Genomic DNA, 70858 nt, shown 5'->3' with positions numbered 1-70858 from the left:
TATTAATTAACATATCTTCGCTTTACTGTATTTTAACGAATGATGCTCAGTCAATTTTTTAGCGAGGGTCTGGATCATAGGCGGGGACAACAAAACATTCAATTATACTCTTAGTGGGCTTCAATTTTCCGTTTGGTAGTCCATTTTCCCCTTGATAAAGCCTAAAATCCCTTGACCAAAAACACCCAAAATCAGTTGTTCTGCAGAGCCCAAAATCGGTTAAAGCTACTGTGGACCAAAAAACAGAAAAGCTAGTAATGTTATTTTTCTTGATTAAATACACTCTTATTTCTGAAAATAATTATTTTTATTTCAATTTACGTATTTTTTAAAATTTTATATTACTTTTATTAAAATATATTTTTAATATATAGGGTTATATTTACTCTACAAACTAATGTGACACAATCAGGTTATGACAAGTAAAAGTGATTTATTCATCATATAATTATTTAACAAAGTTTGTTTATAGATAGAGACTAAAACCCGTGTATTATAGTAAAATAAGGATCGAATGAATTTTTATGAAAACTTAAGATTGAATAATTGTTAAGGACAAAAAATATATACTCACGACAATAAACTACAATAATAAGAATTCAGTACAGTACAGTAGAAGTGTTTGTAATTTTAATTGATTTATGTTTCTTTCCCATACTGAAAATTTACATAAACTTTGAAAAAAGAACAGCAATATGACCTTGTAAGGTCTGTTAAGGTGATCCACCTAATAAAGGAACTACGATGGTCCAGATATTTGTAACCATCGGAATCAAACTGATCGTAGAAATAGACGCATTAGGATTAAGTTGACATCAGGTATAAAATGTAAACTTTTTATAATATTTTTTTTATAAATTTTGACACACATACCCTCTCTGCCAGAGTAAATTTTGTTTGATTTAATTAAAATAATAATTGCAATTGATTTTTGTGTTTATTATAATCAGAAATAGTATATTTATAATTATGTATATTAGATTTAATATAATTTAAAATTTATAAACATGTTATACTATTATTTATACTTATTTATATTTTAATAATATATTATATATTAAAAAAAACGACATGATAAAGCGGCTATTTATTTTACTTTTATAAAATTATTCACTTAATAAAACATTTCAATTCAAATATTAGATTAATAATTTTCAGATTTTATAAATAAATTTATTAAATAATACAAGTAACAAAATTTAACACTGAATATTTTCTCTCATATATATTTCAATTTTCTATGGTAAATTTTAAATGAATAAAATTAACGTTAAACAAACCGTTTTATTAATTGTTAGTGTGGCGGGCGGAATATATAAACATTCTTACATGGAAAGAAGGAAGTTTTCAAATGATTGCTCTTCTGAGGTCGATGGGCTGCATGAGAGAGGAAGCATCAAAGTACTCAGATTCCTTAATACTATATAGCAGCCTTTTCTCTGGCGATGATTGCATCTCATGAATTGGACCCTTCTGGGCATGCTTCTGTTTTTCTTTTCTTTTTTTAATCATATGGGAACTTGAGAAGCAATAGAAACCTGAACCTGATAAATCGTTAAAGTACACCGAAGTGTTGAACAAAATATAAGTTCCAGTATTTCTTATGATTGTGTTAGTCACGTAACCATTCCAATAGTTTTATCTACTTATGCTCAATTTCTTTATCAATCACTCAATAGGAAAAACAAGCAAGAACCTAAGAAAACAAATCAATATAGTTGTAGTTACATTGAACATCATTGAAAATTATACTTCTATCCGATCTTATATATTGATAAGCTTTGTTATTTCTAAGGTATCAAGTCTATGCATGATAATAAAATTCGTTGTTCATGGCTTAGTTTGAAAAGTAAAAAACAAATGCGGGAAATATGAAACATCCAACAAAGAATACTAAAGGAAATAAACCGCGGTTGCAAGACACGATTTTAGTACATTTTAATAAAGGAAAATTTTTCTTCATTTTTTGCAATAACAAGAATGTGAAACAATACTACTAAAAGTGCGTTTGTTCTAGGTTTAAAATATTTTTTATGATATAGTTTTTCAAAAATTTGAGAAGTTTTTCATTTATTAACTTATTTAACTATTATAAAATTTGTAAATATATATTTTAAATTGTTTTTTTTTGTCCTATAATGCACGAACAAAAAGCATCAAATCATATTCACGATGAAAAGCTGTTTTTTTTTTAATAGGACATGGATCAAAATAAAAAACACAATCAAATGATGAACACGGCTTAGAAAATGTAGCAAATAAATCATACATTTTCTACCATTATAAAAAAGAGGATAAGCACACATGTCAGCAATTGTTTGTCTGAGACGTTAGAAACTGAAGATTGCTAATTATAACTTGACTAAAACATGAATTGTAGAAGGGACATTTAACTATTTAAAGTTCAAATTAATGATAATTTGATGCTATGAAATATTTTACACGCCGCATATCTCATTTAACTAGTTCAATTAACTCCGTATTTCAAAATTTCACAGCAATTTTTTTGAAAATTACAAATAATAAATGAGTAGAGCTATTCAAGCAATTATAAATTACACATGCTTGTGTCAATTCGTAGAACTATTGATATAGTTTTTTTAGATAATATGAGACATTTATTTTTTTTATAAATTTTAATTACTTATGAAATATTTTATAGGAAAATATAATGACTTCTGCAAGAAGGATTTACGGCCATTGATAGAGTTTACTGTGAAATGCGAACATTATTAGCCGAAGTGTTTGACGGGGAGCCGGTACAATTTTAATCATCACATGCCCATGTTTTTATTGACCGTGCGTCACGTGTGTAGTCTGTGCAAGTCTTTTCTCACTCGCATCAATTCACGATCAACAAAAGGAAAGTACAGATCAGAAAGAAAACCCCCATCTGTCTCGGATTTGGTTTTATGATCTATTAAGAGATAGAAATACAAAAAAACATGTAATATAATAGGAGAATTATTATATTATTGGATTTATGTTATATTATATTACGAATCAAGAATATCAAATAAGTATTTAGATTGTTGAATTATTTTAAAATTAAAATTGTTATTTTATTTATAAATATGTTATTGACCCAATGCAGTCTTATTATTGATGCGACGATGATTATTAAACCGTCGATTTCGGAAATTATTTTTTGGGGTTTGGCAACATCACAACCAAGCAATCGGCTGGGTCGTTGACTGGATAATTTGAGTTTGACCATAGCGAGGCACAGACACGTGGAAAGTTACGGTAGTGTATACACACACGTGCAGGTTACAGCTGGGAACCGTACCCGGACACCAGCTAAAATTATTCATACAACTTTCATTTTTATTTTTTTTAAATACAGGTTAAAATAAAGATTTTTTTTATTTATATATATTAAAAATAATATATATCAAAATATGAAATTTTAGAGAATATAAGAAAATTCAAAAAACATCATTGACAATTTTTTACAGTGTATAAATTATGGAAATAATTTATATTTTATGTGATAATATATAATTAAATAACAATGTAATTTATTCACTATTAATATATGTTAATTAAATTATTAATTCAAATATTACGTTAAATTGTAAAAATGTACAAAATAAGAGATTTAAAATATTTTATATATTTTCTTCTTGTAATGTCACATTATCATATCTCTCGATATTTATTTTTCAGAATTTTAAATTTATTAAAGTAAAGTTTATCTCATTTGCTTTTTATATACAAAATAAAGTACGAAATCTTAATAAATATATTTTCAAAAATAAAATGATATGCAAAAGCTTCATTGGTTTCACCTTAAATAAATACTCATTGTTTAATGTTGCAAGACTAGGTAAGTGATCTATCTAGCCTCCGGTGTGGCTGGCTACACGTTATTCTCACTTCCGTCCCTCTGAATCATGTCCTTACATTTGTCTCATTCGTTCCAGTGTTCCACTCACTTTAATCGGTTTACCATTTGCTCATGACCAAAAAAAAAAAAAAAAAAAAAAAATGGTTTACCATTGGCTTGGCACATTGGTAAGGTTTGGTATAAGTAATTTTAAGGAAATATGGAGAAGACACTAATACAATGTTTTCTTTTCTCCCGTTTAAAACGAGGCAAAATATAAAGGAAAAGAAAAAAGGAATGGTAAGATCCCACCTGAGAGAAAAAACAGTCTCATACAAATAAAACGAAGAACGAAAATTAAAGATAAAATATGTTTTAATTTTTAAAATAAATTTTGTTACTGCTTGATAATAAATGCATGTTATATTTTTAATTTAGTTATGTCGTGTTTGCATATTTATATTATTAAATGCATGTTATATTTAAGAGGTGATATTGACTGTATTTTAAATTTTCAAATTTATAAAAAAGTTACGAAAAATTTTTGAAGGGGTCAAAATCAAATAAAGTTATATTTATAAAAATTAAAAGTATATTATGAAAAAAATATATGCTTTTAAATATATGCATATAAGATAGGATTAAATTACATCAAGATTAATTTTTGTTAAAATTATTATTTTTTATAAATATTAATTTTTGTTACTTTAATAATTTTTTCTTATAAATAAATTAAATTTACAAGAACTTATATAACTAAAAAACTAGTTAATGCCTCATTTAGATAACTTTTTAACGTATACTAAATTTCTTGAAAGATAAATAAATATATACTATAAAATTATATATTTATAAGTATTAACTATATATAATAACATATTAATATGATGGTACAAGCGGTAAAGTGTACAGTAGAAGAAAAAGATTAGGTTAGGCGTTTTGAAATAAGCTACAGAAGCAGTTAGAAGTTGGTGTGTGTATTTTAAAATGATACATGTCACTTCTAAGTTCGTGCAGGTAAGCAATGTCTCTAAATTTCTCAGTCTCTTTCTCTTTCTAGATCAGTAGCTCCTCTTGTTGTTTGTTATCCACGAAAAAAATTGATTTTTTGTGCTGCCTTTGGTGATCATGCCACTACCCAGTTGGTAAAAGTGGTTTTTCATCTCGAGTTTAATTAAGCATTTGATGCTCCTGCTGATACATTCAGACACCCGCCAAAGGGTAATGAACTCAATCATGTCCCTTTCACAAGTCATTGAAGGATTTGAGTAGAATTTTATGCCTTTGGTCGTTTCTTGTTCTTAGATTCTCCTCCCGGAATTCACAGCAAGAGTTCTTCTCCTGTCCCGTCTTTTAAATCAACACAAAGCTTCAAAATACTTACTATTTATTCAATTTGTTTTAAGCTTCAAAGCTTCCAAGCCACTCAATCTTAAATCAATCCTATTGTTGTTTGATCGAACGGAGAAAGGGAAATTTTAGTTGTTTTGTTGTGAACAAAGAAGAAAAGGGAATCTGCTTTATCTGCAGTTTGGTTAGGCTCTTAGCTTAGCTATCAGTCTTTCACGTTGCTTGTCTATGCCCACTTTATGCTCTGAAAGGTTCACTTTTGTGTCTGAAGGGGAGCTTTTTTTCCTTTTATTCCTGAACATTATAGTAATAGACTTGATCCTACGATATTTGAAGGAAGAAGTAACTAGCTGGTGACTCACGAGGTAGATTATATTCCTTTTGCTTTGTGTCACTGCCACAATGAGGGTCTTCTTTTACTTTATCCTCCTCTCAGTCCTATAAAGCTGCCAATGTTATTTGTTCTTTGCTGAGTCCTGCAAGATATCTCTCGAGCCAACTTAGTCAAAATTCACTTTCCCTTTAATCATGCAGTTGTTTATTTCAACTGCAGTATAATCTAGACTACACTAACCAAATGTACCACCGGTTTGCTTAAACTGTTGAATCAGAATTATCCTAATTCATTGATATATATATTATTTATTGGTTACTTTCTTAGGTCAAGGCGTTTAGGGACTATGCATTCAAGAGATGGGTGGTCTTGAAAATGCCATGAGGTTTCAACATGGAAATGAGGGCATTCTAAACTGTCCAATATCGGGTTTGAGGACAAGTGTTTCAGAAAAGACAGTTAATTCTGTGTCTATGGCTATGCCTTCTGGTGTAGCTAATCCTTTTCTTGCTTCTTCCGCTTGGGATCAACTTGTTCCATTGAGTCAGGTTCAAACATTTAGAGGCTCCCAAGTGATTTCTCCTTGTGAGTTTGCCAATTCATCTTACCCTCTTGTTATGGAAAACCAGGGAATGAGTAGCAGCTCTCACCTTGTTCAATACATATCCGACTCAAATTTTGTGGACATGGTCCACAAGGCTCCCTCCTATGGAAGTGGGAGTTTATCAGAAATTGTTGGCTCTTTAAGCCTACCTCCATCTAGTGATATAGCTAACATAGAGTATCAGCCAAATCAAAATCCTAGCCATGTGGGTGTAATAGAAAGGAGTCCAATAAATAATGAGCAATCACAGGGTGAAGGTTCAACTCCTGAAGAGGGAGAAACAGGATCTGCACATGGTGAAAATAGAAGAAAGCGAGAACTTGATAACTCTAGTTTCAATCCAAATAAGGTAGGTCCAGTGTATTATATCAATCCCAGTTATGATGTAGAGTATTTCATTGACTTATTTGGTTGGGAAGCTAATGAATGAAATGCTTTTCAAAAACACTGTTTAGAATGCTGAGGGGTATGCTATTAAAGATTCTTCGGGGAAGAGCTCTGATGGTGTGAAAGAACAATATGAAAAGAAACCAAGAGTTGAAGAAAATAACAGTGCAAATTTAAGTGGGAAGCAAAAGAAAGATAAATCTGACAGTGGAGAAGCTCCTAAAGAAAATTTCATTCATGTGAGAGCTCGAAGAGGTCAAGCTACAAACAGTCACAGCCTTGCAGAAAGGGTACCAGTACCACCATCTCAATGCAAATGTTTGTTACAAGAAACCCATTTCTTGTTGTTAATTTAGAAGCTTTAATTTGTTTGCAGGTAAGGAGAGAAAAGATAAGCGAGAGAATGAGGTTGCTTCAAGAACTTGTTCCAGGATGCAACAAGGTTATTTGAATTGATTGTGTTTGTCATATGAATATGATTTATCATCAATGATCAAAACATGATGATTTCTTGTATGCTAATTTTCTGGTGCCGTTGACTTTCAGATAACAGGCAAAGCAGTAATGCTTGATGAGATTATAAATTACGTGCAATCACTGCAACAGCAAGTGGAGGTATACCTGCTATATATAAATATAAAGCTTCACAAATAGCAGTTTTTCTGTGTTGTTGTGAACCATATTAAATATTCTTCTTATTGCTCTAACTTTAATGTTAATCTGATTTCCCCTGTGGACTGCATGATGCATATGATGAGCTTTGCTATTATTTTAAAGGGAAAATTACAATTTTCGACTGTGGTCTTGACCCATCTTCTGTTACAGAATTTTGGTTAAAATTTGACACTTCATCCCTAAGGTTAGCTCACTAGCATATAATCTCCCATGTATTTTTTATTTGTCCACGTATTGCATGCTTGAAACTGATGAATATAGAGAGATATATTGTGATATGTAGGCTCGATGATCAGAGGGCATAACATGGTATTAACATATCGCATGGTTAGAAAATATCATTTGGACAAACCACACGAGGATAAAACTTAACTCATCATAAATTATGATGTTGAATCGTGCACAACACCTTTTAAAGGCTTAACTCCATTGTCATAGTTATTTCATTACTCAACTTACGTACATAATATTTGCAGTTTTTGTCCATGAAACTTGCCACGGTAAACCCAGAACTGAGTTTTGAGGCGGAGAGGATTCTCTCCAAAGATGTAAGTGAAGGTCTTGAGAGTTTAATTAATCCTTTTACTTTCGCTGAATTTTTAGTACAAAGTTCAATCTTTTTAGGTTCTTCAGTCACACATTGGACACGTACCAATTGGTGGATATGGCCCTGCTATCAGTTGCACTCATCCATTCCCCTCTGGAAGTTTCCAAGGAACACTTTATAGCAGGCCGAGCACATCAACACAATTCCCTCCTTTGCCGCAGGTAAAGACTAAAGAGTGAAGATCTTTGAACACGTTATGCCTATTCTTTTAGCTCTCCTGTTTGTGAGAATTTGAAAATAGTTATGCATGCATATGCAGTCTGTTTTGAACCAAAGCTTCTATGGAATGAGCTATGATTCCAGTACAAATCTTGACAATTTGGGACACAATGGTAATACTGATAGGAAGAAACTCGTTTGTAATTTAGTTCTCTTGCATAATCAATTCCTATTTATGTGTTTCATTTTTATAATTCATTGTCATGTTGAGCAGGATGGTTGAAAACAGAGTTGTAGAGTGTTGAGATACGTGGCCTTGTTTCTTTGAACAGAGAGTTTGTAAATTGGGATTATTGTCCACTTGACTGCACAAATTAACTCAAGTTGGAAGCAGGGAGAATAAACGGAGTTAGTTAGAGGTCTAGGATCTTAATACCTATCTGTTGGTTCTTCGAGTTTTTAGCCGAAGATGACTTGTTAAATATATGAACCATGTTGAGTTGAGGGAATGAGGTCAGCCACTAGTTAATGGGGCTGATTCTTGTCACCTAGTGTTTCATATTAGAAAATGAAGGCACTTATCTACCTAAATTGTGGGGTATATCACTTTTCTTAGTTGTTATTGTAATGAATGGGAAGTTTCTTATTGCATATAGTAAAAATGGTGCAAAATGTATCGGATGATATAGTGTTTTGAAAGGCATTAGTCCTCTATGAATGGTCTCATCTTGTTAACAAATTTTTGGGTACTTGCATGGTTCGAGAGATTCTTGTGTATTTTGGAGATTCTTACGTATTTTGGGAGTATTACGCCAATTCAATTAGAACATCATATAGAACAATGCATAATTATATGTTTTGGATTTTTAAGAAAATTTTGAATTGTATATGAACGGTGTTAAATTATTACTGTGAAAACTTATAAGCGGTTTATCAATTGTTGATTAGGGTGTCAGTTTGCAAAGGTTTAAGGTGGCTAAATATGTGCTTTTACTTTAAGAGGAAAGTATTAATACTGAAGGGGTTTTTTGTACGTTATATTTAAGAGATGGTTTTGTACACATAATCAGATTAGATTTTAATCGTAAAGGTCTAAGTAAAATTTTTCTTTTGGTCGAGTAAGGTCAAGTAGAGTTGAACATTAACGTTATCCTCTATATTATTAACCCGCGAGAATAGAAACCATTGATGTAACTCGAACAAAGTTTTAGGTCAGCGGCTTAAAACGACGTCGATCAATGACAAAAAAAAAACGTCTATAAAAGAAAAAAGAACTTAAAATAGCAGCCCTTTTGAGCAAATAAGTAAATAAATAAAATACACCACTCCATTTTTTCAGAAACGAAATTCCAAAATTAATTATTTTAAAATTAAAGTTTTGAATCTATTTTTTGTTTCACTCTTAAAATATGATTTTTTTGAACTTTGTTGTTCGTTTCCTTAGGGCTTTTGCCCAGCTTTATTACTCTAAAGAAATAAAAGGCTATAGTCTCGGAAGCTAATCATAGTTGACCGAAAAAAATAAGGAAGCCGATCATCTAATGTCCCATATAAAGGCTTATATTTTGAACGATCATTAATTTCTTTTTAAGATAGAAACTACTTGTTTTTAAATCACTAATTTATAGAGTATTTGATTAACCATGTAAAAGACCCCTTGGGCAATAATCATGATTTCAGACTTTGAAACAAAACACCAAACATGTTTGTTGCTCCTATTTTTCTGTTTGGCGCTTTACCAATTTTGTGTTCTTCATTCATTATTGTATATAACATTGGATAATTAATACTTTTTTTAACATTTGTGCCTTTAATAATTAATGCTTGTTTGGGGGAGCATACGATAATAAATAAGTGAGATATTAATTACTATAAATGAAGGATATATAGAAAAGTAATTAATATTTTTTTTTATGAAATTTAAAACACCAATCAATTTTTAATTCTTGTACAAAACCTTAAACGTTAAAGAAGAAAAAAACAGGGAGAATAGTAATTTGTTGAATCATAAGCGATACGGTTCCTATATTCTTTCATCAACTTATGTTATGTTTGGTAATTATTTACCTCTAGATAAATTACAAACAAAATTATTTTAGAATAAACTAAAAGCTTAACTTCAACTTTAGTCTCCATATTTTAGTTTATATGCGATTTTAGTTCTTTAATTTTATCTTTTAATTTTTTTTCACTAATTTATATGAATTAATAATATGTCACACTTTTAAAATACTTTTATTATTTATTAGATGAGACTTCAGGATTGAAAGACTTGATAAGAATAATTGAAAAAATATGAAAAATAAATACAGACAATTAAAATTGAAACAGCTAAAATTGCAGATAAATTAAAATATAAAAACTAAAATTACAGTTAAGACTGAATTAATCTAAATATGTGCACAGCATGCTGAAATTTATCAATACTTCCTCGTGGCGCTGCCGATTGTTTGGATTGAAATCACAGTGTTGCTTTCTCACAGAAATGTCATAGAAATTTTTTAACTAGGATATCTAAATCAAAGTGATTTCTCCAAAACAAAATATGTATCAGCTAAAGTCTTCAGTTCTCCTTCTACCCAATTTATTTAATTAAATGACATCTAATTTATGCATACATTTATTTCGCAAATGGCACAGTTGATGCAAACATCACATACTTGGTAAATGGAAAATATATTCCAACTAGAAAAATTACCCCAACTAGAAACATTTATTTCACTCATTGTTTTGTTGTATATCATTGCTTAGTGTGTATTTTTGTTGTTGTTGTTTTCTACATGTATTTTCCATAAAAAAAAAAAAACTTATTCAAATGCAAGTTGGTTAGTAAATATAAATGTCTCTCCAATAATTTGGATCTTGATTCACCATTTGTGAGAAACGAGTCTCTTCTGTTAAACCTAACTCTCATTAATGTATATGTGAGTTTAGTGTGATGAGTATATATTGTTCTCTTTAGTTTCTATTTTTTGTATTAACAAAAAGCTAATAAGACAAAGTACAGTCTCCTTTTACTTTATTAGTGAGGTTGAAGCCTATTAAACGTTACTCTACGTGACTTCTGAAAAGATTCACGAGTGCACTAGGATGTATGGTCAAATGGAACAACTTGACAGATGGGAAAGCATAAATCCATTGCCCGTATCACAAATAGCACTTCTTCCTAAACAAGAAGTTGCATGTAAATTGTGAAACAAACTACTTCTATAACTCATTTATTGGGTTGGTGCTCTATCCATCTGCTTGCTCATTCATTCATTTAATTAGGAGAAGAGACACCTAACACAGTAAACCATCTGCCTCATTCTTTGGTAGAAACTAGAAAGCGAAATATATTGCATGTGAAATTAATGACACTAGCGAGGCCGTTTTGAAAGATAAAAGAATCTGTGTTAATTTGCAAAGTGGGAGCAACAATAACAAACTCCTGAAGCGTGAAAGCCCTTTAATCGTTTTAACAAGGTCTTCCATAATATGCTCAACCATTACTAATAAAATAAAATAAAAATTGAATAGAAGAGTGGCATCAAGCACGAAGGAAATGAATTAATGGAAGACAGTCCCGTCCAATTTTGTCCTTGTTTTAAAAAACAAAAGCAAAAGTAAAAGCAAAGCAGCGAAAAAAAAAGAAGCATTACCAGTCCTTGTTCATGGCTTCGTGCTTATTATTTTGAATGCAAGTACAAGCAGTAATTCCTGAGTTGAACTAGTAAAAAAATGATATAATAATAAAAAGTTGGGAATTTTATTTTTGGGGGTCCAAGGAAGAGTTTGGGTGTTGAGCTGGAGAAATGCTGTCAATTATGAATGTAAGTGGGGCCTATACGCGCCAGAAACTCCCAACTTCATACAGCCCCACTAGGCCACAAAAACGTATGCCACCGCTACCTGCTCTCAATGAGATCTGTCAACTAGCGTGAGGGATCAAAGTGCTTTCAAATTCCATTCCAACATTACGTGAAACAGTAAAAGCCTTATACAATAGCCTCATAACTGTTCCCACAAGCATGGAATGATAACAAAGTTATGGAGCTGGAGGGACACAGCAGGGGCAGACAGAGCTAAGTATATACCTCAATTTTTTTTAACTTTTTACATGTAATGCTTTAAATGAAAGTGATTATTTTTTCCACCATTAATCACTGCTTCAGTAGAACAATTGTCCAGCTACCACAACAGACAAGCCCAACATATTGGGGAGTCAATATCTTTAGGTCGTAACTGCCCTTATATTAAGAGTAACCATTAAGTTATGGACCGAACCTTGCATCCATCCACGTGCAACGAAACCAACCAACCTCACTGTTTTTGGTTTGTGAAGTACAACATCTTTCGGTGTTTCAGAATTACATTTCCCGAGTAGCATTCCTGCCCGAAAAGGGCATTGTGAGGCAGTGGAAAAGCTCAAATAAAACTTGAAAACTTCCGGTTGCTCTAATCAAATTCAAAAATGGACAGACACACTCTTCATCAAAGCACCGTTATGTATATCTAGTAATTTCCAGCTCAAGGTTGGAAAGTGGTGACATAACAAATTACAAGCAAAATAAAAGCGTGCTCAGAGGACCACCTAGAATTACTATGGGTATCACATTCTTAGGTAGGGACCCAGGAAATCAAAACCCACTTCTCTACCATTATGAAAGTTGACAAAAACGAATTCAAGTATTCAATTTGCATTCTCGCACACCAAGCGGTGGAGGGTGGTAGAAACAGGACAAGAAACAGTGTTGTTCCTGATTACTATTGCTATGAAATTAAAAAAGAAAATCCCAATGGATGTTTAAATTACGTTTGAACCACAAATTTTCTTACAAAAGAGTTGATCCGGCAAGAAAAGAATCCACATAAAATTACAAAAATGAATCAAATAAGAGAGAGAAAAAAAAAAAAGAGAGGCTAAACTTACACATTGAATGAAACGCCCTAACCGGCCTTAATTGTACCCCTTTCCAAATTAAAAGAAAAAAACCTTCTCTTTGGTCCATAATAACACAAATATAGAATCGTCTTGGGTGGATTTGATTTTACGAGGGTGGAGGGAGGAGCATGAGCAAGAAAAAGAAGCACTCTGGGTCCTCTACACTCTCCAGTGCCCCCAATAAATGTCTTCAGTAATTTCACAAGGCCTGGTTATCCACCCTTTTTGCTTTTCCGTGCATGTAACTCCACAAAGTACACAGTCCAGTCAAATTTTATTCTTTTTTGTTTTAGTCCACTTGTTCACCAATCAAGTCTAGACCAACTAAAAGGAATGATATGCCCTGGAATAGCAGAAAGTAAAAGTGAATCCCCTGAGCAGAGAGGAGACTCCTTGCTGAGGCTGTTAGAAGTAGAAAGGCCAAAGAAAGCTCCTTCACATATATTCTATTATGCTTTTTCTTCTTCTTAGACACCTTCTGCTGCGCTTGCCTTCGAAGTTCCTCTTTCATTCCCTCCAGATCAGGTTCTGATGACCCTCTTTGATGCTTTGGTCCTTTTCCAATCAATGAAACCAGATCACCCTCCGAGGAACGACCCGATTTCTTAGTGACCACCCACTCGTATGCACTCCCGAGCTGGAATAGGCCAGAGATCATGGCATTGAATTTGGTAACCGACATGGTATTTTCAAATAGGAGATAAGGGACAATAAAGGGGAAGGCTTTTGGAGCTGGAAGAATGTTGAGAAATGACATGGCAGCAGGGATGTAGCAAACAACCCATGCTGGAAGCTCAGCTTCCGGTACGAACATTGTCATAGGCAGAATTATACAAAACAGTGTGAATGAATAGAATGGTAATATCAGTTTTCTAAGAAGGAAGAAAAGAAAAATCATGTTGAATTTCTTCCACACGCTTATCTGCAAAAAAATCATTGATACCAACACCACATAAGCACCTCAATAACATAATAAAGATGTGTCAAGACATGTATTGCCCTTAAAAATTAAAGAGATTAGAGGGATTGAGAAATACACATGCACCACAATAACATAACAAAGATGTGTCAAGGGAGTGTATTACCTTGGACCGTATGATATCAGGCAAACAAAGGCGGAACAATTGCATTGGCCCAGAATGCCATCTATGCTGCTGTTTTCTGTAAGCTTCATAAGATTCGGGTAGCTCACACTGGCACTGGAAGCATTAACACATAACAACTTGAAATCAGTCTGAGAATGAATTAGCAAAAGACAAACAAACTAACAGTAACTGATACAATTTAATGTGAATGGCAAACCTCAACATCATTGAGGAAAATGAATTTCCAGCCATGAAGATGAGCTCGAACAGCAATATCCATGTCCTCAACAGTTGTCCTCTCCAACCACCCACCAGCATCTTCTAAAGCCTTTATTCTCCACACACCAGCAGTTCCATTGAACCCAAAGAAATTGATGAAAATCCCATTCACTTGCTGTTCGACCTCAAAATGGAAAGACAGATTAATGTTCTGCAACCTTGTAAGCAGGTTCTCATCCTTGTTCACAAAGGACCATCTTGCCTGAACAAGCCCCAATTCGTCATTATCCTGCAGCATCACCAAGTGGGTAAATTGACTAAAACCGTTAAATATACATACACCACTACCATTAATCTTCAAGCTACAGGACAATCTATAATATATACATTCATTAATGCTAAAAAAGATAAAAAAAAGAAGAAGAAAATCTTAGCTTTCTACTTTCTAGCCAGTTACACAACGACATTGAACTAAATAACAACCTTAAAATGAGGAACCGTTTTTTTAAGGAAATCTGGGGTAGGCTGAAAATCGGCATCAAAAATTGCAACGAACTCATAGTCTTTGACATAGCTACAATTCATGGCAGATTTCAAATTACCGGCCTTGTACCCATCTCTAATCACACGGTGTCGGTACAAAATGTTGGCACCCTCTTGCTGCCACTTTTGCACTTCCTCCTTGATCAGCAACTGCGTAGTAGGGTCATCCGAATCATCCAGAACCTGAATCAACAACTTGGACTTTGGCCAATCCAAATTAGACACGGCAGCAATAGATTGCTGATAAACCTGAACCAACAAAACACACCATAAATTAGATCAACACACCCCAAGTGTGAGACTATATTATTTCATTTCACACGTTACCTCTTTCTCATTGCACATGGGGATCTGCACTAGCACCATGGGGAAAAAACCCTTCTCTCCAGATTCAAGATCTAAAGCCCCACCCTTTGGAACAGGCTTGATCTTCTTAAACCGGATCCAGAAACAACCCAAACACAGAACAAGCCTATCCAAACTCTGAATAAGAAACAGCACAATACACGCATTGGTCAGAAACTGCAGGGGAGGAGCGAGGTACTCCACCCGAATCAAAACCCACCGCGCGTAAAGCCAATCGAAGAAATCCTTAACCCCAAAAGCGGGTACCCACAACAAATGTTCCAACTGAAGACGCGCGCCACCGAAATGCCAACCCTTGAAATACGCAGCAACCTCGAAACACAAGAGGAAAACTGACAACCAGAGAAACGCTTTGATGCACGAATAGAACCTGCTTTTCACGGTGGGGTTCTCCTTTTCCCTCCCTCCGTCGGTGTCGGTGTCGGCGTCGGTTCTCCCGGAGGCCACGCGGCGCTTCACGGCGGAGACTAGGCCCCACAATGCAGGTGCGAGAGAGGTTAAGCAACCCGCGGCTCTATGAGCTTTAAGGAGAAGAACCCATGTTAGTTGCTTCGCGTTTTTTCCTCTTCCTTTGTCTCTTGGAATGCCCGAAGCGTCGGTGATTAGCAAGTCTTCCTCTGAAGGACCCTCAAGTTCAACCATCGACCAATTTGGGTTCTCCATCTTCACCACCACTGGAGTTCCCCTGTGACCCTCTTTCACCCCCCAATTGAACAAGGGTGGTGCCATTTTCGCCTCTGATCTCACAAACCAAATTTTTTAAAAGAAAATTTATGTCTCTCAATTTAGTACTCTTATTTCCTTTCTCTTTTTTTTTTTTTTTACTTTTTTTTTTTGGCTCCCGCAGAATGGTGAAAATAAAATAATGAGAAAGGAAAGAAGAGACTAAAGCTTTGATCTCATTGTGAAGAAAGGAGGAAATGATAACGGTGACAGACGCGTGGAGGTAGAAAGCAGAGCAAGGCGTCGCTAAGCCATTGTGACATTCGGAGAAAACCTATACGAGAACTGTTTTTCACACTGTGACTTGTTTGGATGAGTCCAAAACAGGCCTCTCATCAACTACAACAAAACGGTGTGTCTTAAAAAACCTAATAAGAATGGAGGGAAGTGAGTGAGATATTGGAAAAATGGAAAGTGGAATTAGAAATGGGTAACAGCTCAACACGTTTTGAGTTTGATTCTCAGAATTTCTTTCTTTATTTTTTTTTAAAGAAATGTCCAATTCGATTTCAACAAGAATATTACCCAGAAAGCAACTTCGCCCGTCAAAGACTCCAACCTTCGCAAAAGTGTTCTCTTTTTACCATAACCAAAAAAACTTGGTTTTTCTCCCTCACAGTCCTACCCATTCAAATATAGGAAGCGAGCAATCATCGTATATTAAAATCGCGCACAAGTAATGCTTAAGGGAACAATTGATGATAAAAGTGGAACAAAATCGCGACGTGACACGCAATTTTTCCGACAAATACCTTATTTTACCCTATTAATAACCACCAACTCCTTTTAATTTTCAATAAACGTTCACAACAAACAGACAACTGGAACTTTCCAATCCTTTCAGGAAATGCAAAGTTTTCTTAAAAAATATTTTTACAGCGGTAGGTAAGGATTTAAAGTTACGGTTATCTCCTGCGTGTGGAAATTGAAAGCTTCCATTCTCGCTCTCTTTTTCTTTCTTCCTTCATCGCGCGTGAAACACAGAAGAGAGTTTTTTGAAGCGGTGATTAATCATTCGTCTTATTTACTGCGGTATAAAATTATCAAGGGTGACGCTGTATTAACAGCCAAGCGCAAACCAATGTGCCAAAAAGCCAAAAAGTGTCTTCGGTTTTAATTTTTTATTAAGATGGTTTAGTTTAATATTTGTTTTCCAAAGTTGAGACCGTGTTTAATTTTTATTCCATGCGCTCTATGTTCTTAGAGAAATTTAAAATTAAATTTATGTTTTTGTTTCGTGGTGGAGAATGTGAACGGGGTGCTAAGAAATCCGTAGCCGTCCCCGTTTGTGGAACTGACCAGGTCCTTATATTCCCCACCGACGCTAATTCCAAGCTCCAAATCAGCTATTCGTTATTATGAGTTCATTCGGCCACTGTAATCACACGCCCTACCAAAGAGCGTGACGGACACACATCACGTTTTGCTATTTTTGTCGTATAATTGAAGGGGTAAAATATACTGCGGCCACACCAAGTTTGTTGATATAAATTTTAACCTTGCAAATTTATACAAGTCGACGGTGATTGGACTCAAAATTTGCAATTATCTTCGTCTTTTGGTAAAAATAGGGTCAAGTTATCTATTCTTGAATCTTCGTCAGATATATCCAACGGTACTAATCCTTATCTGGCTATTTGTGTTTTTTTGTGTCTAATGGATGTTACTACTGTAAACTGTAGCCTTATAGGTATATATAAGTGTCCATCATTAACATCAGAACATCCTCTTGAACCACCACGGTACCCTATCAGTTTTGATTTGAGTCAAATCTTAATTTTATCTCTTTCTATATTTTGTAAGTATGAATGCTCAAATAAGAGTATTTTTAAACAAAATTAAGAATTGATTCTCTTTATTGTCTAATTATTACAATGGTAAAATTACGTGTCGTAAAAGAGACTGTAATAAAATATATCCTTACATGCACGAGTAAATATTTGAATTTCTAATATACAAAGTTATAAAATTATATATTTTATATAAAAAAAATTATATATAATTTAAAATTCTGAGGAGGGCCCACCCATGTGCTTTTGAGTCCGTCCTTGACTATGGATATTCTTCGGTGTGTTCAAATTTTATTTTCGGATATGCCGTTCTGCTTAGGAGGTACCCATTTAGATTTTTTATTTTTATTTTAAATTATGCAATATAAATTAAATAGACTTATTTATATTAAAAGTGAAATTATTTTGAAATGGATGATAAGCATAACGTTTTTAAAAATTAAATACAAACAAGAAAAATGTGTCACAGCAATATTAAATAAAGACGAGTGCGGGAAAGGGATAAAAAAATTTTAAAAATAAAAACTTTGAAGAGGGAAAAATGCAATTTCAAATTTTTAATAAGAAATTTTTATTTTTATATTTAAACAAGATGGAAAAAAATAAATAATGGTATATTTTTTTTATTAAAGAGAATATTTTTAAAAAAAATATTTAATTTTCTAATTTTAATATTTTATTTATTCCAATTTTTTTATTTCTTAATTCTCTTTCCTTTAATCTAAGCACAGCATATAAAAAGGGTTCAGATTTAAGGGACAATTACGACAGGAAAATATATTAATATCTCACAGCGTACATTTAAAATTTTCCATGTATTTAATGTTATCTCTTAAATTAATTAATTATATTAATTTAGATGTCTCGTTTTATATATATATTTTGTTACAAGAGATAAGAAACTATAACTGAAAAATAATCACTAGATAACTTTTTCTTCCACCAATAAATTATATATATATATATAATACTACGAAATACTGAAATTTAATAAAAAAATATAAAATATTAAAATAATTTAATTTTAATACATTATTAGTATAAAAAATTTTATTGAACCAATTAATTAAAATATATCATAGTATAATGTTTATATTGGTTATTATATAAATAAATGATTCTTAGTAATACAATGATTTATAATTGAACAATAAAAATAATGACCACGATAGTTTATAAAAAAATTTAAGAGAATATAATTAAACTTGTTTTAAAAAAATCAATTCACGGGAACGTGGGATATGTGGATTTTCTTCACATGTATCGCTACTGTTAACCAGCGAAGCTTTAAATAACTATATTTTCTGTTTATTTAGTTTGAATTACGTGCGATTTTGATTCTTTTTAAGTTGAGTAAACTCTTTTATTTTTAAAATAAAATAAAATAAAGACATTCTATGGATTTTTTCTGGATAATATTTTTTTTCATTCAAACATTTAAGGTTGATAACCCACATTTGGTATGAATAAAATTCATACGGAAACTCACAAAATGGTCAATCAGATCCCTATAGATAAAATGTTCACCTTTGTTTAACTGATTACCCGATTAATAGTGGCCGTACCTGAAGTCTGCAACGCTGCCATTTTCTCTGTTTCATAATTCACTCTAGTACTTATCCATTCTCCTCCCATTCATTTTATGCAAACCCACAAAAACTTTAAGTATATCATATAACACATGAAAAAACAGAACAAAACTCACCACTTGATTTGCACAAACAAATTGTTCTTATCCATCTCAAACCACACAACAGGTTGGCGCGAGAATTTACTGCACAGTAGAGTTCACCAACTTGGTTTGGTTAACTGTAAATCATTAAGTAAATATTTATTTTAGTTTCACTTTGGTTAATAATTTGTATTTTATATTCTTTGGTTAGGAATTTTTGTTCCCTGCTCAAGTAATAAATAAAATCAAATTAAGGGGTTAAACAATTTATGGTTTAAGACGGTATAAATACGCGATAAGAAAAAAAATAAACAATGTTTTAAATGAAATTAAAGTTTTTTTTTACTCGAAACTTAGTAACTAATTATAACGAAGTCGACCATGTTGGAACAAAATTGATCATTTTCCTTTTGACAGAAGCACTAAGCTGAGATAAGAGACTCCTGAGAAGATCAAATCAAAGCGATTAGTGAATAAGGCCAACATTTAGGAACCACTGAAAACAAACCATGCGTGCAAGCAATAAAATGTACTGTAATAGTCAAGGTCCATATATCATCGAGCTTTTTATGAGAATTTCCTCCCCCATAATTAGAAGATTAGTCCATTCAGCTTTTAAACCTTTATTTATTTTGGAAAAAAATAATCAACATGTTATACATAAGATATAAGCTGTTACGTGGTTGAAATAGACAGGCCATGCTTAAAAAACTATTTATAATTATAAAATGCTCATCAAATTTTAAGAAAATAAAATAAAACTATGACAAGATCGGCTACTTTTTATTATTTTAAACCTTTATTTCATTTAGAAAAAATTATAAATGTGTTATACATCAGCTATAGGCTGCATGGTTAAAATAAATATATTATAAAAAATATATTTATAATTGTAAAATATTTATCAAATTTTTAATTTTTTTTAATAAATTGCAACATAATTAACTATTTTTTATAATAGTAAATATTAAACAAAAATTATAGGAGTAACAAAAGTAAAATGTTAGATAGATATTTTATCGCATAAGAGATGATAAAATAATAAATGATTATATATGGAGAGATATTAGAATAGTGTTTTATTGAGAATAAAGTGATAGAAAATTAGTTAAAGTAGTTAAAAGTTTTCGAATGTGTAAAGAGTAGGTCATTGAAAGCATTGATTTAGTTATTTAAAAAAATGTAAAAACAAATATTGAAAGACGTATTATATACTGAGTAATATATTTAAAAAAACTGATTTTTAAGTGAATTAATTACATCATATAATTAAAATTTTCTAATAAAAAAACCTTTATTATTTTCCCGATTTGCTCAAATTTACCATTCCCTGTTTCTTCTTCCTGTCGGGTTTCTTCATCAAAGTCAAACATAACGAAGAACTTCACTATCTGTGTTCGCTTTGTTAGATGAAACATACAACCGAGTCTTAAGACGCCTCATTAATTTTTATTTTACAACATTGTTTTGTCTTCTTTCTTTTTTTCCTTGTTAACCGTATTCAAGACGTAAACAGCCCTAACGAGCAATTCAGCCTATTTTCACCTCCAGATTAGGTGTATGGGGACAGATAAAAGCACACTTTTCATGTTTTTTTTATAAATAATTTTTGGAAAGTTAAAAAGAAAAAGGCACAACATACTATTTTGATGCTTTTATTGGAAATTGAGTATATGAAAATATGTATCATAAAAATATGTTTCTAAACTTAAAATTAACAACTCCAAAATCACAAATATTTTATGCGTGAGTCTAATTAACTTTTTTAAAACTTTGTTGTCAAGGAGTGTTTCATTCAATTGATAATCAAGAGTTAATTTTATTATATTATAAATGTTTTAACTATAAAAAAAAAAAAACTTACGTAAAGAGAAAAATGTACGCATTGTGGGAAAAAAAATTATTTATCACTGAGTAAGGAGGGTTGAGAAAAAAAAAGTGAAAACTTACTAAACTGAAAATTTAAACCAATCATAATACTGATATCCCGTTAACTTTCACCATTGAGCAATCGCGAGAAGGGCAGAGGAGCGAATCGTCATAGCTGCAAATGAATTGCGGTTAGATTAAAAAAATAGCGGCCCAAAATGAAATATCTTACAAGACATCGCAATTATACGCTTACTTCGTATACGGCCCATCTTCTTACTAACTCACGAAGAGAAGAGATAATCATTAACAGGTGATAATAATAATAAGGTCCAAAACAATGTTTAATTTTTTTAAAAGGATCCGGTCTATTGAATAAGAAATATATAATGATAATGTTATTTTGGTAAATCTAAACCTTTCATTTCTGTCTATTTATGTATAGTTAAGAATTCATTGAGTAAGTTTTACTTTTTAAAAGTAATTTTTATACTCATTAAATATTATCATTCAAATTATTAAATTATTCATAAACATGCTAATTAACTGGTGTTAAATTATTTTAATTTAAGTAATAATATTAAGTTTGAGTTCTTAAGAACACAGTTGCTGTGTTAAATATTCAGAGGTTACACCTACAATAATTTTACTCAACTTAAAACAATTTTATTTTTTATAGAGAATAAATATGATATAGATATAAAAAAAAAGTAATAAATTTTGTATTAAGTTTATCAACTTATAATTTTTATTTATTTAAAAAATCAATATGTTATCAGTAACTTTTATTTAACATATATTAATATTTTTAAGATTCAAGTAAACGTTGACTATAAAAATAAACATAACTACCACAAATTTATTTATTTAATATTTTATATATAATCATGGACATGCTATAAGATAATTTAACGGTTATAACTTCTTAAATATATATTCTATAAAAGGGTTGCAAACTAAAGCGTCTAAGACTTGCTTCTAAAGTTAATGAATCTTATCTTATTTATACACGTGTGTAATAAATATGTTTTTCATATATATATATATACATATATATATAGTTAATATAGTATCCAAGTTCCAAGGTATTTTAACATAATAAGGGGAAAGGATCGTTATTGTATGACACTTTATAAGGTGACAAAGCAAGTTAGTGTACCCCCAAAAAGCTAGTCATAAAATGAGGTAGCATGCTTTGTTATATATATATATTTAGTGAGTTAAATTTACTAGTTCAATTTGTTTACAGGTGAGCAAATGGGTTAATAAATTATCTTGCGGAAGACAAAACAAAATAAAAAATAAATTAACGAACCAATGAGTAAGTATAAATAAATTTTTTATATCAATAAAAATTAATATCTAATTAATAAATAATTATATTTTTAAATTTTAATAAATGAGCTCGATGGGTTAGCCCATCTAGCCAAACGGATCGATGGGTGTAGAACTTTGAGCCCAATCCATCGTTTTTCATGGGTCAAAGCAGTCAATTATGGGATTCTAACACTTTCTATCAATAGTAGGTATCTAACGGAAACAGTGGTATAATTTGTTGATGTGGATGATTTGATTGGTCCCTGCAGTCATCTTGTTATTCATATAACTACGTATAATTACTCCTATAATAGGGGTATGTTCAACGCTGTCCAAGATAGGTGCAGGGTGGAGTAGTCAGAAAGATAATCTCTAGTTCTTTGCATGCAGTGCCCCTTGTACTGCAACAATATCAAGTCGTTTGTGAAATTGGAAATGTCCGCTATAAATTTGGTACAGGTTAGAAATAGAGTCATATTCACCATACATGGATTTAACCAGATTTTAAAAGTAAAAAAATAAAATAAAATTTCGACACAACAAGGAGTCAGTATAATTACTCATATAACTTAACATAATATCAATTACATTTCTACAAATTACCCAATTAACAACAAACTGATAAATAAATATGTCCATAGGAAGTGTGAGACATCTGAATTACCCCTTTGTTCCATCAAACTAAGGTTCCAATTTGCCACATACATGCCACACGTGTAATTAATCAATAAGCAGAAGAAAGGGTCTAACTTAACCTTTTAAAAATACTTTTATACGAGAGCCCCCAACATATTTGAGCAACATCTTCCAAAAACTATCCTTTTCCTTCATATACAAGAGCGCATGGGGAGCAAAAGGAGATAATAATGGTCAAAATATGAGCACGCATGTATGAGCGAGTATCTTCTAAATAAGAGAAAAAGAATATCTAAATTAGTTAATTTTAAATGGACTAAACCATTGAAAGATGTTAAACAAAAGATGTTGAGAATAGAAGATGTTTCTGATAAGAAAATATTAATTTTTTATCTTTAATTAGATAAAATGACGTCTTTTTATATATTGGTAACGTGAAAAAAGTAACTACAAAAGATACTTAGATGTTGAAGTTAAGTTTTAATTTTGAATAGTAAATATTATTAAATATTTAAAAATAAATCTTTTACTTGTATCTCTTATTTTTTTTTATATAAAGTATTATAAATTAATGAACTTGTTGAGTTAGTCTTGACCTTTTAATTAAAATATATAATAATTTAATTTATTGAGTCAATCTTAATCCTTTAATTAAAGTAAATAATAATTTAATTATTATCTTTAATTGAATTAATTATCTTTAATCATAGTTGAAAGGGTATCTAGCTTATATGACCGAAAGGGTTCTCAATTTAATCATAGTTGAAAGGGTATCTAGCTTATATGACCGAAAGGGTTCTCAATTCCCTTTTCCTGTAGATAAGATCGTAGAGTCTTATCCAATAAAACTAAAATTGTTATTCTATAACATGTTTGTCCATGAGAGATCCTATAACGCTAAAATTGCTATCCTATAACGCGTTGCTATCCTCACTGCATGGACAACACCAAATTTGAATCCGATTCTTGAATTTATGATGAGTTTGGGACGTCTCTATTAGGCTGTGAGGTTATTTAATTTTGGTAATGACTTGATCGGCTATGACAACCTAGGCCTAGATGAAGGGTGTGAGGTTCGTGGTGATGTCTAGTAAGATCCAAAATAGAAGAGGATGAGATTCTTAACGTAGACAATGACTTTAAGGATCCTAGCCTTAAGGCCTATTATGATAAAATAACATCATGCCCTAAAACCATTTACATTGCGGAAAGTCCACCAATTATATCGAACCGAAGAAACGAGTATGAATTTGTACCCATTTGGCAGTTCTTTTCAATGGTCAAAAAGGCTCATTGAGGATCGAAACTATTTTTAAGTTTTTAAAGTTTGTTTTCAATAATATTTTATTGAAAATCAAATGATATTACGAGGCATATATAGTAAAATGATATATTTAATATTTTTTATTAAAATTATTTGTATCAATTTAATTATTAAATTTTATAATATTATCACAAAAAATTTGTATATAATCTTTTATACAGTTTAGATATTTATAGATATATAATTTAACAACAACTATTTATTTATGTTTTAAGCAACATATAAATACAATAAATTATTAATTATTATTCAAATTGTGTAAAATTTTATAGAGTTATTTTATTTTATAAAAATTTAAATTGAATGATTAGAATTAGCAAAATTTTATGATAAATTATTCAAGATGTCATTTTATTAAATTTGTTGTATCATTTGATCATAACTTTTTTTAATCAACAGGGAAAATTTTATATGTCCTGCATTTACGGGGGAAGTGAATTTTTAATTCTTTCCTTAACCAACAGGGAAAAAATTTGTGACATGACATTCTTGTTATTTAAATTTTGACACCAATCCTGTGATTCAAATTTTAGAACATTGTCTTATTTGAGGTTAGATTTTCATAATAAAAAAAGTTATTTCTTTTATAAAATAAGAATTTTTTCTTGGGTATTTTTATCTCTTAATTAAGATCACGAAGATGTACTCAAATTACAGCCCACAACAAATATAAACTTGACTGCAAATTTAATAAATTTTAAAAACTTATTTGTTTCATGGTTAAAATTTTAATCTCTGTATTTTAATAATCACAGAAAAATATAATTAAAGGTTGTACATATAATAAATTAAAAATGAATAAAACGATTTTGTAAAAATAAATAAATAAATGGATATATCTAATTGAAAGGATAACAAACGTCCAGGTTGTCCTTTGTCGTTAAATTAATGCGTCGTGTTTTCGACCTCCCATTACATGTGAATTCGGCCTAAAGGTGGCAACGCGGTGGGGCAACTACAAATGGAGGCTTTTGCCTTTTCTGTTATCGACTCTTCTTTTACAAATTTGCCCTTGAACTCGATTTTATTCTGGTCAAGAATAAAATTTTTAGCATATATATTTTTAAGTATTTTATATTTTTATTTAAATAAATCATATATTAAATTTTTTTATAACACAAAATATATATTAAAATTCCTTAAAATAAAAAAAAACTAAATCATATTATTAATATAAAAGTGCTTTGAATAACTTAATATTTAAGTATTTATTAAATAAGTTATTTTAAAATATGACTTGTGTCTTTAATTTAATAATAATTTTTATTGAAATAAATTAAAAATATTTTTTAAATTTATATTCAAATAAATTAATTTATAAGTTTTTCGAAACAATCCATAATTATATTTTCATCGTTATCAAGACACGGTCGATTTCGGAGGTGGAGTGTTTATACTCAATTTTATTCCTGTTACCATAAAAATATGATTTGGAATGAAAATATTTTAAGCTTATGATTAAAAATTAGCAGTCTATTTTTAAATTAGTTTGTATTTTATTATTTTATTCTTCATAATTAATTATTTTAAATACAAACTCATGTCTTACATATAAATTCACATTTTTTTAATAAATAATTTCACCTTTAAAACAATCATTTTATACAATCTAAACATAATAGATTATTTTAATTTTTTTCGTCTAACATATCTAAACACAAAATTTATTTCACATAAATAATTAAATATTTATAATGATAAAAAATATATAATTAATTATCAAAATAATATATTTTTAAACTGATCCAAACATACACTAACTTAAAAAATGGGACCGGTGAGGCTGCAAAGTTTGCAATCCTTACAAGTTGTAAATTTGGTAAAAGTTTTACCAACGTGAGTTTTTGAAATTACAAAGATTTGGATGATAAATAAATTTAAGAATCTTATTTGCAGTTCTTGTAAATTAAGGTGCTATACTCGTTTTAAAATCATTAAGATTGTGGATTGGTTAAAACTATAAAGAGAGGATAAAGATAACCAATAAATGTAGACCGCATTTAATTATTTGATAGAGTATATAATATAGAATAATAGGCATTGATTAGAGGAATAATTATTAAGACTAACAACTTTGTAAATTATTGTGTTTGTGTGTATATTTTATTCCAATTACAATTGTTAATTTTTAATAAAAAAAAAACGTAAAAATAGTCTAAGGATGTTGTTAATGAACTTTAAAAAACGTGAAAATGTAATAAATATATTTTTATCATTGTTTCCAATATACTCTTATTAAAATTGGAAATGAACCAAATTATAGATTTGGGTTAGATACAGGCAAGACTCCATTTAAGATTTAAAACGAGCCATTCTAAGGAATAGACGATCAGGCTTCGCGACTAGGAAAACTGGATTGTATGTGATGTGGAATATGAGGTAGACTGCTAGAACGCACGTAGAATAAAAGACGGGGCCAAATTATACATAGATAGAAGACAAGGGGTGACGAGAAAAGAATGTGATACTAAAAGCCAAAATTAGACATCGGGAGCAAATGAAAATACAGATTATAACTTTGTTGGTAACTGGCTTCAATGAATTCAACCCAACACAACAAAAAATAGGAATGAAGAGGCAGTTTAGTTTTAAATCATTTTATTATTTTATTTTAAATTACAAAATTGTTATTTGGTATTTTTTTTATAAAATAAATTATTTTCCTTGTTTCTTGTAACAATTTCATGAATGCTGTGACTTTAATATCACGCATGAATAGTATTTACAGACTGTATTGCAGAAGATGAAAGCACTATAAATGCCTTTTACTAACAAATAAAAAATATTAACCGTTAAAATAGTTTTTATTAGTATATTTTTTTGTTTGAAAAAATAGGTATATGTTTTAAAAATTTTATACCAATAATACGGTGTATTGTATCAATAAATAAGTTTGTGAGTAAAAGTATTATTATATATTATCAAAACATCAAATATTAGTATATAATATAAATTTTGAATTTTACATTAATAATTGTTTTGGTTAAAGAGACTATATTAATGGGACTATCTTAACATTTGATCATTTTTATTTGTTAGTAAGAAATTATTTTTTTAGTGCATAGGAAATAGGTAAATAATTAATTTATAAGGTAAAAAAATATTAATTACTCTAAATTTGTACTAATTAATATAAGGTATTAATTACGTTAACCATTTATTGTTTTTCACTTATCACTCAGACGTTAGCTCACCCATGGTAATTCGTAAATGAAAAACAATATTATTCAGATCTTGCAAAATGACTTTTAAAATCTATATATTCAATGTGTTCAGTCTATACCTGTCTCTACATCTCAAATAAACTAAAATATATAAAAATAATAATTTTAAATAAAAACAAAACAAATGAAAATGTTTTTATCGTGTAATAGACAACTTAAGCTATAGGCCCAAATTACAATAATACCAAATATTTAGTTATTAAATATATATTATTTTTCATATAGTTGCATATCTTTTCTTTAACACTTTGTAGTACACGGGTATGAGTTTAAATATCAATTTAAGACAACATTTTTAATTACTGTAATAAGTTTAATCAATAAATTTATTTAATTAATTTTAAAGGATTCATACAAAAAGTTATAAGTTATTGATTAAAAAATTGAATTTTTTTAACACATTATCAATACACTCTAAGTATATTTTCTAATAAATTTATTTTCTATATTAATTCATTATCAAAACTCTACGAATAATAGACTTACTGTTCACTTAAATTTAAAAAGAACACGCCTCACTTTGGATAAACATAACATGTTAGATTCTGGTAATATCTATCTTTATGGGTATAAAAGTAAAAATTTACTATTAAATCAAATTTTGTTAATTTCAAACTCAATAATTTTCTACTCATTTTTTATTTTCTGAATTAAAAATTTTTGAAGTTATAAAATATGAGATTATTCTTCTGAAAAAAAACTGATAAAATTTTAACTTTTAGTTAATATATTTTAAATAAATTTTTTAATTTTTAATAATTTTATAAAAAATAAAAAATTAAGAGTTTTAAAGAAAAACAACTAACGAAAATCAAATTTATTTTTTTTAAATTAAAAAACTCAATTACCTAAAAAGATTAAAAGATCAAAATTATATATATAAAAATGAGCAAAACATAGAAAAGAAAACACGTGAGGGAGACGTGCGTCCCCCGCTGAGGCGCAAATTTGTTTAAGCAAATCTTAAAAATTCGCTTATGCAAAATATATGTAAAAATGTTTTGTTGTTTTCTCCTTTAAGCTAGAGGGAATCCGTAACCTAAGCCATGCCATGTCCATGGCCATTACCCCCGTCTGCGTATAAATTTCATCTCCTTCCTTCCAGAAGCTTCTCTATTCCGTTAAGCCACGCTAACAGAACCAAACTTAAAATTCATTTTCACATTGCTGCCAGCGAAGCAGAGAGAGAAAAACTAGAGCCAGAAACAGAGACTAACAGAGAAAGAGAGAAATCGAACACCACACCATCGTCTTCATGGCAGTTAGGTTCCTCGAAATGGTGGATCCCTACGTTCTTGGATGGATCGTATGCTCTGTGCTTAGTCTCGTTGCGCTCCACAGTTTGGTTTTCGCACGGAGGAGCCGTTGCGCTTCATCTGAGGCCGCCGTTACGTGCGCCGATAACATAACCACCGCCGCCGGAGAATGCAGATCCTTGAACCGTGACGGAGACGTTGACGTCATCATTGTAGGAGCCGGTGTTGCTGGCTCCGCTCTCGCTCACACTCTCGGCAAGGTATTTTGATCTCTCTTCTTAGTATAAAGGTATTTGTATTTCGATTCAATGCTTATTTCTTCGTTCTTAACGCCTCATCCGAAACCAGATGAAAAGAGTGTTGTCGTTTCTTCGATGGTGAAGTGCGATTGGTTGACGATAACGGATATGCATTTTGATTTACTGTTTATTTGCGAGTAAGATTAATTTTCGCTTGTATGATTTCTTCGAGGCGAGGCCTATAGCGTTATAGAAAGAGGGATTATTTGAGCTATGACAATCATGCAGGCAAAGTGTTAATGTTTGTTGAAAGTTGTTCCAGGAGTGCTTATTGCTTTTCTTCTTCCGTTGAGATTTGAGAGAAAAATATTACGAATATTGATTTGCGTCATTGTTTCGGCAATGTGAATATTGCGTTTGATTCTGATTTTATTATTGTTAACCATGTGTGTTGAAGAAAATTACAATACTCTGTTTGCAGGTAATGGATCTTGCACGTATAGTGTGGATGTATAATACGCAGTTGAAAATGTTGACAGTAAAATATTTTGGCGTTTGATTTATTTATTTATTTTTCATCTAAGCAGCTGAAGATGTAATTTGTCTGATTCAGGATGAGCAAGATGTTACGTATCTTGTTCTTGAAGAAACTATTTAAGTACCGCAGTGAAGAACATAAGAGTTTTTGAAATTTCTTGTTGGCTTTACTGTACAGCACAACATCCCTGTTTCTAATCAAAACTAGCTGGCTTTTTGCATGAACAAACACTTCTATTTACAGTTATTTACCGACAGTCAAGCAATAAAGAGTTTGATTTGTACAGTTACTCTAACCTGCGTCCAATTTAAAAGCGAGAGCAGAAAATTTCACTTTTACTGATGGAGATCCTTTATATACAATTGACGATCCTGCTTATATTGCTTGATCGTTGGTTGTTAGTGTCTGCTATTACTCGATTTATTAATTTTGAAAGATGACCCCCTGTTTTCTTTCCTTTTTTCTTCGTTGCATGGCAATGGGAAACCGCGTCTTTGAACTTTACTTTAGGACATTAGGTTATGCGGTCCAGCTGTTCATCACCTTTCTCTCCCTTTTTTTTTCTAGTGTTTTTTGTGTTTTGTTGTTGATCAATTAGATTCGAGCTGATACATATTTGGGACTCTAATAAGTTTTGACTGCATAACTATTATCTAATGTAGGATGGACGTCGAGTTCTTGTAATCGAAAGAGATCTGAGTGAACCAGACCGAATTGTTGGAGAGTTGCTGCAACCTGGTGGCTATCTCAAATTAATTGAGCTGGGACTTGAAGGTAGTGCAAACTTAACTATGCGCGTACGGCATATAATATTTTGCACTTCTAGATTGTGGCTGATCGTGAGTGCCGGAAATACACAATTTTTTGTCTTTTTAACTCTGGTGAGGAAAATGGAGATTGGAGAATGATCATGGCTTGTCTATTATTGCAGATTGCGTAGAAAAAATTGATGCTCAGCAAGTGTTTGGTTATGCTCTTTTCAAGGATGGAAAACACACACGACTCTCCTATCCCTTGGATAAGTTTCACTCGGATGTAGCTGGAAGAAGCTTTCACAATGGGCGTTTTATTCAGAGGATGAGAGAGAAGGCTACCTCCCTTCCCAAGTATTGGTTTCTTCCTCCACATCACAGTCCTTTTTTGTCTTATATAACATTGACTTGCTACGGTGATGCACTTGCACTTGCCAACTATTCTATACAGAAGATTTTGATTTTTGAGAACCGCACCATTTGACCTCATATTTCAAAATTTTTTCTTGCCTGCCATTTAAGCTTTGGGTATATATTTAAAACCAAATTACTTTGGTTTGAAGTTATTTATGCTATTGGTTCTGCCTCCCTATTTCAGATCACATTGACTGCCATATGTAAAAATTTAGAAATGATGCTTAGGAATTTTAAGTATACCTACTATTCTAAACTTGAACTGAAGGTATTTTCTTGTTCACTCATATATTTATGTGTTTTTTCTTAATTTCTCTTATATTCTCTAGTGTACGATTGCAACAAGGAACTGTTACGTCCCTACTTGAAGACAAGGGGATAATTAAAGGTGTGCACTACAAAACGAAAGATAGTCAAGAATTATCAGCATGTGCACCTCTTACCATTGTTTGTGATGGTTGTTTCTCAAACTTACGCCGATCTCTTTGTAATCCTAAGGTGATAAAAATTTCAGCCTAAACAAGCTTAGATATGTGATTTAGTTTCCAGACTCAAATAAAATTGTTCGGTTTCTTTCTATGAAGTAACACACATCCATGCAATGAATTAACATATTGCTATTATTCATTTTGAGTTTTCTCCCCCTTCCGGTTAAATGTTCTTGTAAGTCATGCTTGTCAAAAAGAGTAGTCATCACTGGTATTTTGTAATGGATTATATGCAGGTAGATGTTCCCTCTTGTTTCGTTGGCTTAGTTTTGGAGAACTGTGAACTTCCTTGCGCAAATCATGGCCATGTCATACTGGGAGATCCTTCGCCAGTTCTGTTCTATCCTATAAGTAGTACAGAAATTCGCTGTCTGGTTGATGTTCCCGGTCAGAAGGTTCCATCTATTTCCAATGGTGAAATGGCAAATTATTTGAAGAGAGTTATAGCTCCACAGGTACTCAGTATATTCTAGAGGTTCTAAAAATTCTTTAACCTTCGACGAGAGCAGGATTTTATTTCACCTCGTTAATAATTATAGTCTTTCAGTTGATGATAAGTAGAAAATCAATGCAGGTTCCCCCTGAGCTTCACGAGGCTTTCATAGCTGCAGTGGACAAAGGCAATATCAGGACAATGCCAAATAGAAGCATGCCAGCGGCTCCTTATCCTACTCCCGGAGCCCTACTGATGGGAGATGCATTCAACATGCGCCATCCTCTAACAGGGGGTGGAATGACCGTGGCATTATCTGATATAGTGTTGCTGCGAAATCTTCTCAGGCCATTGCGTGACCTGAATGATGCATCCAGCCTTTGCAAATACCTTGAATCATTTTATACCTTGCGCAAGGTAATTGCGTTCTGACCAACCAACTTTTCTTCTGAACTGAAAAGACGAACAAACGTTCATGAAACCCAGTGGCTCTGCTTGTTACCTAAACTATCTTAAATCTTTCAATTTGTAGCCTGTGGCATCCACTATAAATACGTTGGCTGGAGCCCTTTACAAGGTCTTTTGCGCATCACCTGATCCTGCGAGGAAGGAAATGCGTCAAGCTTGCTTCGATTATCTTAGTCTTGGAGGTCTATTCTCAGAAGGGCCAGTCTCATTACTATCAGGATTAAACCCTCGGCCCTTGAGCCTGGTTCTCCATTTCTTTGCTGTTGCAATATATGGGGTTGGCCGTCTACTGCTACCGTTTCCTTCCCCTAAACGGATATGGACTGGACTTCGATTAATTTCTGTAAGTAGAAACATTTCGGATTATTGTTCATTTATTTGAATAATTACCCGGATAATCTTCGTTAATTCTATCTGAAAAATAAATTATCTTTTGTCAGAGTGCATCTGGAATCATCTTGCCCATAATTAAGGCTGAAGGAGTCCGTCAGATGTTCTTTCCTGCAACTGTTTCAGCTTACTATAGAAATCCTCCGGCTGCTTAAAAATTGAATATCAGTGAATACCTCTTCTCCACTCAAGGTGTTATCAAGATGAGCTTTTTTCATTCTTCAGAAATCTATAGGGTTCTATTAAGACATCTGTAAACATTATGGCTTTCGTGTGAATTCTTTGTAGAGTCAATTTTAAATTGCGTGTTAGATTTTATAGCTTTTCTTCAACTGTTTTTGTTCTTTTTCAATCCCTGGTTATTGATTGATTCAGGAGCGGATACTATTAGATCCAGAACGTGAATAATAAAAAGCGTACAGATCCGAGGATGGGAGATTTTAATACAAATAATTTCTAGTAGGATGAGATCTCATGCAGCTAACAATAGCAGGTTGCAATAGATATAATACAAGAATCATGCCCTTATGATGTCTGACACAACTTGTATTGAAGCATAAATGTAAGCTACAGAAAAAGTTGGTATTTGGTGATCCAATATATATTCTTATCCAATATAGTCCCGGATTAATTTTCGCAACCTAAGCTCCCACTTCTCTAAATTGATCATAGTTTTTCGCGATCAAATTTCACTTCAAATTTAGCTCATTGGGTACCAAATTGACGCACATTTTCGAAGAAAACGACATATATTAGTGACCCGTAATAATTAAGAGCCTAAATATGTGGGGCAACGTCGACCTTCGGAAAGCAATCGGGTCCTGCCTCTTTCTAAGGCTTCCACATACACAGACTTCTTTTGTCACCGGGCGTTCGACGCATGGTAACGAGTAATGACATTGACACTCGATGGAGTCATGCTGCCAACAATTAAATACTTGATTACCATATTTTCTTTGAACTATTCAAACGAGTTATGCAAATCTGTTAACAAATGTTACATTTTAATTACCGATGGGGGAAAAACAGAATTGAACATGCTATCATCAGTACAATCTTCCGTATAAAGCAAAAATTAAAACTATTTTAAGTCGCACGCACACCTATAATCCAGCTCCCTTCCTACAAAGGGCAGAAAAGTTTAAAAAAAAAAAAAAAAAAACCACCAAAAGAAACTTGTATAATTTTTCCTTTACTGCCATCAAAGATATTTTTCTGCCCTTACCAGACCTAATCTATATTAAGGAATCTAATTATATTAGTTACTTAACAGGAAAATGCCTTTTAAGATGCTACGACGTAGTTTGTCTAATTGATAATTAGTTTTAAAAAACAAACGATAAATAAGTCCAAACTAAAAAGTTAAAACGCCTTATATAAATGAACGTTCTACCCGTGGTAAAACCTGACCTTGTAGAAGCAGGATAATGAATGGGTCGTCAAACTAAGTTTAAGTGGTGTGACTGACATCATATGTAGTAATAATAGTGATTTACAAAGAAACTGCAAATAAAGTGTGCGGTAGATTTGATAGCGCATTTTTGTGTGAGAAAATAGTTTAGCTACTTTGAAGGATCAAAATTCCTTCATGTTTTAGCGCGAACATGTCCCTCATATACCTGTATTTTTGCATTAAGCAAAAAATTATTCACTCACTTAAGCAAAAATGCAAAAACACAGAACACAAGGATCATGTAACATGAAGAAATCCTCATGGTACTTTGAAGGGCTACAACTGTGTACAAGAAGTGAAGTATTGGGCAAACACAGCCCCCTGGAATCTACCGAGACCCAATTACGGGAGCTATAAACATCTATTGGGAATGCTAATTAATTAAGTACATAACCTTATACTTGATGAATTTCAAAATTAAAAAAAAGCCATAATCTAATTCTCTAATCATTGCAGAAAATTTACAGGTAGCACCACTATATTTTAGCTGGATGATAATTCAACGAGGTAATGAGGAACTTTATTAATTATTTGGAATACCTTGCATCTTTTCGGGTCCCAGGATAGTTGAGCAGATTTAGGCAATTATAGATTATGGTTCCTCCTTTCCTGTTTTATGGCCTCATAAGAAGTCAACACTTCTTTAAATTTTGCCTCCGCAGCCTCTGTAACATTTCCATACATATGGATCTGTGGTTAATAATATCATAGCTTAGACTACAAGATCTTTAGTGCTGATTATAAGTCAAGACTTACCTATATTATCTTGGTTCTGATCAGGATGATACTCCTTTGCCTTGGTCCTAAATGCTGTCTGCAAAGATGAGAGGATAATTTATAAATGAAATTAAGATATAACATCAAGGTAATGTAGATAACACAGAGGGCAATAAGCAACAGTAACAACAATGCCAAAATATTTAACAAAAATATGAGGACAGAAACACCACAGGAAATCAAATCAGGATTAATTCATGAAAACTATAGGAACTATAGGAATCAGGTAGAGCACCATGCTCTCTAGGGAGGCTAATAGTTGGACAAATGTACACATTATGGCAGGCCTATAATTTGTCATGAGCAACGAGCACAAATTCTATGTGAGACTGTGACATCATTGTATATGACTTCACTAATTTCCAACAGTGTAATAATTAAACAAGGTGTTGAAGAATGGTGCTCAAACCCAAAATATACTTGTAGTATCAATTAAGTGTCAATTCTAGTCATGTGTTACATACCATAGAAGCTGAAAGTAAAATAAGATGAAACACTTCTATTTTATCAAGATGGGTATGATGCATACAGTGATTCATGGATAAAATCTTGGTAAAACACTAACTGTAACATGCAAGGCATTAGGACAAAAAGAGAAGTTACCTTAATCTCAGCATCCGAATATTGTGCTTTTCTAAACCTGAGGTCCATAAAAAAAGGCTAACATTCAATATAATAATGAATGTAAAACAAGCATGCTAATTTCTTATGCAAATAGGACACTCATGCACAGGTCTTTTACGTATTTGGAAAATTACATTTACAATTCAAGTGAAAATATGGAATTCCATTGCAAATTGTTCTGCTCCTTCTCATCTAGGGTAGGTTCAGTTCTATCACAAGTTGCATGTTGCAACTACCAATAGATATAAAAAAATTACAAGCTAGAACTTGTTTAAATGTATAATCACAAACTTCTTAAAATGAGAAGGTTTGTTGAAAGCTCTGGATTCATTATATAAAATAGCCAATTATCCAAGATTTTTGTAAGTACCTGTCAAGACCCAAAACTGAGTAGTGATGTGATAAAGCGTAGTGTCCACTCTCTCTTGGAGTTTCTCGATAATTAGTCCTCCTGTCTCTGAAGGATGTATCAGCCTTCCAATACCAGTCCTCTCTCTGGAAATGCTGATGATATGCACCAGGGCCATTTTCCCTCCAGCTTTCATAGCTTCTTTTGTACTTATTCCTCTCTCTGTTAAACACACTTTGCATACGCCTTATTCGTTCCTACAAAAAGCAGATTGAGAATACCTAGTGGCTAGTGATGCTGAATGAAGAGGCATATTTAAGGATTATTGTGTTATTCATAGAGTTTAGAATGTCCTCTTAGGAAAGAGATCTTTCATTATTTTTTTGGGATTTGATCTTTAGTAAGTTATGTTTCTTAGGAAGATATTATCACGTATATTTTAGAAAATTATTGTCATCACCTTGGCTCAAGCTAAGGTGCCTACAATAACCATCCAATCCAACACTCATGCTAAGCTAAATTTGGCATTCTTTTTGGGCTACTATAAAGAATTAAGATTTTGTTTCTTCCAGCAAAGCACCTCTTCATCTCAAATTTCAAAAATACAATGCAAAGTTCGTAGTAGTAATACAAAAACAAGAGTAATAGTAATAACAGTAACACTAAATCAAGAAGAAAACAAGAAAAAAAGTACTACAGAGAGAATAAAGAAGCTCACCACTCTCTCCATCTCCTCCTCGTACTCCTCTTGCAATCGCTTATTGTGCCTCCTCCACGCCTCTTCCTGAAATGCCGTTCGGAAAGAACCATCACTCCCCCTTTTCCATGACGACTGCGTCTTCGATAGCTACAATAACATTTTCAAAACCACACACCGTCAATCTCTCCGTTCCAGCTCAACGATAATTGAGAATAGAAAAACCTAGACCCTTCAACTCTCATACTAATAACTACACCAGTAAATCATCCCAAAAACACAACACGGAAAGCATATATTCACAGAATGTAAGATAAAAACGTTTTTCTCCCGCATAAACCACAGACCATCGCTGTAGTATATTTCAATGCCGATAGTTTGTAACAAATTCGAAATCGAATACAGCATACCTGAACACAGAACCAATCAACGGTCCTCCGCAGCTGACCGACCTACAAATTCATAAGCAATTGCAATAATCTAAACGCTCCGAAAACACAAGATCCACCTCTCGATTCTTCTCAACCTAAACCTAAAATCGATTGAGATAAGAAAATCGACGGAAAGGAACGCGTAGAAGCTCACCGCTAAGGTAGTGGCAGCGGCGCCAATCAAACTGAAGAGGAAAACTCCCCAAAGCTTCGCGTCTTCGCCTTTATCTTTGTCCGCGTCATCCTTCATTTCTTCTCCCTCGTCAACAAAGATACCATTCAACAACTTCGATCACAGAAGATTCCACAACCCAAACACACACATCCTTTGCGGCACTTTTCCTTTCTTCGCCTTTATTCCCAACGCAATTTACAAACTCTTCTATTTTCTTTTGTTAATCGCTATAAATAAATTATTGACAACTTAATATCTTCCGTGCTGTTGGTTAGTAACGAGCCGTAGAAAAATAAACAATTTTGTATTGGGCCGAAGTAATAGAAGGAATGAAAGAAAGTGGGCCCGTGAGAAGCCCATTATGAACCCATCAGTTGAAACCAACCAACCGACACTACGTGCGTTCTATAGTTTAGTTGGTAAAGCATAGCAACAGGAACATTAGTTACATTCCCACGAACAAAGTCTCTGTTTCTCTGTCTATGTTTCTATATCCATGCGCGTTGTGGAGGACAGACAAAATGCACAAACTTCAGATCTAGCCTCTGACATCAATTGTATAGACCAAGTTCTATAACACTGTTCACTGGTAAGCACTAAGCAGAGAACATTGTACGGATCCGCGTCCGGAACGAGTGCAACAATATGGAATAATTGGCTTCCTATGTATTTGGCGCAACCATTAATATTTTTCTATACTTTCTTTTTTCCGTTCTTTAGATATAGCTGCCACGCTTTCAATGGGTGTGTGAATTGTATCTGTGCGATATTGTGGTAACGAATAAAGCTTGCTATTGCCGTGTCTTATTGATCCATTTATTGATATGTTCATGATGACTTAAACTGCAGAATAATACTACATAACATCGTTGTGGTGATAGACAATTAAATCGAGAAGAGATGTCGCGGAGACCGGTGAATACGTCTCGGCGATTCGGAGACAACGGAGGTGGATTGTTTTCATCTTCGAAATCGAGGTCGTCACCAGTTTTGTCGGTTGGGCTCATAATCGTGGTAATGTATAGATTAACGCATGGAGCTTAATTGTCAAATACTATGTTTTTATGTGGAGCATATTCTAATCACTTTTAACTTTTATAGGGTGGCCTGTTTCTCATTGCCTATATGTACAAGGGCTCAGGTTTGTCTCAAATTGTTTCTCACTTTAATTCGGATGTTATTTTCCCTTTATTATCCCGCCTTACCTACTTTGATCTGTTGCTTGTTATTTTGTGGATTTGTTACTATTTTACATGCCTGGATTTATTTTTCCTCTCTGGTGTTTTTTATAGGCGGATTTGGCAGCCATTTAGAGTCTGTGAGCAGGGTTGAAGGTAATTTTGTTTTTCTTTCGTCGGAGTCTTAGATGTCATTTGCTTCATTCTACTTTTTAAGCAATTAATTAAAAATAAAACGAGGGTATTTTATTTGGTATTACATTAATTGTGCCACATTTTTCTTATTTGATCATTACATTTATGGAAAACTGCATATTTTTATTTTCCTAATTATGGAATCCTTAAGGTTACTTTCTGTTTGTGAGTGACCATCCAGGTTTATGTCGTCTTGAAAAAATCCAATTCCTTTCTCTAAAATGTTTTCACTGTCATTTTCATAAAATTATCTTTTTGGGAAATGCACTATGCTTTGAAGTGCGTGGCTGAAATGAAAGTAAAAGAACAATCCTGGTTTGTTCTTTTGGCTATTAGCGTTTTCTAGTTAGTTATTTTATCTTTTCTTGTTTCCGGATGGCAATATCCTGCCCTGGGTTATGTAGTCGTTATTATCTTTGATTCTTTGTAGTTGTAACTAAAACAATTCTAGTTGGTTTTGTACTGGCTGTGCACGATGGTTATAGTGACCATCTCTGACTTGTGCAAATAGGATAAAAGATCGTGCTTCAGTTACTGACCTTGTTGGTATTTTATGTGAAATGAGTGCAATATATGTTTGTCCTACTGTGCCGTTCACTGGGTTGTTTCTGTGATTTGCGTTCTACTTCTTGTCTTTTCAGCAGCCTGGTTTTATGCTAATGGCATTGTTCTGTAAAGAATAACCAGGTTTAAACTGAATAATTTTAATGGTAATTTACCAGTTGAGATTACTTCAGTAATGCTTACTACCTTCTAGGGTACATTTGCAAAATATCAAGAAATTGTGATTATACGGTTGAGTTTTCTGTAATTGTTTAAGAAATTGGTGGTCTGGCTCTAACGTAAAATAACTTTATGGCATTCTATATGATACTTGGCATTTGTTTGGCTTCCGAATGTATTGTAATTGATGTGCAGAATTTCCAAATGCAGGTGATTATTTGTGTACTGGAGAGGTCCAACGTGCAATTCCCATTTTGCAGAAAGCATATGGTGATAGCTTACATAAAGTTTTGCATGTTGGTCCCGATAGTTGCTATGTGGTCTCTAAATTGCTGAAGGAGGAGGAAACAGAAGCCTGGGGTGTAGAACCATATGATATAGAGGATGTTGATGGTAATTGCAAAGCACTTATCCGCAAAGGCATTGTGCGTATGGCTGATATCAAGTTTCCTCTTCCATACAGGCCAAAATCATTCTCACTTGTAATTGTGTCGGATGCGCTTGATTACTTATCTCCCAGATACCTTAACAAAACTCTTCCAGATTTGGCAAGGGTATCATCTGATGGAATAGTGATATTTACTGGTATGTGCGCTTAAATTAGTATCCAATCTCATATATCGATAAAAAAAAATTTCAGACGAAGGGAATTCCTGTTATCTAGCATTAATTAACGTTGATGTAGCTTTGTTAGATTTACAGATCCATAATATGAGGAAATGAAAGTAGGATATATGTTTCCCGAATTACTTTGTTGTTTCACAAGCTATATAGGAATTAACTTTTCCAAATGTTGAACAGACTCAATAGAGAGTAGAGTCTGGCATCCAGTATAATGTTTGTTAATAAAGCAGAAGTGGTGCGTTTTAGCTTATGTGAACCATTCATTCATATTGAACACATTGATCCATGGCTTACTTTGGTTGAAATTTTGGTATTACCAATGGGCGGTGGTTTCAGGAAATGTTTTCTATTTTCATTTTTTATTTTCACTTGTATTCACAAAACTGTCACTTTATTTTCATTTTGTTTCTTGTTTTCAAAGATTCAAACAAAAATAACAAAAACATTTCCTAAAAACAAACAGCCCCTAAGATGTTGAGGTTTTTGTGCACGGTTCATGCTGGCAGGTTGAAATTATGAATGAATTTTTTAGCAGCAATCAATAATCTCTTGGAACCTTTCTCTGGCATATTGGCGTCTGATAATTATATCTATAAATGTAGGTTTTCCAGATAATCAGAAGGTTAAGGTTGCTGATGTTTCTAAATTTGGAAGAGCGGTTAGTATATTTACATATAGTGATTAAACTATTACTATTGTCATTGCTTCATTATCAATTACTGATCTTGGATGAATATTTAGAATGTCCAGGATCTTAGATCCTCAACCTTTCCGAAATCAAAGGAGATAAACATAAACAACATGGAGAAAATAATTATAATTGATTTATCTTGTTTCAGGCTAAGATGAGGAGCTCATCCTGGTGGCTTCGGTATTTCCTTCAGATTAACTTAGAGGAGAACGAAGCTGCTTCCAAGAAGTTTGCACAGGCTTCGACTAAGAGTTCATACACTCCAAGATGCCAGGTATTCCACTTGAAGTCTCTCAATTGACTTCTCAAATGATTCTCAAATGATTGCATTTGTAGCATTGAAGCTCCCAAGGATTGCTTTACGTTTTCATCTAAAACAGTTTCTTTTATAAAAGGTAATTTAATTCATCAAAGTTTATTCTCAATAGATGGTGTATCTGTAATAGATTTATATTCTTTGAAATACTAGCCTCTGGCGATAAAGGATAAATGAGTTTAGTTAAATTAATTTATTAGTTGAATATGTGATCTTAAGTGCAGTGGCAATGGTGTACTTAAACTCCTTTTTCCATGAGATATAAATTGAATCTTATTACATTTGCTGAAATAATCTGGCAAAATGATGATTGACTACATTCGTTTTTACTATAGCTTACATCTTATCCCTAAATCATTGTTGATACAATGAGGAATAGTCACATTTTCGTCCTAAATTCTAGATTGGGCCAGAAACTAAAAAGAAATTGTTTCTCTTGCTTATTTTTCACTCTTTGCTCCGGGCAATAGTCTGTATTCTCGTAATGAAAACATGCGATCTCCTTTCCTTTCTCAATCCTTGTGTATCACTCGCAATTTTCTAGATCCAAAGACACGAATGGTTCTTAATTTTTTTGAGTTGACAATTTTCTGGCTGGATATGATAAATGTTGAATAATTGGATTGTTTATCAAGCGGTAACGATTCTGTTTATTACTATTTTTATTATTATTTGCAATGTTTTCTTTTTCGTTTTAGAAAAATATTTGTATACGATTTTTATGAATTATAGATTATATATTTTTTCACTTTGTTTTATATTTTTAAAGATACGTACAAAAATTATTACGTTGTTTTCCATTTGTTTTCTATTATAGTTTATTGATAACTGTGTTTTTATCGTCAAAAAATAGTTTGTATATGAAAAAAATTGGCACTTTTTTTAAAAACTTTTTTTTACGCGTATTTCTATATCCATGTATTATGGTGCTCAAATATAGTTTTACGCCTGCTGCGGAGATAGTGGTATTAGTTATTTTACATAGCTGAGGGTGATTAGTTTTCCAAGTAATATTTCACGAATTTTGCTAAACAGTACGGATACAAATTGGTACTTACATTTTATTGGTTAATTGTAAGCATTTTTCATTTTCATGATTTTCGATATTTCGCTCACCGAAGTCTAACCACATCAACTTATGCTCAATTCCTGTAAATTTTTTAAATGAATAGCATTCCTCATTTTTCATATATGTTTTCTCATAAGAAATGATTTTATTTAATTTAGGTGTATTTGTAATATAATAGAGCCAAACTTCTCTGCAGATATATATATATAATAGGTCTAAGAAAAATTAAATATGCATCACTTAAATCAGCCACCTTTTATTTTTATTAGTTATGTATGATATTTTACTTATAGAAAAAGTTGAGGAGAGAGAAGAATAAAGGGCAGAAATTAGTTGATAAAGAGAAGTGTAAGTATTTCATTGGAATTTAAATTACCTATGATATTTTTTTTTTTAGACTTAGTTAATTAGGAAAAATATTGTGTTGTAGTCCAACAGTGTTAAATAAAAAAAGTGTACAAAAAATTAAAAAAGTAAATTAAACATGCTCTAAATGCAAATAAAATTGTATTTTTTTTAACTTATAATGCAGCTGCATTAAAAATAAGAATGTATTTATTATCCTAATAATTTTAATTGATTCAAATTAATTCAATACTTATAAATTACAAAACAGTAATGGACTTTTTAAAGATCAAATTATTCACCGTTTAATTGTGTCAGGAGTTTGAATTCTAAAATCAATTTTTTTATGAAAGACTACTAAGCTATCATTCTGGATTCAAAAAAGTCGGTTTCATAATTATTTTTGTGAAACTATCTAGTTAAACAAGAATAAAATTATCTCCTGATCTACCTTCGTGTATCCAATGTAATTAAGATACTTACTACTCTTCTCTTAACATACGTTGGAGTAGACAACATAAAGTAAATGAAGGATAAGTGGGAAATGGGAATAGTGTTTTGACTTATTTTTAAGATAAACTTGAACACTGATTTATTTAATAAATAATATTTATGCTATAACGATTTTGATCATTTATATGTTGTATACGTAGAAGAATTTAACTTCGGTTTATTATGGATGGAGAACTTCTTTTTTTAACTGTGATATATTTAATTAACAGTGTTAAAGTAGTTTAATAAATACTCAATAAATTTCATCTCAGAATATAATTATTAAATATTTTAAAAATAATTACAACATAAAATCTCACACATAACGTGATAGTTTAATAATGAATGATAACGGCTTGCGTGGTTATCCTGTTCTGAATAAAATTTCTTACTCGGAAAAGAAGAAGAAGTATTGCAAGTAAGAATATGCGTTAAGTTTTTTTTTTTTTTTTTGCATGAAAATATGTTAAAAAAAATAATTATGTACATTTATCATAAAAACTAAATAATATGAGTTTTGCTAGGAAGAAAAAGAGAAACTAAACCAGTATGTTTCATCTCCTCGTCGAGTGTTAAATATATTTGTTTTTATCTTAAACTCTTAATATTAAAATAAAATATTGAATTTCAATGAATTTAAAATAAGTTGGATAATTTTTATTTAAAAAGATAAAACTCTCTTAACGCCGACATTTAAAGTCACGTATTATAATGGGAAAAATTTATAATAGGGGGCATTGAATTAATCAATGTATTTTATTTTTTGTAAATAGCGTATTCTTTTATCATTATTACAAGGTTATCGTCTTATAGTGCGGCCATTAGCACATTATTACTGGCATTGAACAGTGTTGCGGGGTTGCAACCGAACAATGAAGCAATTTTGAATTATTGTAAGCATTTTTGTGGTAAATAATTGGTTCCTGATGACTCAAAAATGGAAGTGTCTTTCCACTGTTTCTCACATTAAGTTAAATTTGTCTCCTCTTGTTGCTCAATCTATATTTTCTATACTCCTCAATCCCCACCCATTGCCACCACCGAAAAAAAAAAAACACGATGAATATTAATTTTTTGCTCTTTAATGTTAAATAAATAATGAGTGCCAGTCAATCGTTATAATTAAGTACTGAACCAAGCTAATGAGTATTGTAAATATACTAATTAAAAATTATTAAAAAATCTTTTAAAAATACATTAAAAATTACAATCAATATATGAGTAATATTTCGTTAATTTATAGGTATTCTCACATCGGCATTTAATTATTATTGGGCCTATAAAAAAATCTAATTGACAACTTTTGGAATTCGTTAATCGTAATTTTCACCGTAATGTAAATAGTATTGCATTTTGTATTATAATGAGCAAAAGAAATATGTATCATTTTATGTTATAAAGTATTTTTAATGTATTGCTAATATAATAATATTTCAATATTAAATGATACAGAATAAAATTTTATATGTAATATTTTTATTAAAATTATAAGATATTATAAGATTTAATGTTCTAATAGAATTAAATACTACGATTTTTATTACTTTACATATAGTTAATTAAACTATGCCAAATTACTTTTTTACATTATTATTTAATTTAATTTAATTTAATTCATGAATACTTCGTGAACAACTATAGTAAAATAAGATTAAAATTTGAGAATAATTAATATTTAATAAGTATTTAAATTTGTAAAAAAATTTGCTGTTAAAGATGAAAATAGGTTAAACTTTGTATAAATAAATCTGACCTGTATAATAATTTTAAAGCTTAAAACTATCCTATTACCTGTCATAAACTTTTTATTAAGTTTAACTTGACGTTTTTAAAAATTTGATTTAATCTATTAGCTTTTTTAACGACTTACTTCGTATTAAGAATTTAATAAGTCATTAAATTTTTTTGTAATTAAGCTATTTAGATATCTTTTTAAAATTCATAAGACTTATATCTAATAAACTATTAGATAACATGTAATAGAAACTTTTTTTAACTCTAATAAAAAAATTTAAAGTTTTTAATTTAAGATTTTATTATTTTAAAATTTAATTAATTTAATATATTATTATATTATAATTTTTATATAAAAATATTTAATATATTATTATAAATTTTAAATAGATCATTCTTATATGTCTAATAGATTTTAAAAAAAAATTAACTTATTAAATATTTTTTAACTGATAAAACAAACTTTTAATCTATTTAAAATATCTTGTGAAACACGCCCAAAAAGCAGGAGATATGTATATACATTATAAGATTTATTTTTATCACTTGTTAATTTTAAAACACACAAATATAAAGACTCGAAAGGCTAAATTAACACGTGTTAATCTGTGAATTTTTATTTATTTTTTAGTCTTTTAAATATAAAATTTGGGGTTTGGTTTGGAAATCTAAGTGGGAAGAAAAAACATTGGTACTGATAGAGACTTTCCTGTTGAGCTTGCGACTATGACTTCATATATGCTAATGCTGCTACTGCAACTACCATCTCTAGCCACGTGATTTAGAGGAAAGACCATGTGTGGCATTTGCATGACGTACCACTTATTATATTCAGACTTTACAGTTTCCACACACTCAGCGAGCCTTCTACTGTTAATATGAGGGTTCCCACTTCCTCGTCCCCCACCCTTTGCCTCCAATATTGGAGACATTCTTCGGTAAATATATGAGTAGTTCATCCATATTGAGTTTTAAGTCTTTCAGTGTCATTATCTTTTAATATAAAATAAACTAATTTTTATACGTATGTTCTTAAATTATGAGAAGTGTGTTTATATTTTTAAAACTATTCCGATCAATATCTAAAGATATAATAAATTTTTAAAAGATATATCTATATAACTCTAAAATGTTTATAATTTGTTTTATTAATAAAATCTAAAGTAGAAACGTGTATACAAAATATTTTTATTTTAAGCATTAAAATGACGTATTAATTTGATGTTGATAAAATAAACACATTTCAATTAAATTAATTTTAAATATATTTTTAAATTTTTTAAAATTTTCTTACCTATATCATAATTATTTTCTATAAAAAAAGTCTTATTTAAGATGGATAGAACATTGCTTCTGTCGATTAAATTAATTTATGAATTTGATGTTCTTTTAAACACTCTATTTAATATATATATATATATATATATATATAAAAGTAATTATTCATCTTACATAAACTAACTAAAACACCTGATTAATAATACTTTGATAAATATAAATTAGACAAAATTAACACAATTTGAAAGATATTTTGTGGGAAGATTTTTTTCCCATGCCCTTTTCGTCACACAGTCATGAGGCTGATTCTTTTGTCCAAAGTAACATTATGTTCCTTTTTATATTAAAAAAAAAGTAACTAAATGACACATGTAAAAAAGTTACTAGAATTAGAAAATATATTAATTTTTGAAAATTAATTACAACAATTCATTTTTATACCTTTATAAAGTCAATATTTATTATCACGTTAATTAGTGATAAGCTAAAAGATTTAATATTTGTGAAGGTTAAGTATGAGAAAAATGATAATTGTTTTTTAAAAGTTATAGAAAAGTATTAATTAAAAGATCACAGCACTTTAAAAAGGTTCTATTAAAAGACCTTAAAGAAAAAAAAATTCAAACCTTATTGTAGTTAAATTTTGATTGAAGTCACAATTTACTTTGAACAGTGGCAAGTCTTTCTTTTATCATATTAAAATTATTCATTCAACAGTTATAAGTTGATTAAAGAACCTATTTGAATACACTGACTAATTAAAGTGTAAATAACATAATATTTTGGCTAGAATAAAAATAGTCAAAGTGAAATCAATTCCATTTAAGAGTTCACTTTTTTAATGGAAATACAATAAATTCACTTGATTCACCATTTTTGTTGCATTTTATTTTAAAAAAGTGGTATGTATCATTTTTAAAATTAAAATTAAAATTTATTTAAGTTAAATATTATATACTATCCATACTTTTAATTATTTTTAATTTATACTTCTTAACATTATTTGAATTAGTTATTTTTTAAAAGTAGGAAAGTTGATAGTATACATGAAATAGTATATTTATATGTTAAAATAAAAAGTCAATAGTTTGCAGATGGAATACAAGTGGCACAAGGACCGAAGCCGTAGAAGAGGGACCAGAGTGGCATAAATTCTTATATCAAAATGTATAAAATAAATGAATGATGCAGCTTGAAAGTCCATTCAAGATATGCAAACTGCAATCATTGCTAAATTTTTCCTGAAAGATGAAAAGCTGTGATCCCTGTTGTCTTCAAAGGCTGCGAATTCATTATTTATTTAAGAAAAAATAAAAAAGAGAAGAAAAGAACCAGCAGTTCAACAACCTGCATTCTCCTCCTATCTTATCATGTCGGAATCTTGGTTCCTCCATGTCACCGGTGATTCTGCACAAAATTTACACCCAGTAATTAAATGCTATAACCCGTAGACTTTTATCTTAACTAACATACAATATTTGAAAACTATTTTAACAAGTAGATTATTATTTTATGTTTAATGTACCAACCTTTCAATTATCAATTTGTTTTGCTATTTTTTCACTAACCCGTTGTCTTCACATAACTCAAGTAGTCATAACAATGAATTATTATAACAACAAATATTTTTCGGTCATATTTGTATATTGGTGTCAGGTATGATTTGTAACAATTGCTTATTTAATAAAATAAATGTATGTTGAAATACTTGTTACATGACAACGTTAAATTAAAAAATTATTAATTAATTTCATACTAAATTAACAAAGTTACTAATTTTTTTTATAAACTGAATTAGCTAAGGACTAAATATACTGATTAGGATAAAAAATTATCACGTGTCTAACACATGATAATGCTTAATTTTTGTTTCTTAACTGATAAACACAAACAATAAAGAATAACTTCTTATTAATTTATTTTTAATAAAGTATTTGTTACAAAGATTAAAAACTTATTTCAGTATAAAATTTTTTGAATTGAATAAATTCGTACTCAGAGTCGACAGGTATTATTATTTAATTGAGCAACGTATATGAATGATCTACAGCTCATAAGTCACGCCCCCAATTTGTGGGTGTAGGATATCGACTCTTAAGAGTGCTCTCTCTGTTGCCTTTTAATTGGTTTTGGACTTTTTGTGAAATCGTTAGGGTAGACACACTCACATCGTCTCAAGTCAATTTATTTTTCATTTAAACTACTTATATTTTGACCCAATGAAATCGCTTATACCTTTTTCAATAAGTAGTCTTACTTACAAATAACAAAACTCTTGCTTCAACTAAATTATACTGTATATGACTTTAATGCAAAAAGTATTAAGTTAAATACTTTTGTACAAATTAATTTTTGTATTCAATGACTTAAATTTAAATAATTTAAACCTAATCATTGTAGTATTAATTAACAAATTAATATTTGTTAATAAATTTTTAACAATAGTGTATTACTAATACTTTTTACTTTATGAATTTTAATTTTTATCTAATTTCTATTTATCTTATTAAATACAATATATTTAATCCTTTTTTATTCTACATATATAATTACACCAATGTAATTTTATATATTTTAATAATTATTTAAATAATTTAATCCTTAAAATAATTTTGTTCATAACTTTATTTACTTAAAAATTTGCTACTTTTATTGATTTATTTCTCTACCTTGATTTTTAAAATATTTTAATTCCATCATATTAGCATATTTGATATAGTTAATCTAAAAAAGTAGAAAAAATTACAGCAAAATGTAAAATAATAAATATGATAGAATTGATGATGAAAGATAATCTTGAAAAAATACTAACTGTTTTATAAATTTTGTAAAATGGCTTATATAAAAATTACCAATTTAAATTAGGAATCATTAAAAACATTAATAAAAAAGACGAGAGAGTACTTTTGAACAAGATGAAAAAGGGGTTGTCTTTCCAAGACTTACACGAAAATAGATAAGTTGAAGGGAGTATATCATGGGCGTTATTGAAACTGGTGCTACTTTTCGCTTGAGAACAAATCATATTAATTCTCTTTCACATATATGTAAACAAATATTAATAATTACACGACTATAAATGATTTTTTTAAAGTAAGCGAATCTCTTTTTATGTATAATAATAATAATAATAATAATAATAATAAATACAAATATTAATAAATTAATATTGTTATAGAACAAAATATTATGAAAATAAATTGAGTAAATATCATTAGAACATTAAAAAAAAAATTTGAAAGATATTATAGTTTATAAATATGAGAAAAATAGTTTTAATGGATATATTATTATTTTTTTTTTCTTCACTTGACATCAATGTATGTAATAGAATAACGATCAGGCTTGCTTTTAAATCAGTGCGTTTTCGGTCAATTAATATTTGTTGGGAATATAGAAAAATATAACTATAGAAGTAAAAATTTTAATGATTAAAAAAATTGAAAATTCAATAAAAATTTCAATTATATAAACAAAAATTAAATAAAAAATAATAAGTAATAAAATTAAATAAATTTTAAAAATGCCATATAACATTTATGATAAAAAGAAACAATATTATATACAGCGATTGCAATGACACTTTATTTATGTCAACTTAATTTTATTTTAAGTATGAGAAAAAAGTATTTAATGATTTTGTTAATCATTGCGAATCTTGTATTTAGTTAAAAGGTAAAATTATATTCATAATTTTTAAATTTCAATAAAATTTTGTTTAATATTTTTTATATTATTTTGTTTTTCCTTGATTTAAATAACTTCATAAAAAAAGAAAATTATTTATGTAAATAAAAACGATACACGTTACGCTGTTATGTTAAATTATTTTTTTGAAAGGAAAAATATAAAATATTCTTAATAAATTTAAAAGATGTGAGTATAATTTGTCTTTAATTAAAAAAGATTTGATTAATTCATGATGGAATTGTTTTTTGAATTTTTATTTTCAAAACTTTAAATTTATGAATTAATTTAAATAGATCATCAGTGTAAAACTCATAAATTGAGAATTTTTAATTTTTGTAATAATTAATACAAAAATTATATCAATAGTATATTCTAATTAATTAATAATTTAAAAATTTTAAATTAAAAATATAATAAAATTAAATTCATGACTTAAACAACTATTTCTTAAAATTTAACGACAATAAATATACAATCTCAACTCTTAGAATGTCGAAAATTAATTTAAGAATTTTTTATTATTTAAATTAAAAATTTAATATACATAATCGTGATAATAATAACATCATAAAAATAGTTAAATTACTAAAAAAATAACATTTTCTCCCGTGTATGCATAATCATAAGTACATATATAATTATAGATGTTGTATGAAAATTCTAGACGTCTTGGGTTATCCCTTCATTGGAAGACATTATAGTTGGCATTTACGGAGGTGATGTTAACTTGTCTCACAGTGTTTTTGTTTTTGGGTAAGAAATGAATTATTGAAGTGAATGATTCTTCTAAGACAATGGGGTTGAAGAAGGCAAGCCCCAAATAAGCAAGTTTGTTGCACTCACAGTCGGTCGTTGTAATTGTGATAGAACAAGTGACAGAAAGAATGGCCGACATGGATTTGAGGGATAGGAACTGAGTAGGGTCAAGTCTCACTCTAATGTGCACATTTGCATTTTTCATAAACTCTGTATTTCAACACGCACCTGCCAAGAGAGTTCCTCTCCAAATAGGGTCCTCTATTAAAACCACGACATTTGGCAAACAGTAAAACTACTGCATGTTTTGTTACTCTTGCAGCGAGCATGCTCAGGGCCCCAACATACATGGGGTCAGTATGTGTGCACTCTTCATTATTTTAATTCTCTCAATATTAATTCAAATTTCTATCACCAAAAAGTAATAATAAGACTTTTTTCTCTCTCTTTTATTCATTTAATATACAATGCATTGCATTACTGTTTTTTTTTATTTAATATACTATTTGTCAATTTCTGGTTGTGTACCATAGTCACATAAAAAAATTTGTGCATTTAAAATTTTTAAAAATTGATCCTAATTTTTTGTACAAGTAACTTCCTGAATTTTTATTTCTATTTTACTAAAAAATTTGTATATGTTAAATCAATTTATTTATATTTATATTTTACTAAAAAATTTGTATATGTTAAACCCTAAACCCTAAACCCTAAATCTAATTTACATTTTTTTTTCAATTTTTATGAATTTTTTACTAACTTTATTACTTTTCAGTAGACTTAATTCATATTCTAATTGTGTTGTAAATAAAAAATAATTGGATAAAAAAATTTAAGAGTTTAAAGTTAAAAATAAAACACACACACAGAGAGAGAGAGAGAGAGAGAGAGATTACATATGCATAACTTTAAAAATAGAGTTAATTGACTCAAAGTTAGAGATATCAAAATCATAAAATCTAAATAAAAGAAACTAAAATAATAATTAAACTTAATAATAAAAATGTAATAATTTTCTTAGATAAATTATGACAAGTTAGGGTGAAGTAATCCGGACCATAGAAAGTGAGTTACACTCCAGAGAAGACTAATGCTTAAACATTAAAAAGAATTAATAGAGATAAATCCATAATTGCGACTGTATCTAAAGATTAATGTCTCAAAAGCATTTATGAAAATATGAGTATAAGAAAAGTGGTTTCCTCATCTGTGGAAGAAAAATGAGATAAATATTGGAGACACCTTTCTCAGAAAAGTACTCAAATTCGGAAACCTGAAAAGGGACTATTACTCGAATGGTCTCTGCCTTCATAATTAGCTAAGAGAATTTATCTTAAAATATGGGAAAAAAAAGTAAAAACATTGAAAAGAAAAACGAAAAACTGATGGCAAGTGTGTATGTATTGTTATTGTCATAAGAAATATATAACGGATGACAAAAGTGGAAGAGAATGCAGCACACGGATGCCTTCATGTTAGTTTAATTATGTACTGCTCGACCAACTCGTAATATTACTTTTGGTTGAAAAGACATGGGATAAGGATAACTATATGTAACATTCAAGCAGAATGGTATGAGCCTTTTGAATAATGGTCAAGTTGTGTAGTTTCCATCCTGACACTCCACTAACTTTGCTGGCTCTTGAGTGTGGCATGTAACTCCTTTGTCGAAATGCATAGTTTGAAAAGTGACGAAAATGACATTAAATTTCATGATTAACTGTGAATTATTATTCTAAATTATAGTTGGAAGTGATCTAAAATTCGTTGGTGCGTGTATAAAATGTGTATAACAAATTATTATTTTTTTAAACATAAACATACGCATATATTATTTTAAAAATTTAGAATCTGCAGAAGTAAAGTCCTAAACACATGCATATACCTCAATCATCTATGTTTAAAATCGTTCCTGCATTAATTACTGGAAATTTCTCTATATTGTTTTAGTACATGATTAGTTTCAGTGGGGCTATGGCTTTAAAATAATTGTGTAAGCTGATGGTAACATACTAACATCTCAACAATTTTGTTTTCTCAATTTTCGAAATGACATTAAATTGGCCTGACATTTTTAAATGATATCTCTACATGTCAGATTTTTTGTGTGATTTTTACATTATATAAATTGTAAAATTATCATTATTATATCTAGTAAAAAAAATTAAAAAATGACAATAGAAAAAGAAACTAATCTGCAAATTACTGTAGGTTGATTGATTCGACCTAATTTACGAGTTAGGTAAATCAGGTAGAAAATTTGAGAATATTTGTGCATTGCTTATTTACGAGTTAGGGTTAATTCACATATCGTAACCTATTTTCACACCTCGACTCCTAGTGAAGTCAAAATATTCAATGGCGTCAGTATCTGCGTGACTGCGTGTGTGCATGTGGGGAACTTCACCTATGCTGTGAATGGATCCGACGATGTAATGCATGGTACTTATAATTTCATAGAATTAATATATTGATATAAATGTTGTAATACTTGCAGTTACACCTCTTAATTAATTCTGTTCAAGATTTTATTAAAATTGGCAAGTCTTTTTGACAAATTATAGGAGTATTATTAAATAAGTAAAATTTATAAATAAAATACATTAAAATAAATAGTAAGCATGTTTATTTTAACAATGAATAGATATTAATAAAAGTAAATTTTAAATTTTTTAAAAGTTGATAATAAAATTGCGAAAGCTATTTAATTGAACGAAGACAAAATACCTTTATTAGTATAATGTATTCAAATTAAAATTTTAAATTAAATTCAAATTGACATTGATTAAGACTAGAGTAATATTAAAATTTATTTTATCTAAAAAAAATATATCTCCATTTGATATAGTGATGAATATTATAAATATAAAATTTAAATCAAATTTAAAATAAAAAAGAATTAACCTTAAAATTAAGTTATACAATTTGAAGAAAATATAAAAAACAAATAAAATTGGATATTTAATACCGAAAAAATTACGCAATTTAAGAGTTTGAAGGATAATAGTCATTAAAATATTTATTAAAAAATAAAGACTCGATCTTATATATAAACTTATAATATAAAGAAGAATGAATTAATATTTAAATTTAAAAAGTGCTGTATTTTACAATTAATTAAGGAGTAATAACGTTCAGTAAAAAAAATAATGGAATTGTACATGAATAATAATGTTTTTTACATAACCTTTTTAAAATAATGTTTATAATATAAATTAAAATAAGCAAGAAAAATTTGTTTAACGTATGTTATGCACAATAAAAATTAATAAATAATTTTTTTTATTAATTAGCTTTTTACTTGGCCAATGATAGTGCATCCATGTCTGATCGGGAAGAAATTGGACAAACCATTTTCGTACTGAATAACAAGGCAGTTAATTAATTAACTGGTACAAAGATTCCCACAATAATGACTTGAGTATTAAATGTCAAACCCTCTTCCTGCTAACGCTAGTAACACTGAGACGATCTATATGCTTTACAGATATCAAATTATCAACAAAATATTTTCCAACTCTTATTAAGAATTTAAACTCAATTTTTTAGTACATTAAATACTTTTATTTACTATTTCCAGCATAACTAGTTAACAAGACAACTTTTAAACAGTGATTGTACTAAGTTGCAGCTCTCCTTACCAGAAGCGTAGGGAACAAAACAGACCAAAGAATTAACTCAACTTGATCCTGTTTATTCAAACACAAAAAAATAAAAATAAAAAAAATAACTCAACAGGAATGCAAGAAACTGTAGCTTGCTTGATAATGTCAAAAGGCGTTGTCATTCCCATTGTCGGGTTCATGTCTCTTAGGTCTTACCCTTATAAATACGCAACCCTAGCTAACTATTATTTTCACTACACCTCACATCTCCAACATGTTCCAAAACCCGTGACCACTCTCCGTGTGTGTCACTTACTCACTTTGTTTCCGGTTCTCTCGAGTCTGGTAGCTTACGCAGATTAGTTTATTATTAGGTACTACAAGTAGTGTTTGTTGACAAATAATGATGAAAATGTTATCTAGGAAGGCTAGTCACGACTCTCATGGCCAAGACTCTTCTTACTTTCTTGGATGGCAAGAATATGAGAAGAATCCTTATCACCCCATTCATAATCCATCTGGGATCATTCAGATGGGGCTTGCTGAGAATCAGGTTAGCATATTTTTTACGTAAGTCACCAACTTCGTTACCTTATATTAAAACTGAAGTCGTGGTCAATTCCCTCTTCTAGCTAGTATATATCACTGTTGTTTTTAGCTACTTTTACCTTAAGAATAAAAGAAGAAAAAATAAATATACATAAAATTATTAATGTATAGTTAATGTAAAATATTTTATATTATCAACCAATTAAAATAGAATTTGTTAACCATAGTCTTTAAGGTTAGTTTTAAGCATTTATAAATATTTTTTTAATAAAAAATACGCATTTATTGTATTAAAATTAAGATTAATTAATTGTAAAAAACTTTTATATCATCAATACCTTTAAATTAAATTCAAATAAAAAAAGAAGAAGTCCCGTACGAGAGACACAGACAGAGAGTGTTTTTACGTTACAAGCTGACATTCTTGACCTAGCAATGAGCAATGGGTTGGGATATGTCAACACAATGTCTTTTAAGTGCGGTGCACATGTAAATTTGCTTGGTGTGCGGCTTAGCGGCCATTATATCGACTATATTTCTAAGTATGTGAATAATGTATTGTTTCATCCTCTAGCTAGCTGTGTCCAACAAATTAAATTGCTGACATCTTTAATTTGCAGCTTTCATTTGACCTTCTTGAATCATGGCTTCAAAGAAACCCTGACATAGTGGGGTTGAAGAAAGATGGGGCATCCATATTTAGAGAACTTGCTCTATTCCAGGATTACCACGGCTTGCCTGCTTTCAAAAATGTAAGACATGCTTTCTTAGGCTCAAATCAAAAGAGAGTAGTGTGAATTGGTTTTTTATGCCCTTATGATACATAATCTTATTTAATAAGATTTTCAACAGCACTGTTTCAATAATTAATACCGGTGCATATATATTCCACAACTCGTTTTTGCAATCATCTTTTATATAAATGTAAGTATCATATTTTATAATTAAAAGAAAGCTAGAAACAAAACATAAAGTATAATAAAGTTAATGATGTAATAAAAATAAATTATGAAACAACGTTCCACTAAAACACATAATGGTAACCGATATAAGGGAGATATTGATTAAGAAATAAAAATAAAAATTATTTTTTATTAAAAATATGAGATTTATTTAATTTTTAGTTTTTAAATAAGTAAAAATATTAATAAAGTATAGCTAATATTTCTTCATAAGTATTTTAAGTCCTTTAAAAATTTTAAAATAAATCAACAAAATTCAAAACATTTTTTGAACAAGTTTAGGAGATATTTTAAAGTTATTTTATTTATTTTTTTAGTGTATTTCTAGAATGTATGTCTAATATTATAATAATAATAATAATAATAATAATAATGATAATAATAATTTATTTTTTATTTTTTTATCAGCAAAATATTGAAATCACTGTTAGTTTTTAGTTTTTAAAATAATAAACCAGTGAAAATATTTGTGTTGGCATGAGTTGCAAGCGTGCAACAGGGAAAATAAATTATTAAAATTAAATTATTTTTAAATGTGCCTTTCCACCTTTCCTACACAACTTTACGTATGTTTGTAAAATGAGGTAGCTAATAACTAGATATAATAATGACTGCCTTTTGCCTCCCGTACAGCATACAGTGTTGGAAAATGTTCTGTTATTATCAAAATGGGATGATAAAAAGTTTATTTTTCTTTTTTAATTTTGAGGTGTATTTTCTAGATACAAATATATACAAGATAAAATAAATAAGTTAAAAATAAAAAAGTATAAATAATATTACGTATAAGGTTTGTTTCTTAATATTCATATGGTAGAACTAGCTTAATTTAATTTTCTGAAGCTCAAAAGTATGGTTTTGACAGAAAATATTCTCATGTAGCCTTTGTCAAAATCATTATATTGGAAATTTAGACGCAAAATCAAACCATATTAAAATTACATTTAGTATAGAAAATCTTTCATTCTCAACTAAATTAATTTCTTAAGAATTTTAAATTATATTCAGTCATCATTCGACTTTATTAAAAAATATTAGTTATTTTAAGAAATTCAATAGTTTTACAGCTAATTAATTACTTCAACAATATTTTATTTTTTTAACTATGAAGGTAAAATAAATATATTCTTATTTATTTATGAATTAATATTTTAAAAAATTTCATCTTGAGACAACATTTTTATTCTTTCATATTAAAAATGAGAAAATATAATACAATAATTACTTTCCTGAAAATGTTAAAATACTTACGAATTGGACTGGGATCGTCTGCTGAGGTTGCTGGTTTTTTAAGTGCCTTTAGAAATATGTTTGTCTTGAAACGAAAAATTTTAAACGTCTGAATTCATGGTGAGTTGCAAGCTGTGTCTGAATTTGGAGTTTATTATTTAACTATTTTAAAAAATATTTATACCATATATTTATATTTTATTATATATATTTATACATATATTTTCTTTTTGTGTCACATCAAACATTAAAAAAGTAGAGACCATTTGGTGTCCTATACGCCGGTTGCTCTATTTCTGCTCTATTTGTTGTACCTTCTTTTCTTTTATTATTATTTTTGTACGTATTCACATTTTTCCACACAAAAAAAGGTGTGAAGGAAGAAAGCCTGTCTATGGAAATTTTTTTATTGATATATCGCAAGATATAAGTACTTAGGACTACATAATTTTAGATTATTAAATAATTTTAATTTAATTTTTTCTTATGATTATGATTTTTGTTGTCTCAATTAATTAAAATCTAACACATGCATTTAAAATTTATTTAACATATGACAAAATATAATTGACTAGAATTTCTTAGTCCTGTACTGCCAAATGATTTTGTTTAAATTTTTCTTATGGATAATTAATTAAAATCCAACACATATGCATTTAAATTTTTTTTTTGACATATCACAAGATATAAGTGGTTGGTCATTGGTAACAGAAAATAAGGAAAATCCGAACGATACTGTATATGTAATTTTATGACATGTGGAGTGAGTTTGATTTCTCTTTTAAAAAGTTTTTTTTATAAATAAAATATAATATAAATTTATACTGTATTTTAATTTAAAAAAAATAAAAAAATTAAACATACTCTTATTACTTCTCTTTCTTTTATTTTTCTCCCTGGATGTAAAAGCTCAAAAGATGTATACAAAATATTTTTTATGAATAAAAAAAGTAGTCTTTTTTTTATTCCAAATATTTACTTATAAACATTGATGTTTGCACTTGTTGGATATATGCTTATTGCTTAGTACCTAAAAACAATTTCTTTTCTTCTTCAAGGAAATGGTGGACTTTATGGCAAAAATAAGAGGAAATAGAGTCAAATTTGCTTCGGAGAGGCTTGTCCTCACAGCTGGCGCAACTCCTGCAAATGAGATTCTGATGTTTTGCCTTGCTAATCCAGGGGAAGCTTTCATTCTTCCCACACCTTATTATCCTGGGTATAAACTCTCTTCCAGTTTTAACCATAAACATTTAGAAACACAATACTAAAAGTCTTGTTAATCAACGAAACAAAATTACACTCAGAAAAATAAAAATAGATGAAACTAGTGAAATAATAATATTAGGGTGTCTATAAATGGAAGTTGATATATGATCAAGAACATGGTAATTAGAATGAAATAAATAATGTGTTAGTAGAATCCATATTGGGTGAATTCCTTTTTAGCTTATTTGATTGTCTCTTATTTTGGCAGGTTTGATAGAGATCTAAAGTGGCGAACAGGGGTTGAGATTGTCCCAATGCATGGCTCCAGCTCAAACGGTTTCAGAATCACTTCCTCTGCTTTAGAACAAGCTTATCAACAAGCACAAAAACTGAGCCTCAAAGTCAAAGGGGTCCTAGTAACTAACCCCTCCAACCCACTGGGCATAACCATGACCAAAACCGAACTCAACCACCTCCTCGATTTCGCCATCGACAAGAACATCCACATAATAAGCGACGAGATCTACTCAGGAACAGTCTTCGACTCACCCGGGTTCGTAAGCATCATGGAAGTAGTCAACGACAGAATTAGCCAACACGGGAACGCCGTTTTGAACCGCATTCACGTCGTTTATAGTCTTTCAAAAGATCTTGGCGTTCCGGGGTTTCGCGTTGGAATGGTTTACTCGAACAACGAAACGGTTGTCGCTGCTGCCACCAAAATGTCAAGCTTCGGATTGGTGTCTTCGCAAACGCAGTATTTGCTTGCGAACTTACTGAGAGACAAGAAATTCACTTTGGAATACATGGAAGAGACTCAGAAGAGACTGAAGATGCGCAAGGAGATGCTTGTTTGTGGCCTCGGAAACGCAGGGATTGGGTGCTTGAAGAGCAATGCAGGGTTGTTCTGTTGGGTGGACATGAGGCATTTGTTAAGTTCCAAAACTTTTGAGGCAGAGAAGGAGCTTTGGATGAAGATTCTTTGCCACGTTGGTTTGAACATTTCTCCTGGATCTTCTTGCCACTGCTCCGAACCTGGCTGGTTCAGGATTTGCTTCGCCAACATGTCCGAAGACACGTTGCAAGTTGCAATGCGACGAATGAAGGCTTTTACGACACAAGTAACATCTGTTATTGACACTCATACAGTGCTACCAATTATACAACAACAAGGTCAATTTCTTAGTGGCTTTTCCACTTACGTATGAATAATCCGAACCGTATCTGATACGGGTTGTTAGGAGCTACTGTGTTTTGGGTTAGTATTCTGATATGGGTTAGTTGTTAGATTGTTAAGGATTTATTAGAGCAAGTAATATTGTGTTTTCCTATTCCGTCAATCAAGCTTATCAGGTACATATGGAAGAAAAACGATTGTTAACTGAATTGTAATCTAGTTAAAATATGTTGTATTAAAAATGTAAAATTATTAATAAAGAAAGAAATTCAGGGGTTGTTTAGGTATTTAATTTTATTTCCTATATCTAACTTGTGTGTGTTCTTTGGTTCAATGGTTGAAGATGGATCTAATCCCAAACTCGCTTCTAATTATGGATACTTGAGTGGTTGTCATACATTTGAAAATAAAAGTTTTAAATTAATATATATGGATGGATAACTTGAATCAATAATTCATTATTTTTTTATCGGTGCATTTTAGAAAATATTGTTTTAAAAAAATCTTTCAAATTTAATAAAAATAGGGAGAATTGCTAATTCAAAATAAGTTGACTAAATATGTAATTAATATTTTAGATTATAATAATATGAGTTTTTTTTTCCGGTTCAGTTGTATTTTTGGTCAAATAATTGAGGCTTGAGGTTGGGAGTTCCCTTTTTTTTTTCCTCTCAGTCCAGTAGTGAATTATGAGTTCTACATTAGAACGGACATCAATCTGGCCCAATTCTGATTCTTTCCGAGGGAATGAGGCCCACCCAAAAATCAAACGTAGCGCACATGTTTTGAGTCCATGTCGCGTTCCACGCAACTAGTTCACAATATTTTTCAATTGCAAACATTTTTTGAAATGCAAACACAAAACGAGCTAAGTTATAGGTCATAAAAATTCAAACTATGTTTCACTATTTTAAGGGGAACTAGTTCCTATTATTAAACAATATCCCAGTCAGTAACAGGTTATATAGGATTTGAACGGTGTTATGTTAAATATTTTATTAATGAAAAGACTATACACTTTTTAATATAACTAATAAATTGTACAACTTGTTTTGATTGATTTTTGCACGCTAAATATTATAACTTTCAGTAGGAATAGGATCCAAATCTAAAAGCTGTGTTATATGTAACTAGCGCAATTTATTTGTTAATTAAGCGCTGTATATGAAACAAATTATTATCACAGTAAATATATGCGCACATGCACAAACAAACACATGCAATGGGATAATATAATGCGGGATGTTAAATTTCATGAAATGACACGTTTAAAATCTTTTATTAAAAATGAAATTTCATTAATTTAACCATTAAATTTAAAGCTATTACCAAATATATTAAGTTTATAAAATTTTCAACTAATTACTATTTATTACACTATTGTATTTTAACATATAATATGCCTAGAGGAACAGAAAACATGGGTATGAGAGAGGATACCGAAAAGACTCAAGATTTTTTATTTGAACTGAAACTGTACAACATAAGGTATATCATGTCATGCATGTGGAGGATATATTCTCTTATGCTAGGTTTTTATACGATAAAGTCATATGAAAAATTTACATTTAATAACTGTTAAAGAAGAGAAAAGCAATGGTATAATTCATTTCCTTTCTGTATCATGCATAATCCGAGGGAAGAGAATTTTGAAAGAAAAGTTTTTGAACAAGAGCAGGTTTTGGCAATGGAAGAGAAAATGTTGAAGACGTGGGATGATTGGTTTAGCATACTTTAACCATAAATTAATTTTTTTTATTGAAGTAGTTTTAAATAAATGACAGAAATTAATTACAATTTATTTGAATCCATTTATTACTGTAATATTGGAAAATCCAACGTGATGACGTAGCATTCCATTATAAGAAGCATGACAATGCATCGTATCAGAAAAGCTGCGTGGCGGTTATAGGAACATTTGGGGGTTAACCACGTGGAGGATCCGTTACTCCCGCCATTCGTGTGTTGGCTGGCCGCAAGAGAGAGAGAGAGAGAGAGAGAGAGAGAGAGAGAGGCAAATAGTGCATTCAGGAATTAATATTCGACGTTCAACTATTTTCATTTTTTTCTCAACTTTAAGAAAAAAGGCGAAACTGTTAGGGTTTCCCCAAAACCAGTTTCTGCATAAAACCTTCCCGTGAAGACGAACCCCCTCCGCGTTCTTTTTTCCTCGACATTGTGTTTTCTCTGTCACTGTTTCTGGAATTGCATCCACAAATTCTTCATCCAATGCAGGTTCTTCTTATCTTCTCTGTCCAATATTCTTTTGTTTGTTTGTTTGTTTTTTTCTCAGGTTTTGCGTAGGAAAGAAACCATACATTTGATTAGTCATCTTCCTTCATCATAAATACTAGTATACACATAGAAATTAGAAGTGGTATGTACGTACTAACTCAATTAACATTAAACAATAGTATGTAAATATATATTTGTGCCGCGTACATACGTATTTTAAAGTGATGATGATATGTATGTTGATTCGCTCAGTGCACTACAGCCAACTATGTGCGCACGAATTGTTTTTGGGCTTTTGTGCTTCGTGCTTATACTGTATTGGTTTATGAAGTCATGGGGTAATGAGAGGGAATCATTGGTTACAAAAACAGTGTTAGTTTGAAACTGTTGGATCATATGTATGAATCTATCGGTTGATAACTCTCGGTGCCTAGGTTTAATTAGTTTTATTATGGAAAATATTAATCAATGCCCTAAAAAGTGTTATTAATGTACTTCCACCATGGTTCTTAATGCACTTCTGTATAGTTTTTAATAAAAACTTTCAATTGTTCCATCTTTAATCAATATAGTTAGGCAACTTAGCAAGATTCTTTTTCCTGTTTAGTGATTTACTGTACAATTTTTGCCCCGTTCTATTTTTTCAGGCTTCCCAATCCTCTTTTAGTTGCCTACGCTACCGGCTTTAAATCTAATTTCGCGTAAACTTTGAATTTTGTAGTTACAATATCACATTTATGAATTATGTAGGCTCTCTGTTTGATATCCCTTGGTAAATTGCACAAGGGTAGTATTAACTGTGATAAAAGTTTTTAACTATGATGCCAAAGAAAGTCATTTCTTACTGAGATATATTGATTGGAATTTTGTTCTTTCAGGTGACTGATGTGATTTTGATGTCTAATGTCTTTCTTATTGGGTAACGAGACGTGTCAAGTTTGCCACAATAGGCAAAGATGAACATTGCTGCTCTTTTAACATCTGCTGGAATTAATATTACCGTGTGTGTGGTGCTCTTCTCACTCTATTCAATATTACGGAAACAGCCCAGCAATATCAATGTGTACTTTGGAAGAAGGCTTGCCTCTCGGCGTTTGAGAAGCCGTGATCTTTCCTTGGAAAGATTTGTTCCCTCTCCTACCTGGGTAGTGAAAGCATGGGAAACTACTCAAGATGAAATACTGACTATTGGTGGCTTGGATGCTGTGGTTTTTAGCAGGATGCTTGTGTTCAGGTTGTTAATTTATTTTTAAATTGAAACTTTCAAAGCTGTATGTTTTAAATTGCTGCAGACCAGAGTGTACGGCTTTCTTATCCAGTAAGTTTTAATCTGAAATTTGAACTGTGTCAACAAGATGCCAACCTACTGAGTGAAGATATCTTAATCCTAGATAATTAAGTAGAAGTGAATAGATGGTATTATGCTCAATTATTGTTATATTTTCTTTGCTTTTGAACAATACTTTCCGGATGCACCTGGTATCGGCATTATGCACCACCAAGCCTCTTTTGATTAATATTTATTAAAATGCTCACTGTGTTGCACAACATTTCATCGATTTTATTAGTGATTTGTTTGAGCCTCTGAAATAAACGAAGCCAAACATTAAAATTATCCACGAGGTGGGATACTGTTGAAAAAGTCACACTTGAATGAATATACGTGCTTTTGGACAGCACGTGCTTAAATAAAATCTAATGCACTGTTATGACCAGATAAGAAATTGTTTACCTTTTTTAAGATTACAAATGTGTGTCTACCTATATGAAAAAATTTTGGGTGGTACACATGGTGTGGTCACTCTCGTTTCTATGAGTTAAAATTTTACAATTTACGAGAAAAATACATGTATGTTACGTAGCCGAAATCATGTGGTTCCCAACCACAAGAAAATTTCTCTTACCTATGTATCATCATAAATGGTTGTTATTATACTGCATGCACCCGAGATTATAAGCCTGTTAAGTCATTAAGTTACTACAATAGCTTTCTGGTGATGCCAAACCCAAGTTTGCCTAAATTTGCCAACTTATTCTTTTCACTTGTCTGAGTTTTATGAGTTTACTTTCAGCACCATTTTATGTTACATAACTTGTTAATCACACATCATTAAATTAAGAAAAAACTGAAGTGTAAACGTATTTTTTTTGTCCATTTTTTGGTTTTCTAACTGTTGACATTGCTATTTTCTTCTTCAGTATTCGAGTATTTTCTGTCGCTGCTGTCGTCTGCTTTATTCTAGTGCTTCCAGTGAATTACTATGGTCAGGACAGAATACATAAGAATATACCTTTTGAGGCATTGGAAGTATTTACCATTGAGAATGTTGGAGAAGGATCCAGTTGGTATGAGCCATTTCTTATTTTTAAATGAAAGTGTTCATTATGTAAGTTTAATTCAAATAGCCAATAGTGTATTGAAGCTAAGAAAATAATGAATAAACAATAGAAAATACTTTTAAAGAGGTTTCTTGAGGTTTTATAGTTAAAAATTCTACCCACTTTTTACCACTCATTTTTATCTCTACTTCTGTCCATCATATTACCATCTTATCTCATACTTTTTTTTTTCTTCTGTTAGTTGTAAAAAATAGTTACAGAATAGAATTTCACGAACAAATAAATTTCTGGAAAATTTGGGTCTGCTCTGAGTTTCTTTTTCCCCAAACAGAAACTAGAATTTTCCAGGCCCAAGTCCTTCTCCCTTTTTATTAAGTATTTTTACTCCATTTTAAGATGTTATTGCTTTTAAAGTTAATAGCTTTAATCATGAATACTCCTACAAACTGGTTATTTATAGGTTGTTTTTATTCTTTTGCTCGATTTCAGGCTTTGGGCTCATTGTCTCGCGTTATACATCATAACTTTATCAGCTTGTTCTCTTCTTTACTTCGTAAGGAGCTGAACTCACCAGCAAAATTGATTTGTCTACCTATTTTCAGAGTGACCTAACAAGTTTTGTTTTTCTTTGCCAATTTTTAAAAATGACTAAACAAGTGACACAATGTCCAGGAATTCAAGTGTATTGCTAATTTGCGGTTACTACACATTACTACATCGCCGCCAAATCCAAGTCATTTTGCAATTCTTGTCCGAGGAATACCCTGGTCTCCAGAACAATCATACTGCGATACAGTGAAAAAGTTTTTCTCATATTACCATGCATCAACATATTTGTCACACCAAATAGTGTATAAGTCTGGTGCAGTTCAGAAACTGAAGGTCTGCCTCTTATCTTAATTTTTTTAATCTATATTGCGATTGCAGTATCGTATTTTTATTTATTTTCTTCCAAATTAGTGTGTTTAATTTTTTTTCTCCCTTTTGCATGTGTCACACTTGTTATGTTATTATCATTACAGTCGATGTATATGTCTGTAATAGACAGTAGAGGGCCCTTATTTCGTAGATTAACTTGTATGTACTATGTAGACTTATTGTGAAAATAAGTGTCTGCATTTCTTTCATTTTCCGGTTCTTGCTTTGCACTTTATTAGCTTATTTGGTATGGAACTTTTTTCTTGTATTTTCTTTTTCTTTGAAGGAATCTTGCAAATCCCGGGAATTTTATGTAGCTGAGTAGAGGCTCCCTTTTTTTTTTTTCTTTTTACATTTTGACATATGCCCCGCTTTGCATTTCTCATCCTTTTCTTAATGGCAAAAAGACCATCAAATACTTTTGAATGTGGTATGCAATGTGAAATTAGAAAATTTTTTCGTGAATCAAGGAGAAACTATTTCAAAAACTTAAACTATTAGGTTAGTACTCCCTCTCGCATGAGAGTTCTTTAGGCTTATCTGTATCATCGAAGTTTAGGCACTGTGTTTTGAACCAAAGGTCTAAAAACTAAAGTTATTGAATGAGAATGATCAATTTTATATCTAACAAAGTCCGTGACAGGTTTCAGTTCTTGGATGAGTGATGGTCATGGTTATTGGATTTCTTAATCATTTGTAGTGGAATTTCTTAATATCTGTGATGTCATACTGTCATTCCCAATTTAATGGGAGTAATTGGGCTTTTTTTTACGATCGCGTAAGTACAAGTACGAGAGATGATCTTTAAATAATATAAATTTCTAGCATTCTTCTCTCTATTGATATGTCACATGGTCTGTTTAAACCTTTGTTTCGTTTAATCTTCTTCCACAAGGATGATGCAGAAGATATGTGTAAGATGGTCGGTGTTGGTTGTCTTTCATTGGGACAGACGTGTAGTCCAAACTTTACGGAATGTTACTTTTGTGGAGGACCTGCAAATTCTTTTAAGATGATTTCTAATGAAATTGATAGTATACATGGGAGAACAGCCTACAGTGACTTGCATTCAAATTCAAGAAAAAAGGTCAATTTTCTGGCTGGATTGATTTATATTATTATATTAAATTTACTTCTGATCTGATATTGATTTTTATTGATTCACTTTAATTATATTTTCGTCTGCTGCACTGTTTGACTTGTGTCCAGTTTAAACCTGGGAAACAAATCTAAACTATTCCTCATACAAGTTTGTCTATGGTTCCAGCATAATATATAATTGCCTTTTAATCTGAATGTAGAAATGCCATGTTACTTATGTAACCTGAAGGAACAAAACAACGAAAGCATCATCAATGGAGCTTCGTTCTTGTTTCTGCAGTATAAAAATCATTCTTCGACTAGCTCCTAACAATTTTAGCTTTTGGAAGGAATTGGTTCTTGGCACAGTTTTTAAGCCTTTTTTTAACCAAGTATTTAAGAGTTTAATATTAATGTTCTCATTCTTTACAATTAAAAAGCAAGTTTTAGTAGATGGCAAAACGGGTGATCTTTGTAGAAAACTAAGAAATATAAGAAAGTAATAAATGGGGAAAAGTTTTTAATATATTTCAAGGTTCAGCATACATTCTGCACTGGTTTGTGACTTCTTTCAAGCTTATTATTTGGCTCTGAATTTATCTTTAATTTCTGTGTCACTGGATCGGGTAGTCTGAAATATACAAATACTTGCATGTTTTCTAGTGGTGTATTAGCCACAGACGAAGCAGTCAATAGTGTGAAATTTTGTAGGCCATTATGGAGTAACATGAGTTCATAAAAAATCGCTTTTTCCCCCAAGAATTTCTTATAATACACCAAACTATATATATTATCTTTCTCATAATACATCATTTATCTTATTTTACATTTCTCTGGTAATTGTAAACACATTTGTAAAGATTTATTTTACAAAATAAATTCTCTTTTATGTGATGTTAAACATTTATGCTTACATGATAATAGCAAAAATATGATCACGTTTGGGTCTCTAATACAGGAATGTGCGGCAGCCTTCGTGTTCTTTAAAACTCGGCATGCTGCTCTTACGGCTGCCCAAAATCTTCAAACATCAAATCCTATGTTATGGGTCACAGACCTAGCTCCTGAACCCCGTGATGTTTACTGGACAAACCTTTGCATACCATACCAGCAACTTTGGATCCGGAAGATAGCTACATTTGTGGCTTCGATCACCTTCGTGCTTGTATTCCTTATCCCTGTCACATTCGCACAAGGCTTGACTCAACTAGACAAGCTTGAGAAAATGTTTCCTTTTCTTACAGGGATGCTTCAAAAGTAAGATGTTACATTTTTATACGAGGGACAAATATTATGAACTTCCATACTCTTGGCCTGGCTCATGTTTTTGCCAATATATATGGAAAAGATTTTTGAAATAAATAATTGTGCATGATAAAGTGAGGGCAAAACTTTGTTTGATAAACCCTTTTTTCTGAGCAACTAAGGCGTATTTTATTAGAAGTTAATTCAGAATTTCCTAGCCTGTTACTTGCTCATACGATCCTAGGCCTATCACTAATTAATCTTCTTGTGCAAATTTCAAGATTCTCGAACATATTATTGTACCCGAAAAAAACTGTTATACAGTTTATTGTAAATTGAAACCTCTTTTTTTCAGGAAATTTGTGATTCAGCTGGTGACTGGTTACTTGCCAAGTGTGATTTTGGTTTTATTTTTATATGCTGTTCCACCAGTGATGATGCAATTTTCAGCAGTGGAGGGACCTATTTCCCGTAGTGGAAGAAAGAAGAGTGCATGCACCAAAGTTTTGTACTTCACAATTTGGAATGTGTTTTTTGTTAATGTTTTTGCCGGGTCTATCATCAGCCAACTCTCAGTCTTTACTAGTATAACAGAACTACCTGCCCAACTTGCCAAGGCAGTCCCACTGCAGGTGATTTACTATGATTCCTAGATGACAAATGCCTATTGTAGATTATGCACCCATTGTGTGGACTTGCACTTGCACCAAACATTTAATCACCACTGAACTAAGCTTTTGTTCCTTTCAGTTTTTGTAGAGCAGGTAAATTGGTAATTCTTCCGTGATTTCACTTTAATTTGGTTTTTTCATGGCATACAGGCTACCTACTTTACAACATATGTTCTATCATCTGGTTGGGCAAGTTTGGCATTTGAAATCATGCAACTGTTTCCTCTTTTCTGCAATCTGTTCCAGAGATTCGTACTCGGGTATAAGGACGATTCAATGGATGGCAACCTAACTTTTCCATACCATACAGAAGTTCCAAGGATATTACTATTTGGATTCCTTGGGTTCACCTGTTCTATTCTGGCACCCCTGATATTGCCCTTCTTATTGTTTTACTTTATACTTGCATACCTCGTCTACCGAAACCAGGTTAGTACTTCTATCACGATTTTATCTCCTTTTTATTCATCATAAAGTTAATTGTGCTTAATTCGTTTGTTTATGCACAAGCATTTACCTTTAATGGGTGTATAAGTTCTTCTATATTTATTTTACACTGTTTTATTTTAGGCATAAACAGACTTAGAAATCAGTACAAAACTGGCTTTTCATGTGATGACAATTTCCAAACAATTTTATTCTGTAAGATTCATGAAATTAGGGGATAAGGTGAGAGATGGGGTTGAATTATTTATCGAAATCCGTAGTCATGTCTCCTAGTTTTTCAATTGAAATTTACAAAAATGAGTTCGAGCTACCATTCTTGCATCCTGTGGTTTGTCTCGTTGACAACCACTATTTCCATTTCCATTTCCATTTTTAACCGAAATAACATGTAACACGGACATTCGTGCATTAAACCACATTATTTTAGGAGTTGAAATGCTTCAAAACGACTTATTTTAGCGTTGCACAAGCAATGTTAATACCCATTTTATGTTGAAACTGAAAGGAAAATATACAGTGGATACGTGATAACGAAACAAATCATAAAAACATAGCTGACTTGGTTCAAACCAAGGTGCACATTGAATCGGGATAGAGGGTGAGAAATTGAAAATTATCCGAAGTGGTTGTTCAAGTAAGACGAGACCTGCAACTTTAGTGACTAAGTTATGGCTTAGATGTAAATCTAAATCTCTTCCTTCTATACTATTTCTCTGGTCAAAGTGTATTTTGTTTTCTACGTTTATCTTGAAAAAGAAAACTTCCATTTAATACCAGCATTTTCAGATTCTCAATGTATATATCAAAAAATATGATGGCGGGGGACAGCTATGGCCCATTGCTCACAACACAACAGTTTTCTCATTGCTCTTCTCTCAAGTTATTGCACTTGGGGTGTTTGGACTAAAACGCTCAACAGTTGCATCTGGATTTACCATTCCATTGCTGATTGGTACCATTCTATTTCATCAATATTGTAGGCAGCGATTTCTCCCAGTATTTAAGAACAATGCAGCACAGGTGCTGTCCCCTTACCCACACTATTCCGCTCCCCAGTTCCTTTTTTTCTCATTCTCACCTCTAAAACTTAAAATTCATTTTGTTTTAGGTTCTCATTGACATGGATCGTAGAGATGAGCATTGTGGGAGAATGAACGAGGTTTATGAACAAATGCATTCAGCTTACAGCCAGTCCACTGGTTCTACTCAATCTGAATGTTTCAGTAGTCGTCCAGGGAACAGGGAATGTGTTCAGACCCCACAAGATATGGAGAGAGGTAATTTGTTTCCATTCAATGGTAGGGATTTCACTTTTCCATATGAAATTAATGATATGATGGTTCGGGTATGTTTGTTCGTAATTTTTTTTCAGGCATGGATTAACCAAGAAGTTTGTCATGGCCAGTTCATTGTACTGTGAGTTAACCGGTACTTGGCAGGTAGTAATAGAGTTCTGAGGCTTGTACATGTGAAAATCATCGTGATGTCCCTCCCAAAAATGGGAGTGGTGCATGAACAGCGGTGGGGAAAGGTAATCTTAATTCCAAATACCTACGAAGAAAATAGGAATTGGACTCTCCCGGAAAGTTCAGTTGAGCGACATAGTGGATATGTGTCATGCTATTAATCCTATTTTCTATGTAACTGTAATTGTGCATTATAAGATAACAATACAATGGATAAATTTTTGTGAAGTGATAGAAGTACATTGTATTTCTTTCTATTCTATGTAATTATGTATGCACGATAATTAAGATCATTTAGAGAAACGTTTAGTTGTTGTTAATAATTAAGATCATTTAGAGAAAGGCTACGTAATGGAAAGACCATCTAATTAATATCTTATGTTTTGTAAAACAGTTTTATTTTTGTTTTTCTTAGCACTCACTGATAAATCTTATTTTTTATTCCTTAGTTAATCACTATCCAAAGAGCACCCGATAGACGACGGTGAATTCCAATTTTAATTACTCGAACATATCAGTCTGGATTTGTCCTATACCAATTTAAGTTGAATTTTAACAAATTGTTGAAACAATTTTATCTCATTGTGTGGCATTACTGTTTTTCAAGCATATAGAACTCAAAAGTGTAATGGTTGCCCAAAATTTCAAAGTTGAAAGGAATTGCAAGGCAGAAGCGCCATTGACACGCTGGAACGCGATTCCCTTCTATTGTTTTTTTCTTTTTGTTCAGCTGCAACATTATCAGGTCATCGAGTAATGGGCCTAGTCCATTTTAATACTTAGAAGGCCTACTAAGCCCCACATTCTTGTCCCATTGAGAATGTAAATATTAGGAAAGTTGTTCTTTTTAAAAAAAGAAAGGCCTTGACCAAAAATTGAAGAAAGAGACAAAGCAAAAAATAATACACTTCACTGGCGTTTAATAAATAACAACAACAACAATAATAATCTTTCTCCTGGTTGTTAATTTTTTTCAGGTCATGTTTCACTTTTTAATAAGCAAATTTGCAAATAGGTAATAATGGGAAGGAGATGTACTTTCTAAATTGTTTCATACAGTTTAATAGCTTTTTCAGTTACAACACATACCAACGTCCAACACTCCTTATTTAAATCTGTATACAGAACAAAGTCAGTTAGAAATAAACATTAAATTGACATTTTTTAGTTACTGGTTTGAAATTGTGCATTTTTTGGGTGTGGAAAGAAAAGAAAAAAAGAACAATATTGTAGATACTGTATGATGCATGTTAAAGGACATGTTTGTTATGAGTATAAACATTAAATACATAAACCAATTGTGGAGAAGAATGAAACACAATTCTAAGATAAAATATATTATCTTTGGCACCTTTGACACACAAAAAGAGTGGGCCAAGGTCGGCTATTATTTTCTTGGAAATGGTATTAAAAATTATCAGCAGCCATTCTGAAGCAATGTAAGAAATGCAGTTAACGAATAAAACATGTTTGTCGGGTTTAAGGGCTGGACGGAAATTTGAGAAGTTTACA

At 30.9% G+C, this 70858-nt stretch overlaps 7 protein-coding genes across 16 annotated transcripts; 5 read left to right on the top strand and 2 right to left on the bottom strand.

The window, feature by feature from the left end:
- Positions 1–5655: 5655 nt before the first annotated feature.
- LOC113865800 (transcription factor bHLH74-like) lies at positions 5656–8678 on the top strand. 3 transcript variants are annotated; one of them, XM_027500561.1, is made up of 8 exons: positions 5656–6466; positions 6573–6794; positions 6881–6946; positions 7051–7119; positions 7656–7727; positions 7804–7947; positions 8046–8118; positions 8220–8678. In XM_027500561.1, the coding sequence occupies exons 1-8, from the start codon at positions 5873–5875 to the stop codon at positions 8240–8242; spliced, it is 1263 nt and encodes a 420-aa protein (XP_027356362.1). In that variant the 5' UTR covers positions 5656–5872; the 3' UTR covers positions 8243–8678. The 3 variants fall into 3 exon arrangements, with proteins under 3 accessions (XP_027356362.1, XP_027356363.1, XP_027356365.1); XM_027500562.1 differs by having other exon boundaries at positions 5876–6466; positions 7813–7947; positions 8220–8316; XM_027500564.1 differs by lacking the exon at positions 8046–8118 and having other exon boundaries at positions 5876–6466; positions 8220–8295.
- Positions 8679–12531: 3853 nt separating this feature from the next.
- Positions 12532–16190, bottom strand: LOC113864795 (probable xyloglucan glycosyltransferase 12). The gene is made up of 5 exons (XM_027498908.1): positions 15044–16190; positions 14657–14965; positions 14172–14462; positions 13955–14068; positions 12532–13791 (listed from the first exon to the last, which is right to left on the bottom strand). The coding sequence occupies exons 1-5, from the start codon at positions 15809–15811 to the stop codon at positions 13159–13161; spliced, it is 2115 nt and encodes a 704-aa protein (XP_027354709.1). The 5' UTR covers positions 15812–16190; the 3' UTR covers positions 12532–13158.
- A 12460-nt stretch (positions 16191–28650) lies between these two features.
- LOC113864681 (squalene monooxygenase-like) lies at positions 28651–32939 on the top strand. 2 transcript variants are annotated; one of them, XM_027498678.1, is made up of 8 exons: positions 28651–29153; positions 30333–30444; positions 30602–30776; positions 31166–31334; positions 31561–31779; positions 31899–32174; positions 32290–32568; positions 32666–32939. In XM_027498678.1, exons 1-8 carry the CDS (start codon positions 28893–28895, stop codon positions 32768–32770), a joined length of 1596 nt encoding a protein of 531 aa, XP_027354479.1. In that variant the 5' UTR covers positions 28651–28892; the 3' UTR covers positions 32771–32939. The 2 variants fall into 2 exon arrangements, with proteins under 2 accessions (XP_027354479.1, XP_027354480.1); XM_027498679.1 differs by having other exon boundaries at positions 28713–29153; positions 31166–31224; positions 31565–31779; positions 32666–32931.
- Positions 32940–32946: 7 nt separating this feature from the next.
- Positions 32947–37371, bottom strand: LOC113864682. Of its 6 annotated transcripts, none has more exons than XR_003504904.1 (9): positions 37101–37371; positions 36926–36967; positions 36537–36665; positions 35840–36075; positions 35449–35485; positions 34825–34882; positions 34609–34733; positions 33628–33737; positions 33460–33535 (listed from the first exon to the last, which is right to left on the bottom strand). XR_003504904.1 is itself a non-coding variant. In XM_027498681.1 (8 exons), the coding sequence occupies exons 1-7, from the start codon at positions 37194–37196 to the stop codon at positions 34654–34656; spliced, it is 678 nt and encodes a 225-aa protein (XP_027354482.1). In that variant the 5' UTR covers positions 37197–37371; the 3' UTR covers positions 33452–33535; positions 34609–34653. The 6 variants fall into 6 exon arrangements, 4 of the variants coding, with proteins under 4 accessions (XP_027354484.1, XP_027354481.1, XP_027354483.1 ...); XR_003504903.1 differs by having other exon boundaries at positions 33496–33535; positions 33617–33737; XM_027498681.1 differs by lacking the exon at positions 33628–33737 and having other exon boundaries at positions 33452–33535.
- Positions 37372–37569: 198 nt separating this feature from the next.
- On the top strand, positions 37570–41134 carry LOC113865073 (probable pectin methylesterase CGR3). 2 transcript variants are annotated; one of them, XM_027499430.1, is made up of 7 exons: positions 37570–37710; positions 37971–38135; positions 38223–38262; positions 38414–38455; positions 39428–39802; positions 40444–40499; positions 40681–41101. In XM_027499430.1, the coding sequence occupies exons 2-7, from the start codon at positions 38022–38024 to the stop codon at positions 40831–40833; spliced, it is 780 nt and encodes a 259-aa protein (XP_027355231.1). In that variant the 5' UTR covers positions 37570–37710; positions 37971–38021; the 3' UTR covers positions 40834–41101. The 2 variants fall into 2 exon arrangements, with proteins under 2 accessions (XP_027355231.1, XP_027355232.1); XM_027499431.1 differs by lacking the exon at positions 37570–37710 and adding an exon at positions 37724–37865 and having other exon boundaries at positions 40681–41134.
- Positions 41135–48877: 7743 nt separating this feature from the next.
- Positions 48878–58975, top strand: LOC113866254 (1-aminocyclopropane-1-carboxylate synthase 3-like). Its single transcript, XM_027501133.1, has 5 exons — positions 48878–48909; positions 54232–54370; positions 54987–55118; positions 57617–57777; positions 58036–58975. The coding sequence occupies exons 1-5, from the start codon at positions 48878–48880 to the stop codon at positions 58973–58975; spliced, it is 1404 nt and encodes a 467-aa protein (XP_027356934.1).
- A 1857-nt stretch (positions 58976–60832) lies between these two features.
- On the top strand, positions 60833–69599 carry LOC113865882 (CSC1-like protein RXW8). The gene is made up of 12 exons (XM_027500664.1): positions 60833–61179; positions 62058–62413; positions 63379–63525; positions 64009–64072; positions 64192–64401; positions 65333–65524; positions 66476–66774; positions 67118–67394; positions 67584–67862; positions 68667–68900; positions 68989–69157; positions 69253–69599. Exons 2-12 carry the CDS (start codon positions 62136–62138, stop codon positions 69261–69263), a joined length of 2160 nt encoding a protein of 719 aa, XP_027356465.1. The 5' UTR covers positions 60833–61179; positions 62058–62135; the 3' UTR covers positions 69264–69599.
- Positions 69600–70858: the final 1259 nt, after the last annotated feature.

The sequence above is a fragment of the Abrus precatorius genome, unplaced genomic scaffold (genome assembly GCF_003935025.1).
Source record: "Abrus precatorius isolate BTA unplaced genomic scaffold, Abrus_2018 Scaffold4, whole genome shotgun sequence".
Classification (NCBI taxonomy): domain Eukaryota; kingdom Viridiplantae; phylum Streptophyta; class Magnoliopsida; order Fabales; family Fabaceae; genus Abrus; species Abrus precatorius.
Note: the sequence above shows the minus strand (reverse complement) of the source record. Positions and strands in the feature narration are given on the sequence as shown.

Bases quoted from the DNA above. Each gene is read 5' to 3' on its own strand.
- LOC113865800 (XM_027500561.1), top strand. From the start codon at position 5,873: ATGGGTGGTCTTGAAAATGCCATGAGGTTTCAACATGGAAATGAGGGC. The intron at 7,728-7,803 runs GTAAGTGAAGGT...CAATCTTTTTAG, and splicing joins AGAGGATTCTCTCCAAAGAT to GTTCTTCAGTCACACATTGG. The intron at 7,948-8,045 runs GTAAAGACTAAA...ATGCATATGCAG, and splicing joins AATTCCCTCCTTTGCCGCAG to TCTGTTTTGAACCAAAGCTT.
- LOC113864795 (XM_027498908.1), bottom strand. From the start codon at position 15,811: ATGGCACCACCCTTGTTCAATTGGGGGGTGAAAGAGGGTCACAGGGGA. The intron at 14,966-15,043 runs GTAACGTGTGAA...TTGTTGGTTCAG, and splicing joins CCATGTGCAATGAGAAAGAG to GTTTATCAGCAATCTATTGC. The intron at 14,069-14,171 runs GTTTGCCATTCA...TAATGCTTCCAG, and splicing joins TTTTCCTCAATGATGTTGAG to TGCCAGTGTGAGCTACCCGA.
- LOC113864681 (XM_027498678.1), top strand. From the start codon at position 28,893: ATGGCAGTTAGGTTCCTCGAAATGGTGGATCCCTACGTTCTTGGATGG. The intron at 30,445-30,601 runs GTAGTGCAAACT...CTATTATTGCAG, and splicing joins AATTGAGCTGGGACTTGAAG to ATTGCGTAGAAAAAATTGAT. The intron at 32,569-32,665 runs GTAAGTAGAAAC...ATCTTTTGTCAG, and splicing joins CTGGACTTCGATTAATTTCT to AGTGCATCTGGAATCATCTT.
- LOC113864682 (XM_027498680.1), bottom strand. From the start codon at position 37,196: ATGAAGGATGACGCGGACAAAGATAAAGGCGAAGACGCGAAGCTTTGG. The intron at 36,968-37,100 runs GTGAGCTTCTAC...ATGAATTTGTAG, and splicing joins CCGCTGCCACTACCTTAGCG to GTCGGTCAGCTGCGGAGGAC. The intron at 35,486-35,839 runs GTACTTACAAAA...TATGGACCTCAG, and splicing joins TCAGTTTTGGGTCTTGACAG to GTTTAGAAAAGCACAATATT.
- LOC113865073 (XM_027499431.1), top strand. From the start codon at position 38,022: ATGTCGCGGAGACCGGTGAATACGTCTCGGCGATTCGGAGACAACGGA. The intron at 38,136-38,222 runs GTAATGTATAGA...TAACTTTTATAG, and splicing joins CGGTTGGGCTCATAATCGTG to GGTGGCCTGTTTCTCATTGC. The intron at 38,263-38,413 runs GTTTGTCTCAAA...TGTTTTTTATAG, and splicing joins CTATATGTACAAGGGCTCAG to GCGGATTTGGCAGCCATTTA.
- LOC113866254 (XM_027501133.1), top strand. From the start codon at position 48,878: ATGTATAATAATAATAATAATAATAATAATAA. The intron at 48,910-54,231 runs TAAATACAAATA...AATGATGAAAAT, and splicing joins AATAATAATAATAATAATAA to GTTATCTAGGAAGGCTAGTC. The intron at 54,371-54,986 runs GTTAGCATATTT...TTTAATTTGCAG, and splicing joins TGGGGCTTGCTGAGAATCAG to CTTTCATTTGACCTTCTTGA.
- LOC113865882 (XM_027500664.1), top strand. From the start codon at position 62,136: ATGAACATTGCTGCTCTTTTAACATCTGCTGGAATTAATATTACCGTG. The intron at 67,395-67,583 runs GTGATTTACTAT...CATGGCATACAG, and splicing joins CCAAGGCAGTCCCACTGCAG to GCTACCTACTTTACAACATA. The intron at 68,901-68,988 runs GTGCTGTCCCCT...ATTTTGTTTTAG, and splicing joins TTAAGAACAATGCAGCACAG to GTTCTCATTGACATGGATCG.